Source organism: Gordionus sp. m RMFG-2023, chromosome 3, assembly GCF_954871325.1.
Source record: "Gordionus sp. m RMFG-2023 chromosome 3, tfGorSpeb1-WG-v2, whole genome shotgun sequence".
In the NCBI taxonomy this organism is placed as follows: Eukaryota; Metazoa; Nematomorpha; class Gordioida; order Chordodea; family Parachordodidae; genus Gordionus; species Gordionus sp. m RMFG-2023.
The window spans coordinates 5,075,810-5,136,757 of record NC_088777.1 but is presented as its reverse complement, the minus strand read 5'-3'; the positions used below and the strand labels follow the sequence as shown (position 1 = coordinate 5,136,757).

The window sequence follows — 60,948 nt, the reverse complement described above, 5'->3', positions numbered from 1 at the left end:
ATATAAACCCTAACCCTATCTTTGTAGCATTGCCATTAGCTAACCATAAAAGCGGTTTACGAGTTAGATATTAGGTTTTTTTTAACCTGAAGCGATTAGTTCCATAATGGATTTGGTTTCTATTGAAATCAATATTTCTCCTGATTCATTATAAACACTAACCCTTATTTCTATTGTATAGACCTAAACTAAATATTAATGTGGTCGTGATTAATATCAGTTCTAAACCTAAACCAAGTAGTTTGGTAAATATTAAAAGGCGTCTGATATAACATACAATATCTTATTTTCTCATATTACGCTTAGATTAACCTTAGCTTATATCAAGCCTTAGCAGGGATACTAACCTTTACAATCTCAAAAAATTTTATGGGGCAAAGCCCCCCCCCATACTTTTATTATTGAAAGTTGCAAACTCTGAAAAATTAATTCTTGGAAACCTACATTGACAAAAGATCATGAAAATATAACGTTGTATTACCATTTAGACAATGTTTTATATAATGGAGTAATAAGGAAAATTTTTAGGCCTAAGCAAATCAAAAACAAGAAGAGAATATAAACGATAATTTAAATCATAAAATTATATATGGTGGTTAGAGCGTCCTCTTAGATACATTATGTAAGCTAGATAAGTAATCGAGAAAATTATTGTGACATATTTCTAAAAGATTATATTCCATTTTTAATGATATATAAACGACTAGAGAGCTGACCATTATTGCTCATCTAAATTATGCAAACAAATACTCTCAGCAGCAGGATTAATAATCTTAAATTACATAGCCACGCAGATAATAGATACTGGTTAATTTGCAGTCATAGCCATGATACTCACGATGTATCATATCAGAATTTATTATAATAGATAAATTGATAAAATAAAAACACTACAAATCTTTGGAATAAATAATTATGCAAATATATTGAAGCCTTGAGTTATTTACATGGTAAAGATGGCATATCAGAAAAGAATCATTTAGTAATTAGAAAATAAGGACCAGAATGATATGATGAAAGCAATTATGATTATGTATATTATTGTCACATCACCACTAGTTATATTATGTCTTAAATTTAAAGTAGCTTTTAATAATATCAAAAATATAGTCGTATTAAAAATTTAACTCAAAACTGTTTTTCAAAGAAGAAATAAATCGCTTTCCTAAGAACACATAAAAAAAGATAAGGAAAAAAAAAATCTAATAAGGATTACATCCATTGTGGGAAGAATGAAAAGATAATTTTTAATAATATTTTATGTAAAAGTGGCATTTTACTTAATATTTTATAACCAATTCTATATAATAGTGAATTATTAACTATATGTCTAAGTCTACTCACTTTTTATAAAGTAATTTCTTATACTTGTTTGGACGTTGGAAATACTTTTTGAAAGAGACATGGTAATTAAATTTAAAAATGAATAATATAGTTGTTTAGGGATTTTGAACTAGGCTAACTATATTGAATTTGTTAATTTTCAATTAATAAAAGATTATATATATTTAATTAGGGTTATAAAATAATTTAAATAATAAATATTATTTGAGCTTTAACTGCTATATTATGTGCTAAATAAATATTTAGACATTACGAGTGATATTGATATTCTATTTTTAGCACAGAATTTGATTGCAAGCTGATATAGTGAAAATATAATCTATATGTATTAATCTAATCTAATAATTAAATTAGCGCTCATTTTATTAAAATTTAGATAGTCTTATTAATTTTTAAATAATAAAATCAAATCTATATATAATACCTAATAGAATTTTAAAAGAAATCGCTCAGGGGGTTATCAAAAAAATTATTTTTAATTCAAGGAGATATTAAGTGAGCCATTAAAAATTTGTTTTGCTTCAGGAGAAATTTTTCAGGGGGCTTGAGCCCCTGCGCGCCCTCTCCTAGGGAATCTACTGAGCCTTAGCATGAACCACTCAGCATAGAATGTAGCTTTTTTTAAAAAAACCTTCATATTAACATTAAATATAAAAATATGCTCTTATTCCAAACTATATGTCATTAGTCTAAACCTAATTTTTTATAAATCAAAATAAATTATATTTGATCTGATGTTATTTAATAGCTTGTCAATGTTGTTAACACTACTTTTAAATGTAACTAGCTATCGACTGCTATTTTTCAACAAAAGTACCACGATATTAGTTACTTTTTACGCTACTTATAATTTTTTCAATATTAAGTATCTCTATTTCCACAAAAAAATATTGCTATAAAAATTTGACAAAATATATATATATAATATTTTTAAAATATTGCATTTCAAAAGTCTAGAGCGACGATCAGAAAGTATAAGTTTTGCTTTACTAAATAATCGCTCAACACTAGCATTAATTTGATGATAGATAAATAAATATAATAAAGAATGAAGCTATTTTTATTTAATCTTAATATGTATACTTAATAAGTTATCTGGGTTTTGAACCATGGCAATTATTTTTGCTAATAATTTTTTAAATAATCATTTTCAATGGGGTAAATATTACCACATTTTTGTGAGGCAATCAGGTTGGACCCATAATTGATTTCTATTTATGATAAATGATTCTTTGAGGTAAGTGTAAATTATATACAAAATTATAAGTGAGAGGTGAAAACCATTGTGTGATAAAAAATTTGTTAAAAGAATTGATAAATTTTTTATTTCATTATTAGATAAATTTTATATAACATCAAATTTTCCATAATATATTTGGCCTTTTTTCTAAATATTTATAGAAATCTTGGGAGAATGAACAGATAATCTATTCCTCTCATTTGATTATTGATTTAAGAAAAGATTTCAATTAAATGAATTGACAAAGTGATTCCATATACTGAAATATTGTTTATTTTTGTTAACAATAAATTAAATTTTTGGATATGGCTTGGGAATAATCTTTGAAACCTATGATGTGGTTTGGGTTTGGATTTCCATTAAACATGAACTGGGCCTGAAAATTATTTTTACTTATGACCTAGGCTGGATGAAGAAATCAATGCCAGTGAAGGTCTCTAATTTCAATGATTAAAATATATCATTTCTCAGACTTTATTTGAAGATAAATGAATGGGCAAATCACAAATATGCCTGTTTTCAATTATTTGCAAAATTTATTAGGATTGTTAATTTAAAGAAACTATGATTTCAAAGCATCATACATTTCTAAAAATTGTTGGACACTAAGAAATAAAGAAATCAATTGTGAAGTGTATAATGGAGGAAATATTGATCCATGATTGTTTTGGCATAAATAACAAAAAATATTATATTTTTTGTGACCATGCATTAAGCTTACATATAATATAATAGGAATCTTTTAAGAAAACATTATCAAAAATATAAGTTAATAGCTGATAGTCCATTATGAATGACTGGTAATCAGAATTTTCTTCTTTATTCAATGATGGGTGCATAATAAATTTCCTTTATATGATGATGATTGAATCAGTAAATTTTTCATTATTTTTATAAAATATGTTAATAGAGTGTATATTTATGAATTTTAATTTAAAAACAATAAGGGTCTAGAATATATTTTTTTGATTATAAATTACAAATACAAATGAATAAGAATTTATTTTAAAAGATTTTAATATATTTTTTAGATTAAAAATATAATACAAATGAATAAAAATTTATTGTGCACATATATTAAAATATCTAAATATATATTTCTTTAATATATTTTGTAAAACCACTGGAAAATTTTAAAATTACACCCTCATTTAAACAAATATAAATTTAATTTCTGAATCACACCTCATAAGATAGGAGAATTTTAAGATTCAGCCATCCACCGTCAAATAAAGGATAAAATTATGATTCTCCATCATTCTTGATGGCCATCAGTGAGTAAAAAAATATTATCTAAATATTTATTTCATTTTTATTCTAGATGCCAAGTAACAAAACAATATATAAAGTCAAATGTGACTATATTAATTGTAAAACTTCTAAAATAAGAAGTGACAAAATAAATAACCATTATAAACATAAACATCCTCATGTCAAGTTATCTGATATCAAATTTACAAAGATAGCTATCAAAAAGGATAATAATTGGGTATCCTTAAATAAAGATATTCCATTCAATATCACAAATGGGGTTGAAACCAAGTTACAAAAAAAATCAATAACATCTTACTTCCAAAAAGTAATTTTTTATATATATTATTTTAATTCATGACAATAAATATAAGTAAAAATAACCTTAAATTTTGTGAATTAGTAGAAACCAATTCTTCATCTATAATTTGAGCATAATACTTTTAATTTTTATTAAAGATAAGATTTTTAATATATAGGTACATTTTTATTATGCCCTTTATCAATTTTGAAGGAAATAAATTATAAGAATATTTAAATATTTCAACTTTTGTTAAAAAAAAATTTATATATTATAATTAAGAATAAAATAAGTCATTTGCCTAAAATTTTCACTACTCTTTATTTAATAATTAGCACAAATCTTTTATTGAAGATTCCCAAATTATATTATCTCATACAATGCCCAGTTCCAGTGATCTGCTGATTTTGAATAATGAGGTACTTAATTTAAATAAGATTTGTTTTATAATTTTGAAGGGAATAAATGAGGATATTCAGATATTTTCATGAACAAATTTTAATTAATCTTTATTTAATAATTAGCTCAAATCTTTTACTGAAGATTCCCAAATTATATTATCTCATACAATGCCCAGTTCCAGTGATCTGGTGATTTTGAATGATGAGGTACTTAATTTAAATAAGATTTGTTTGATAATTCTGAAGTGAATAAATTATGAAATATTTTCCACTTTTCTATATCTTAATTAAGAATAAAATTTTTATTAAAATTAAGATTTTCATAAGTAAACAAATTTTAACCACTCTTTATTTAATAATTAGCATGAATCTTTTATTGAAGATTCCCAAATTATATTATCTTCTCATACAATGCCCAGTTCCAGTGATCTGCTGATTTTGAATAATGAGGTACTTAATTTAAATAAGATTTCTTTTATAATTTTGAAGGGAATAAATGAGGATATTCAGATATTTTCATGAATAAACAAATTTTAATTATTCTTTATTTAATAAGTAGCACAAATCTTTTACTGAAGATTCCCAAATTATATTATCTCATACAATGCCCAGTTCCAGTGATCTGGTGATTTTGAATGATGAGGTACTTAATTTAAATAAGATTTGTTTGATAATTCTGAAGTGAATAAATTATGAAATATTTTCCACTTTTCTATATCTTAATTAAGAATAAAATTTTTATTAAAATTAAGATTTTCATAAGTAAACAAATTTTAACCACTCTTTATTTAATAATTAGCATGAATCTTTTATTGAAGATTCCCAAATTATATTATCTTCTCATACAATGCCCAGTTCCAGTGATCTGCTGATTTTGAATAATGAGGTACTTAATTTAAATAAGATTTCTTTTATAATTTTGAAGGGAATAAATGAGGATATTCAGATATTTTCATGAATAAACAAATTTTAATTATTCTTTATTTAATAATTAGCACAAATCTTTTACTGAAGATTCCCAAATTATATTATCTTCTCATACAATGCCCAGTTCCAGTGATCTGCTGATTTTGAATGATGAGGTATTTAATTTAAATAAAACTATACACTCTTTAATAATAATTAGCAAACACACAAAGTTATTGAAAATTCCCCAATTATATCTTTTTTTCATCCAATTATCAATCCCAATGCAAGCCAAAATATTTCAAACATTAAAGGCCCAAATATTATTCAATTATATAAAAAAAAGGAGCCTAATGACCCTTTTCATTTCATATTCTTTAGAATGACAAATATCTTGATTAATTTCATAATTTCCATAGGCCCATGTCAGCCATGTTCAAATATATTTCAATATCCTGTTACTCACAAAAGGTTTTTAAAAAATTTAATTTTTATTAATTTTTACGCATCCATTATTTCTACTTTTAAATAGGAGCATGAATATATCCTATTATAAAAAGGTTAATATTGATGGTTCCCTCAAACCAAGAAATTGGTTATCCTATAGCACCACTTTAGACAAAGTCTTTTGTCTTTATTGTCTTATGTTTGGTGGCCCTAAATCCAATACTTTTTGGACTCAACTTGGAGTAAATAATTGGAAAAATTTTAAGCGTGACTTAGAGAGACATGAGTCATCTTCTATTCATAAGGATTGTGAATACACCAACATGACTTGGCTTGCAAATAAGCGTATTCAAGATCATTTTCTATCAAATAGGCTTGATATAATAATGGAAAATCGTAATATAGTTCATAATATTATTGATGCCATTATATACCTTATAAAATGTAACATAGCCTTTTGGGGCACTAATTCGAATGAAGGTAATTTTATGTGCCTCATAAAATTAATGGCAAAAACGGTTCCAACTTTACGGGCATACATTGATAACAACGAAAAATTGAGGAGAAAAAAATCAGATAAAATTTCAAGACCTTATATAAATTTATTGTCATATGGCCATGTGAAAAAAATTATTGAAGTCATTAAGATAAAAATAATAAAATGTATTATTCAAAAAATTAAAGAGAATTGTGCCTATAGCATCATATTAGATGGAACATATGATGTGTCTAAAAAAGAATGCATTGCTTTACTTGTAAGATATATAGAAGATGATCCGCATCCACATCCTGTAGAAAGGATCATCCATGTTTTTACAACATCAGAAACCACCGGGGAAAATATAAAGAAACATGTTTTTTCTAAGTTCAAAGATCTTGGTCTTCCTCTTGATTATATGGTTGGGCAAAGTATGGATGGTGCAGGGAATATGAGAGGAGTATACAAAGGAATGCAGGCTTTAATATTGAAAGAGGCTCCAAAAGCCATATATATTTGGTGCCATGCACATAGGCTCAATTTAGTAGTTGCTCATGTTTGTGGATGCAAAATAGAAATGAAAAAGGTAATGGGAATATTGGATGAGTTATATAATTTCATGAATGGGGTAAGACGTCAAGGAGTGTTTGTTAAATATCAAATGACAAAGTCTAAAAAATCTCTTAAAAGAATAAAAAATACAACAAGGTAAATATAATATTTTTAATGTAACTTATCTTTTTTTAGAAATTGGTCATCATCTTATAAAGCTGTAGAAATTTTTTTAGATGTTTATGAACATATTATAGCATCATTAAATGAATTAAAAGATTCTAATGACCCAAGCACCTCTTCTATTGCCGATGGATTATTAACAAGAATTAAGGATGAAGATTTCATATTAAGTCTATTTATTTTGAAAGAAATATTGAAATGCACACATGAGGCTTGTATTGAAATGCAGGCAGTTGGTAATGATTTGGCTATGGTAACTAAATTAATACAACACACAAAAAATAAATTACAAAGACTAAGAGGTTAAAATTAGTTACGATTTCTATAAATAATTTTAAAATGTAGCTAATGGGGATAATATTTTTTTAAAATTGCATTCCTTATCTAACAGTTATTTGAAAAAGAATAATGTTACAACGGAATTGCATAATATAAAATCAATATTCAAATTTGATCAAACAGCATTCAATAATTATGTTAAACAAAAAAAAAACAAGTTGAATAAAAAAAGATTTAAAATTATTATTTAGCATTATAGATATAAAAGGGAAATATTTTTCCCTGTGCTTGATACAATCATTAATGATTTAAATGAAAGATTTAATTATGATTGTTTAAATTTTTTATCTCAAATATCTCTTTTTACACCAGCTGGAATTATAGCCAATGATAGAATAGAAGGGTGGCAAATATCTCAAATTTGTCATACTTACCAATTAAATGCTCAAGATATTGCTCGTGAATATAATGATTTTCGATCTTTATATTTGGATTCACAAGCAATCATTTATTGCAAGGATCTTTTGAAAATAAAAAAGAATGATGGGTTATATATTGATGAAAGTAATTTATTGATATTTTATTTAAAATTATATATAATTAAAGGTATTGTAAACGATGAAACCGAGGAAGATATCAATAACGATAACATAATTAATACAAAAAAATGGATAAAATATTCATTTATACTACCATATCGTCTTTTAAATAAATTAAATTCTTATTCTAATTTATATTTATTATATAAATATTTATTGACTCTACCAACTACTTCTTGTTCAGCCGAAAGAGTGATGAGCAAAGTCAAAATAAATAAAACTAGAATGCGGAATAAAATTTCTGACCCCTTTTTAGAAAATTTACTTCTAATATCCAGCGAAATTGATGTTTTTGAAAGATTTAAAATAGACGACATTATAACGCGATTTGCATCTACGTCTAAAAGATTAACTAAATTATTAATAAAATAAGTTATATCTTTTTCACAGCTAATTATATACGCCTTTTTAATAATGTAAATTTAATTTAATAGTTTTTTATATCATTCTAGTCCGGTGCATAATATAATACTATATTCATTTTATTTAAATATTTTATAATAGTTATATTTACATAAATGTTTTTATAATTCCAGTGCAAAATATATTATATTCATTTTATTTTAATATTTTATATAAAACTTATATTTACATAGATGTTTTTATAATTCCAGTGCAACTATATTCATTTTTTTCTCATATTTTATATAAAAGTTATATTTACATAAAAAAATTTATATTTCCAGTGCAAAATATACTCTATTCATTTTATATTTTATATAATAGTTATATTTACATAAATGTTTTTATAATTCTTGTGCAAAATATACTATATTCTTTATTCTAATATTTTATATAAAAGTTATATTTACATAAAAATTTTTTTTATATAATAGTTATATCTATATGAATGTTTTTAATTAATATAAAGGCATTAGTATTTATAGAATCAAGCTATACCTCTTTAAAATTACTCATTTTGTTTTTTTTACTTAATATAAAGGTATTAGTAATTATAGAATCAAGCTATACCTCTTTAAAATTACTCATCTTATATTTTTTTACTAAATTTTTGATATTTTTTTATAGTAATGTAAATATGTTATCTCATTTAATACTATTATATTAATTTTTATGAAAATAAATTGATTATCAATCAAATTATGAAAAGATTGCACTACCTACTTAAATATAAGTTAATTGAAAACGGATAGTAACAATAGTTATCAGTTTGTAAATTTTTTTTTCCAAAGCAGGTCTGAATGTTTGTAAGGGTATAAATAGTGACTTAATATAAGATTTTCTTGATTAAGGCAAATATCGCGGCCGAAGGCCACGAAATTTTTTTAGGGGGGTAGGGGTAGATTTGGGATGGGGGTTGCCTCCATCAAATTTTCTGCCATGTAGACGCTGGGACTGAGCTTGAATATACAACTGCAAATTTGATGGGGATTCTAAATATAAAAAGAGATCAGAAAATATTTAACAATGCTTATATTATATTAATTAAAATTACATCTAGAGAATTTTAGTATTAACTTATATTATTTACAAACAATATTCATGATATAGTAGATAGACATTTAAAATAATAAAACTGTTGTTAGGGTCAGGCCTAATTATAATTGTAATAGTTCGAAATATCTAAAATATGTCAGTAAGACAGATAAGTGACATTAACATGACCATGTTTAATGACTGGCCAAGCTACCACCCTTTAACTTTTTATCTATTAAACCAATTTCTCCTCAAAATCTGGTCATCAAGGATTGAATTGATCATTTAGTATCTTTTAATAAACTTTATAAATATATAAATAGATGAGTAATTAATTATAAGCATGTTTAACATTCAGATAATAAGGATAATAATTTATGAAATATTATCATGTAAAATGGATATCTAATGGTAAAATTAGATGTTAGTATTAATTATTTATTGTAATTTACATTATATTTTTGAATTATCATGTTTGGTTGGACTAGGCCAGAAAATAACTTTCATATAAACTACTGTAGTTCGAAAACAATTATAGATACAACTTTGATTCAAATTTTATGTTAAATATTATAGGACAGGACTACATATTGATATTAAATTTATATTGATATATTATTATTAAATGTTTATTTAAGTTGAAGCTACTAGTTATGTTTAAGTAAGGCCCTAAAGCTACAGCTACTGAAAAAGTATCGCCATATAGTAGCGCTAACAACATTATAGCTTATAGACACAATTGAACAATATTAATTAAACAGAATTTAAAGGAAATAAAAAATTATTTTTATTAATTAATATTTAGAAATTATATTGCATTTATTATATAAGATAAAAAAATCAATTAAACAACCCATATTAATAATAGTAATTTACAAGAATAAATAATTATATACAAATACAAAATAATACAATTATATATTATTCTTATCTAAAATTCTATAGTAAGTTAGTTTCATTAAAAATATTAATATTCTAATTATATAATTGCTTATGAAGTTGCATAAGAATGATCTAAAGTAAGTAAATTAATAATAATCCTATATTTTGCTGCCAAAAAATATTTCATAAATGTAAGTTTTAGAATTTTTGATAATATTTAGTCAAAAATATATCTAGCATTATAAAAAAACTACTGATCAATACTTTTGGAATACATTCAGTACACCAAGATTCCCCTGCTTTCACAGTTAGTGGGATTAGCGTCGAAGTGTTCAAAAATAATGTAAAATTATTATATTTATATATGTATACTAAATTCGTATTAATTGAAAGCAGGCAAATGCAGCATTGGTAAATTGTTAAAAAAATTATCATTAGCTGCACTCATGCATTTGAAGCAGCTGTGAATCGATTTTTTTTTGAAATGGACCAAATCAAAACTTGGAGAAATATTTTAGATGAAAATGATTATTACGATATAGAAAATGTAAATTATTAATAATGAATAGACTCTATATGCCTATTATTAGCTTGAAGACGAATCTTATAATCAAAGAGATGGGATATGTTTTTTACTTGATGTTCAACCACATATGTTCCAAACAAAGGATGATGCTAAATCATCACCCATTTACAAATCTCTTAAGGTTTTTTTTAAAATATGTTACATGTTCATTATAAGATATAGGCCATAAGAGATTGGATGCTGTGTGATATCATATCTAATGAAAAAAATTTAGTTTGTCTAATATTGTTCCACTCAGTAATTATCCTTAAAATTATCATGTAATACTATTCATTTCAGGAAAAAACTAAGAACTCTAATAATTTTAAACACATATTCATTTATCAGGTTAATTTTTTTTAAAATTTACTACTCAATTCAAAAATTAAGTTTTTACTGTTGGAATGCAATGCTATATTAAATAGGATAAAATTATTTATTGTAATGATTATAATATTAAATATACATATCACTGAATATATAAGTGAAATTTTTAAAAAATATATTGATTATGACAAGAGTTATAACATAGGTTTTGTTTTTAAAATTTAAAACTTTATCATATTATATAATTCATTTATTTTTTATTCAAGGAGTTTGATCATTTAGGGGCAGAAAGTATTAAGAAGATAGAAAAATTTATGAAAGGTATAATTTTTTTATTAAGTGGAAGCAAATGATAAAAATATATATTATATTATGTATATTTTTTTTATAAAATAATTATAAATATTTTTTTTAACCTTGAAAATTTTTTTATAGGATTTATACTAACTCGAGATGAAGAGTTTATAAAATATTTATTGCTTAAAACCTTATTAATATGGCTATCTGGATTTTTTTTTATTATTATGTAGCTTTAAAAAAAACATGTATAAAAGTTTTAGTTCCTTTAATATGCACTTGAGATATCAAGGATTTCTTGTTAATTTTTTATAATTTATCTTTTTAATTTAATCAAATTGCTAGGGGAAAAAAATAGCTACAAATTTTTAAAATCACTATAAAGAATTTTGCCTCTGCCAATCAGCATCCACACCTGGGATGACCTTCTTTCTAATTCTTTTAATATATATTTAATCCCTTTTCTAGTTCATTATTTTTTTTACTCATTAATTTTATTCCCTCACTTACACATTTTTTACATTATTTTCAAAATTCATAGTCATCATCTTTATATACTTTTTTAAAAATATTTATAACTAATCCATCATATTATAATCTATGGTAAATTGTTTTTTCAATTTTAATAATTTTTTGGGAAATCTTAAAATTGTTATTATTAAATTAGCTTTACAAAATAATTATCTTATCAGATTGATGAATGTTTTTAAAAATACATTTTATAAATATCATTGAGATAAATAAGTTACAACTGAGTTTAAAATTTGAGTCTGTACCAATCCTAGAATGCTTGATTTTTATAATGAGTCTGTACCAATCCTATGAATGCTTGATTTTTATAATATATGTTATCCGGGTTAAAAACCTCATTTAATTAAATAATATATAAAATCTGGTTTATTTTTTCAATTTTTAGATATTGAAAAAGAAATTATCAATTTCCCATTTGGTCACCATAATAAAGACAACAATTATCAAGCCTCTATAGCTGAAAGCCTCTGGATATGCTCTAATCAGTTTATACATAGGTTTATTTTTAAAGAAAAATATGCTACTGGCACAATATATGATGGAAAAATACATTATGTATTCTTCTCACATGAAGATCTCCTCCCACTATTCCTAATCCCTCTGACCAACATCATCATAACATCGACCACATGCTACTTCAAACCTAAATATATTATATATTTTCCAGCAATTAGATAATTCATGTGACATTTATAAAGCAACCTCATATTCACTACTACAGAATGTAATAAAAATGGAATCACTCACCTCATTACCATCATTTTCAATTTATTGCAAAACATTTAAGAATGATATCTGTCACACCATCTTCATCCTTTGTGAGTGTCTCACTCAAGTAAAAGGCAGATGGTGTTCATTAGCCAATAAAGTTTTTTCAACATTAAAATTTCATAGAAAAAACTGTAATGAAGGCATGAGTGGAGTGGATGTCTACATCATAGATTGGTTTATTTGGTTGAATTATATCGAATTGATTTGTAGCATGGAAAAATAGCAACGTAACAATATTTCTTATACTAATTTTACCTAAATGAATGTGTGGCTTCTTTATAGATTAATATGCGTACTTAAAAAATATATTAAATTATTCATATTTAAAGCGCGTGTGGTCAAAGGTTTGATGGTAGAATAGAAATAGAATATTTAGGAAGACAAGGGATGACATTTTATGTAAATGAACGAAAAAAGTACCATTGATGCCATATAGAATAAGGACAAAAAAAAATCTACAAGGAAAAAGTCAGAATATTTATGTGTAAAATACTAAATCACCCCCCCCCCCCCCCTCCCTTACCCTCTTTTCCTCTTTTTTTGGGATAAACTGATCATTTAAATGTAATGAGAGTAGTATTTTTTGACCTAATTAAATGAAATAGAAATGTCTTCATTTAATTTTTTCTCAACCTACAACAATATATATTTTTTTTTAAATTTTTATCGAATTAGCAAATATAAAATGGGACCGAAGAAGATATACATATTCACTTGTCAAGACAATCCACATTCAGATGATCCTCATCTAAGGGTATATTATTTGTTTTTAGAACTTGATTTATTTGTCATTTAAAATTTCACTTTTAATTATTTATTTTTTCTCATAAACTATCCCAAGAATGATGTATTTATCCTTAATAGAATCTTTCTATATTCTTTTCTTTCAATTCCGATAGTAGATATTCTACACATGATAGAATCCATTTCCGGCAAAATGAGATTTTTTATTTCAAATTTAAAAAAACAACTTCTATCCTGTAAATTTGAGACAATTTGACAATGTGCTTTTTAGTCATTTTGAATTTATATTACGCCTATAAGATTTTTAAGCAATGTATAACTGGAGATAAGGAATATTTTCTGTATTTATATATAATTTTAGTAACTTATAGGTAGGGTTGGGAACAATATTAAAAATCCAAGATTAACAAAATATTGTATTGGTATTGGTTCAAAATATTGATATTGTGTTTAAAAAATATTTTCTATTTTTTGTATTGGTATTGGTTTAACAAATTAAAGAATAAAATAGTGATTTTAAAAAAACTTGTCTAAATATATATGGAATAGTCATTAAAAAACCTTAATTGTATTTTTAAATAAATACAATATATGGAAAATAACTATGAAGCAATATATAAAAAAAACCGAGCCTTGATATTTTTCCTTTTTGAATTCTGAAAAAGATATGAAATTGAAAAATTTTGATTTAATCAATAATTTTCACAAATCATTTTACTAAGCCAATCAAATAAAAAATAAATAAACAGCATGATTTTCAACTTTTATTCAACTCAAACAAATTAGTAATAGTATATAAAGAAAAATAATATATATTTTTGAAATTCTCTATGCGCATTCATTTCTTTAGGCACAGGCGTGCTAGGATAGTCAGTTAATCTAGTGGACAACGTTGATTTGTTAAAACATAACGCCCTTCTGAGAATATCCTTTCAGGGCTAGTCGAGGGAATTGCCAGATAATCTTTTAGCAATTTTTGATAATATAAGGATATATATACCAAATGGTGTCATTTTCCACCTTTCAAGGGGATTTGTATCTTTGGGAAATGGGGGCTTCATCAATATATTTATTCATTTCAAATCGATACCAATATATTTATATAATCAATATTTCATTTTTATATACTTTAATTGAGTAACATGGGTTTGGAGAAATTTTTTAAAAAAATTGATATTTTATTAAATACATTTTTAAAAAAGATGTATGAAAAAAATATAATAAATAAAAAGGAAGGGTCAGAATTTAAGGAATTAGGATTGACTAAATTTTTGGTTAAAAGACAGCTCGATATAAAGGCAGTTAAGGCAAGATCGGAAGGGGATCTGATGCCTAGTCCTCCCATCTTGGTAGGAAGGGTGGCTTGTATCCACGCTAATTCATGGAATTTTAGATTAAGGATACTTTCAATTAGGACTTTAATCCCATTTTCATAAATGCCTAAGGAAGTGGGAAATTTAAAAATAGGAGTAGAGCGGAGCGCGTAAAGAATTTTTCGGATATTGAAGAAATTTTTCAGAAAAAAAAGGCTTTATGAGAGGGGAGAAGGGAAAATAGGTCAGCCAACACATTAAGGGTTTCGAGTGTAGATTGTAGGAAGGATGATATGGCTGTGTGTCCACCAACGGCTGTGAAGCTGTTGTTCATCTAACGAGAATACACTTAGAAACCCAGCCAACCAACGAATCTTTAGTCAAAATCGACTTCAACAATGCTTATAACACTCTTTCTCGGAATTCCTTTCTGAGCGCATCGAGTATTCTCTTTCCTGGTTACACTAAATTCTTTTATTCATGCTATAACAGCCTTCCACTCTCCAATTTGATACCTATAAAATTCCTTCGATTGAGGGCATACAACAGGGAGATCCTCTAGGTTCTTTATTTTTCTGTTTTGGGATCAATGAAATTGTTAAATCTATTAACGAGGCATGTTCATTATCATTGCATGCATGGTACATCGATGATGGAATCCTTTGTGGTCCAAACGACGAAATAAATAAAGCTGTAATGATAATCAAGGATGCAGGGCTATCCATTGGTCTATCAATCAACCATGAAAAATCAGAATTCATTCCAATTAATTCATCTGAAAACAATTTTCATAATTTCAAACAGATTACTCTGGAGGAATTATCTCACTTAGGTGCTCCCGTTGGTGGACACACAGCCATATCATCCTACCTACAATCTACACTCGAAACCCTTAATGTGTTGACTGACCTATTTTCCCTTCTCCTCTCTCATAAAGCCTTTTTTCTCCTGAAAAATTTCTTCAATATCCCAAAAATTCTTTACGCGCTCCGCTCTACCCCTATTTTTAAATTTCCCACTTCCTTAGGCATTTATGAAAATGGGATTAAAGTCCTAATTGAAAGTATCCTTAATCTAAAATTCCATGAATTAGCGTGGACACAAGCCACCCTTCCTACCAAGATGGGAGGACTAGGCATCATATCCCCTTCCGATCTTGCCTTAACTGCCTTTATATCGAGCTGTCTTTTAACCAAAAATTTAGTCAATCCTAATTCCTTAAATTCTGACCCTTCCTTTGATAGTGCCATCATTGAATTGAAATCTCGATTCATTGCCGACCACCCAATTCCAGAAACGAACAAGCAGAAGGACTGGGATAAACCCATTATTGCAAGCTGCGTCGAATCTCTCCTTTCCAGTATGCAATCATTGGACCGTCCCTATTCTCCTCTCTGCTTAATGGTTCTGGACATGAGTTTCTCGAAGCCATTCCATCCGCGAACTTACAATTACAATTGACCCAAAATGAGCTAACTCATGCTATAGGCATCCGTTTAAATTGCTTAGTAACCCAACCCCACATCTGTGCCGGCTGCAGTTCTGCTGTTTTGAGTAATGGAAGGCATAGTCTACATTGTCGTTCATGTAAAGGCCGCATCGTTAGACATAACATTTGCAATTCTATAATTCTTAGAGCTCTGAGATCCGCTCAAATTCCTTCTATTCTCGAACCCTCTGGTCTTTTCAGATCTGTTGGGAAACGCCCTGACGGGATCTCTCAAATTCCCTGGAAGCGAGGTCAATTCTTGGTCTGGGATTACTCTTGTATTGATCCATTGGCTCCTTCCAATCAATCCCTTAACATTCTGGAGAACAAGGAGCTTCTAAAAATTGCAAAATATTCAGAGATATCCCAAGATCACTTATTCATTCCCATCATTTCCACTACCTTGACTACCTTTGGGAATCGTGCTCTTTCTTTCTTCAAGGAACTTGGATCGCTAATCCGCAAACTAACTGATGAACCTCGTGAAGGCTTCTTCTTAAGACAGACTCGCAATAGCAATTCACAGGGCCAATTACATCAGCTTCTTTGGCAGCCTCATCTCACATGATGATTAGAATATATTTTATATAATTTTAATCGCGTAATGTTAAATTTGATTTAAATCAATATTTTTTTTAAAATAAAGTATAGTTTATATTAATAATAAAAAACATTATAATGTTTGTATTTGGCTCTATATTATAGCCACAAAATTATTATTTTATTTATTTCTTTGTAACAGTCATTCATATGTTTGATATTAATAAATTTAATTTACCAATAAATAAAAAAGCATTTCAAAATTTTATAGCAAATTTATCTAAAAATCATAGAATAGGTATTCTACACAAATTAGAATAAATTTCCATTTTTAAAGATATTTGGGAAATGTCCACCGAAAAAAAAGATGATTAAAAGTTGAAAAAATACCACGTTTGCCGGAATGAATTCCATTGATACTATCATATATTTTTAGTTTATTCCATATTCCCTATCGATAAATTTTATCCTTAAATAAAGATCGTATCAGCTGATATTGATGATCGACATCGATATCGGTAAGATCGGATCGGCCTATGAAAATTATTTTATCCACCCCACCTCTACAAATTACGTAAATTTACGTTAACCTTAACATAGTTTTTTTCTCGATTAATGTTCATTACGAGCATAGTTGTTAAAAGATACCTTTTAAATGGATCTAGATACAGATACATCGTCTAAAATAATATCTAGATACAGATATTTTAATCAAAAATCTATCTAGATACAGATACAGATACCACATTTTTATATCTAGATACAGGATCTAGATATTTCATTTAACAACTCTGATTACGAGATATGGGTTCCATATAGGTGTTTGGAATCCTTCAATATTAATCCATTTTTATTTGAAAAGCAATTTTTTTTAAATTTGCGTAATCTTGACCGGAAATATATTTTCGTACTGTGAGGCTTATACCACGCTGGAATTATTTTTAAGTCAAATCATATTTTTTTTTTCAAACTTAAAAAATCGTCCCCAGTAAATGATTTAAAATTGAGAAATCCAAAATCCCCATCCATTATAATTTCTTTATTTTTTTTAAAAATTAGAAACAAGCGATTCAACGAGCAAGGGACGCTAACGAATCGGATATCGACATTCAGCTGATAGGCTTCTCCGATTCACCCGACGGGAAAGGAACTGCTTCCGATACTTTTGATATGTCCAAATTTTACAAAGTTTTTTAAAAATAATTATATATTATATAAATTAGCTTATTTGATCAGTATTTGTTTTGGTTTTGTTTGGAATTCAATAAAATTTAATTAGCTATATATTATTTTTCTCCTTTTTAATATAATTATCTATCCATCGCATTTTATTTGATATTTTTACATTTTCAAGACTGAGTAGTTAAGCTAACCTTTCAGCGCATCTTTTTAACTTAATACAATGCGGGGTTTTTTAAGACTTGAAAAATAAATATTGAATATTTTCAGTTATATTTTACATAATTTTAAATGACATGTTGTTTTTTTATAAACCGTACCAAAAAAAGGAGTGTTTTAGCTGCTTTCAGCAATAAAAAAATTAAGCTTATGACGAGAACTAAGACATAGTATTAAAAAATATTTTTTTAATATACACATTTATTAATAGGAACTCTTAACCCTGAACGATGAGGAAGTCGAAAATTATCCCACGTCCGAAGAATTGCTGGACGAATTAGAGTCTAGGTATTATAGAGATGCACCGATACGTCAATCAGTCAGTCGTTATCGGTCGATACTTTAAATGTTAACCGATACATTCATCCATTAAGCCATGAATTTATAAGAAAATACAAATTTTTAAAATTTTTTCTGCGGAATTTAACTTTCATTATTACGTACGCAAAAATAAATTACGACTACAAACGTAATTCGTTAAAATTTGAAATACATTTTTTTTTATGGATTGGAGGCTGTAGGAAAAATCTCACTATATTTTAGATATTTTGATTATATTTTATTTTGAGGCATTTTCCTTCCTGGAGGAGATAGGAAGAAAAATTTATCTCACGGGCAACCCTAAAGAATATTATTTATATCATACTTTAAAGTATTTACTTACATTTTTTTTTTAAAGAATCAAACTTTAAGTGCAGAATGTTATTAAACATGTTACATTCTATTAGTGATACAAAATGGCTCCATTGAGCCGATTTTTTAAAAAACGGCTAACTCAACATTTTAATCAGAAAAAAAGTATCGCCTAAACCTCGAGATTTCGCTAATAGATGTCTAAACCTTTGTGCTATCCATGAGCAAAATCTTTCAGGGCATGCGTAATCTGGACAAAATATTAAGTTTGCCCATTATCAAAAATCGGCTCAGGCCGCATTCAAAATGGACACTGATCCGTTTTTTACATCCGCTTCTTCAAAAGTCAATCTCATTAAAAATGATATACATGTTCACAGTGCGTCCGTTCCGACACCTTCCGTCTAAACGGGTCAGGTATCCGGCAAATTTTGTAGAGTTATAACAGTTACTTATAATTTTTTTTAAAAATGAACATAAATATATACCATTTTTAATGAGATTGACTTTTGACGGAACGGATGTAAAAAAATGGATCCGTCTCCACTTTGAATGCAGCCTCAGGTGGAGTTTTTTGCATTAACTTATATAATCCTGATATGCCGTGTTAAAACTAATTAATACTATATTGTAACCAATTGTTTTCTTTTATAAGGTTGCGAATAAGAGATTATCGAAAGCGAGCCGTTTCGAAATTACCGTTTAATATCGGGCCTACTACTATTGTCGCCGTTTCATTGTATTATTTATATTAATTATTGATATGCAATATACATATATATAAATCTCATAGCCCATTTATTTTATAACTACGTTTTAGGTAAGGTATTATTTTTCTTTATTAATTATTTTAACGATAAATTTCTTTATAATATTCTAATAATTCTTAACTTATCATCATGATTGACATGGAGGGATTATCATGAATTTGATGAAAGAGAAATTAATGTCATTAAAAAAAATATCTCTATTGATGAAACAGAGAATCTAAAAGGAGTATTTTTTTAAAAAAAATGTTTCTAAATAAATTTATAGGTGGGCGTCTCTCAAGAAACATTATCTGGAAAATAGATGACATTTTAATTCAACCATGCACAAAAATGATAAATTTGGGTCGGCTTAGATTTCTTTAGCTCTTCCCTCCTCCCCAATAAGAAAATTACTAACCTTTAAAAAAGAAAGTATCTTGTCTGCAATTAACTATGTAATCTTTTTAACTTTGAAAAAAAAACTAGATATGCCTTGGTATCTTCTACTAAAATTCCTGCACCCATAAAATTAGACAAAGACACTCTGGAGGAAATAAGAAAAGACTATGCAAAAGTGGAAGACAAAGAGGTCCGTAATATTTCTTACATCTAGTGTTTAAATTGCCTAGCATTGACCGACCCCAATACGGCTTAGAACCTCGAATGTTACCAAGTCGAAGATTGAGACGAATATTTTAGGATAAAAACTTTGCTAAGCCGTTTAAGAGTTAGTGAAAGAGGCGTGTTTTTTGTTTCACCCACTTGATTGCTGCTAAAGCAAAACATTACCATGGTCGACAAATAACTGCATTAAAAAATAATAATTACTTAATTAAAATAAATGGCTCTTAAATATAATATCTACACCCATTTTTAAAACGTAAACGAAATAACCCTTAACCTTTATTAGAGATGAATAGTGGAAGGCGGAAAAAAATTAGGCATTAGACGGATAAGCAAACGGGTTAAAAAAAAAATTTTTTAAATAAAAGGCGCAGACCGTTAGCCCATAATTCTGGGATTTAACATTGGATAAAAGATAATTTTTTGGAAAACGAAGAAGAGCTCATTGAAGGTCAATCAAAGCCGAACCGCTCCACAATTCAAAAAAATAATTGTGGGAAGCGGAATTCAGATAGAGTTGATTAGGTAAATAATAAAACTACATTTCTTAGCTCGATCTGAATGCAGCCAGTCACTTAAAATAAAGTTTGATAAACTGTTTAGACTATCTTTATTGGTCTTAATTATTTAGAGTTGAAACCTAATAATATGACCACCTCTTCATGTTGATTAACTCGTCTCCCCCAAAAAAATTTCTCTGTATTTTGTCTCGGCGCGTGGCCATTTTGCCAACCTACCCTTATCGCCAGTTCTCCCCTGCTCTGAATATGTCCAACAGGCCGCGAATTTTTTCGTAACTAAATATTTAATATTATAAAATTGTATAGAAATGGATAAATAATTTAACGTTGTTTTGGAAATTATTAATATTATTTTTTTTAAAAAAAAAGGGCGTCTCGGCTATTGAAACGCCTAAAGAGAGGAGATATATGGAGTTCGGCGGCGGCAAAATCATATTCGACGTGGAGGAAATTAAAAATTTGAAAGATTTTGGACCCCCGGGTAAAAAAAATAAAATAAATATTCATTTATATTTTTAGTCTTTCTATTTCGCTGTTCTCTCTTATTGATGGCAGAAGGATGTTAGAGGAACAATATTATAGAATCTTTTCAATTTAGGCACTAAGATATTTAAAAAAAAAAATTAATTTTGTTATGTAAATGATTAATGATGCAAAATCGCCTCCATTTGAGACGATTCTTATTATTTCATCCAGAAAAAATATTACGCGAGCCTGAAGATTTTGCTCATAGATGGCACGGAGGTTTGGAAATTCTATTAGCGAAATGTAGAGTGCTGGCAATATTTTATCTGGCTAAAATATTGAGTTAGGCGGTTTTTAAAAATCGGGTCAAATAGAGTGATTTTGCGTCACTATACATTATAATTTAACGAGAATATTTTTTAAGTCCATAGTGTTTTTATTAGTCAAATTTGAGGAGTTTTCTAGTTAACGGGCTCAAGGAATTTAATGACTGCATGTCATTTCGATGTCAAAATCTTCTAATACACTAAGCAAATACAGGATTCTCATTAACACTCAGTTGTTATAGATTATAAAAAATTCTATCACCCCAACTTCATATAATATATTCGCTCATTCGTAATTTATATATTTCGAACCAAATAATTGTAATATGGAATATAAAAATATAAATTAATTTTTATAAAAAATGTTTAAAAATATAAGCGCTTCATAATTTACGTTCAATTCCATGCATCATTCATAAATAATCGTCATTTGAATTTAAAAATTAGTTTACACCCACTTTCGCCTATACAACAGCTATTATTCTATCAAGCATTGAATTTATGAGATCTCCTTATAGTTTCCATGAAATAGAATTTTATCTATCTTCCATAGTTTTCTTTCGCCCTAATAGTAAGGGCAGATTTTAAAATTAAAAAATTTTTCTTTAAATAATATTCCATAAAGTTTTAATTGGATTTTAAATCAGTAATTGATACTGGCAATCCGAAATATTAATCCTTCTATCAGATAATCATTTTTTATAGTCTATTTCGCAGCATGGTGTCGCGACTTGTTGGGGCGCACTCCCGCCATTAGAATAAGGAATGGATGATTGGGTAAAGAGATAATGTTTTTAAACGGCGTTTATTGTTACATTTATTAATGTCAAACTTCCGACACCTATCAAATTGATAAATCCTCTTATCATAATTCTCTGGATTTTTAATGGTTCGTTTTAAACAATCATGAACGGCGTTATCCTTATTTCTTATTACAATATTCCAAATATTACCATTGTTTACTACGAAACAGGGTTTATTTGTAAGAATAATGTCCCATTTTGTGAATTCTCCTTTGACATGTTGTAGCAGAAATCCGTTTTCCCTAACGCAAGAATGATTTTTCTTTAAAAGATTCTATCTTCCCTAGTTTAAGTCTAACAAGGTTTTTCTTTGGAATTTGTAAATTAATAAAAAAAGAAGGGGTTCTAGAAAATTTATCAATTATATCCCGAATAATTGTTCGACTAAATTTAAGCTCATGAAAAACTTTTCATTGAGAATTAGCTTGCTTATAAGAATCAATTATTTATTAAATCATTTTCCACGCGTCATTTATAAGAATATTATACGCGAGGGATTAATTAGAATAATTTTTTTTATAAGGTAATATTTACTATCTATATTAGATTAAAATAAAAATATTTGCTTTGAATTGAGTATTATTATATTTGTCTAAATTTGTTTTTAAAAATTGGGAAGAAACGAATATACACAAAGTTGGATCTTAGATATAAAATTTTATGTTGTATATACTTGAGTTCATCCAAATAAACAGGTATAATAAATAATATATGTTATGTTTCCAGCTTTTTTGAAAGTTAACGATAGTTTCCTTATGCATGGATACACTATAATTCGGTTTAAAATTGTTATTCAGGTATAACGCTAGTCGGTTTCAAGCCAGCGTCATTTATCAAACCCTATTGGTTCGTTAGACCATGTCACTTCATTTATCCAGATGATAGTGTAAAATTTTCAACTCACATTCATTTTCAAAATTAATTTTTTTTTTTTTATTAATCTCTTTAAAATAAGAAGTTAAAAGGCTATGTCCAAAATGTAAAAAGATTAAATTCACAAACTTTGCAAACTTTAATGAAAATAATTAAATAGGCTATTTTAAATATAAAAATAAAAACATGTCCAAAACATAATTCTAGAAAATATACAAATTTTAAAAATTTTAACATAACGATTTGATTAAAATTTGCGATCAAATTTTTGAAAGTTTATGAATTTAATTTTAACGAAATATTTTTTTGCTTAATTTAATATTCGAATTCTGTTGTCAAATCTCCTCATTCTCAAGACCCTAAAATCCGAAACAGATCAGTTTAGCTTTGAGGCAAATTTTTTTTTCTCCTCATAACATTGTTGGCAAGCCGATACTTTTTTGGTCAAAATCTATTAAGCCATTTTAGAGCAGGCTTAAAGTCAGCTCAAACGGAGAGATTTTCAACACTATTGATGAATACGATACTATTTATTATAATGTAACTGATTTCCAAAACAAAAAACTAGCGAATATACGGTAGTTCTAAATTACTCCGAGTCCTAATACTGAGATGCCTGGCAAAGGAAGTGGTTGCTATATGTTCGTTGATATCAAGAAAATATTCGGTCCCTCGCATGGTAGCACTTATTCCTCAGGTTATATATATTTTTTTTTTAAAGAGAATAATTCTTAAAGAAAATAAAAATAAGAATTAAAGTTTAAAAATAAAAATAAAGTTTATTTAAAAAAAGAAAGAAGTAAAAAAAAATGCGAAGTTTTTTTTATTTTCTAACCAAATTAGACTGGGTTCAAACTACCCCGTGAAAATTTTTGTATATTTTTTCTCGCTTTTTTTTTTGCATCGTAAAATAATTTTTATATTAGTTGTCCGACCCAGCCCATTATAATTTTTTTAAGGAAGGAAAAAACACATAAAGTTGCATGTTTACGCTTTTTGATATATTTGCGATATTCAGGCCCGACCCTCTAAAAATATTTTGCACAAGTTGCCAGTCCCATAATTACCGGAAAAGTGTACAGAGAGGCAATGCAAAATAATGTTTTTAAATGCCTAATAAAATTAACTATTCTCTAGGGATATAATGTTATATAAATTACTGAGGAGTATGAGTTTCTTATAATTTAATGTTATTTTTGGTTAATGCCAGGTTTAATTGATTTATATTTTAAAAAAATTTAATTAATACTTAACCCCTCACATACCAAAAAATACAAGTAAAATTAAAAAAATCTTTTTGGGGAGATTCATATTCTCAAAAGCAATGGAATAGAAAGAAAAAAATAATATATATTTCACTTTTCAGTAGACCAAGGAGAGAAAAACTAGCCCATTGTCGGATCATTAGTTGTAAAATATGAGTATTATTATATATTTTTGCTATGAATCGATGGCTTTAACTGTATATATATTCACTGTGTTCCAATTGAACTGATGCCCTTTTTGTTTTAGCAATAAATCTATCAATTCTAAGATTGAGAGAGGGATTCGATGTTTTCTGCAAATTTCATCAAATCCTATTCACAAGGCTTAAAGTAATGTACGAGGTTTGAACAAACAAAATTCAACTCTCCAACATGTAAAAAGTAATTTTTTTATAATAATAAATCTTACATTTAAGCAGGCGATAATAAAAAATAAATAAAATTGTTTTCAGTAAAAAATGAATGACTTGAGTTTAATTAAAATAAGGCAATAAAAATACTACCGAGCCAAAATGTTTTTGAAGGAATTTCCTAACTGCAAAAATTGATGCTACCAGAAGCAGAAAAGGCGGTATGGTAGTGGTAGATCACGCACAGCTTGTAGTATAGGGAATGTTATTTAAAACACTCATATTGAGCCAAGAAGGCCGATTTGGTATACATTCGTCAACAATCCTGATAAACTGGTGTTTTACAAGCCATAATGCATCGGATTATCCACAAAGATATGCAGCTGTGATTGTGTAAAATCAATGAATATCGAAAGCGCCTTAGACCATATATTCAAGCTAATGGCAGGCATTTTAAACATCAGCTTTGAAGTACAACATTTGACTCAAATTAATTAAAAAATGATGATGTTTTCATGTTTTTGTCGAATTGTATAAATATTAAAATAAAATATAAAAAAGTTTTTTTTACATGTTGAAAAGTATTAATTTTATTTATTCAACTTTGAATGTGTTTAATCTTGCTGTTGATATAATTTGATGAGATTTGCAGAGAATAATGATAAGTCGTCTCTCTCCATAAAATTTTATTGAGTTATTTTTAGAATTGACAGATGTGTTGCTAGAACAAAAAGAGGTTTCAGTTAATTAAAATAATGTAATTTTATGATAAATGAGGCCTTCCCTCACTTTTATGAGTTAGTGATGATTTCATGAATATGGGAAATAAAATTGGAGCAGTACATCTGGTAAGGATACAATTATTATTTTGGAGCTTGCTAATCTGGACGAGATGAAACCACTAATTGATAAGGCTATGGGTGTAATTATTTTTTCTATAATGTTTTTTTATTATGGATTCATATAAGCTTTTAAAGGTTCAGGATATTTAAAAATAGCCGTTGACTGTAAAGCATAGAGGATATTCGGTATATTGAAGAAATTTTTAATTAAAAAGGAAGATTTATGTGTGGGAAGCTGTATGAGTAGCTCCTCCATAATGATAAAATTAGAAGTAGCTTGGGAAAAGGCTTCAACCGCCAAGTAACCTCCAACTGGTGAGCCAAAATGTGTTAATTCTTTGGCCTTAAGCTCTTTAAAGGCGTGACATTAGGGAGATTAGGTGAGTTGGCAGAATTCTGTTTTGTCGACGTTTAGGAGAAGGTCTTTGTCTGGCCCATCCGTTTGTAAAATTTCTAAGGCTTTGGCTATTTCTTCTAGACTACCGCTTATAATCTCGTCATATATGTACCAGAGATGAAGATCTAATCGGCAGCTGTTTTTTTTAACTAGATTGTCTATTCCTAGACAGAATAAAATTCGAGCTTAGGGGATCACCCTGTTGAATTTCTTCTCAATAAGAAAGCCTATATTAACTATATTGTAAGATGGAGGGATTCGCATAGCAATTTAAAATGTAACTGGGGATTTTAGGAAGGCAGATCGTTTCATTATGTTGTATGCATTGCTAAAATCAATTTTAAGGCCGAAGAACTAACATATCTTGGATCATCAGTTAGAGGTTACGTATCGGTTGAAACCTTTTTCCAAGCTACTTCTAATAATTTAAACAATATGAAAGAGCTACTCATACAGCTTCCCACACATAAATCTTCCTTTTTAATTAAAAACTTCTACCGAAGATTCTCATAGTGTTACGGTAAACGGCCATTTTTAACATCCTGAACCTTTAAAAGCATATGAATCCATAATAAAAACATTATGGAAAAATAACTAATCTCAAATTTAACTCCAATTCATGGCATCAAGCCACTCTTTCCTAGGATAAAGGAGGTATAGGATTACTCGATTATTTGTTTCGTCTCGTCCATATTGGCAAGCTCCAAAACAATAACTGAACACCTATCCTTGCCAGATGCGCCGCTGCGGTGATGAATGCCAACCTCCAGCCTTCCATGAAAGGATTGGGATAATTTAATGATTAAGGTCCGTTGATTACCTCTTTTCGACCCTGCTATGTGAAGATCATGCCTTATTAGCCTCTCTCAACCAAGGTTCTGGATATGAATACCTAGACGTCATTCCCTTTAAAAGTCTTGAGCTCGATCTGTCAAACCAAAAATTCAGCTTTGCAGTGCCCATTTGCTTAAATGTGATTGCCTCATTCTCATATGAGTGTGCCAAGTGCAAGAAGCCAGTAAGTCAAACTGGCCGTCATTGCCTCCATTGCATCTAGCAGTGGACGTTCAATCCGACATAACAGATGCAATGCTCTCATAAAACGGACTTTACAGTCCGCTGGTTTTCCTGCCATTTTAGAATCTCCAGGTCTCTTTACTGATCGGAGACGACCCGATGGAATTACACAAATTCCTTGGGAGAAAAGCCGATTTCCAGGATGTGATTTCTCTTGCGCTGACCCCCTCCCACCTTCCAACATCAATAAGGACATTTTAAAATACACAAGATTTTAAAACGAACAAAAATATGAATATTCCTGATGAATATAATTTCGTACCAGTTGTTATTACAACCTTAACATCCTTTTTAAGACAGGCTCTTAACCTAATTAAAAAGCTTGGCAGAGCCTTAAGAACTAAATCAGGAGACCCAAAAGAAGGTGTCTACTTAAGTCAACGCATAGAAATTCAGATTATAAAATCTAATTAATTTCATATATTTCATGGGTGTTCATTCCCTGAGCAGTCGGAATAACCTAGATCTTTTTCCTCTTCCCTTAATTATTTAGAATTTATTTTTCTGCTTTCTCATATAATCATTTGTATTAATTTTAATTGTTAAATTATATTTTTTTAAAATACCTTTATGTCCAACAAGAATTACTTATATTTTATTGTAATTATATTATTTTTTTTATTTATTAAAAGTTTTTAAGAAGAAATAAAGATTTTTGTAAAATTTAAAAAATATGTCATTTTTTTTACCATCATTATTCATATAAGTTGTTATTTAAAATAAGTACGTATTAATAATAAATAATACATTTTTTTATTTTAATAATTCCATAGAAAAAAAAATAAATTAATGTCATATAATTCCTGATAAATATTTAATTTGGCTAAATTTAAGATCTTTTAAAATATCTGATTATTTATTCTTCTTTTTAAACAAACACGTAAAAGAGTTTTATATATGTCATACGGGGATTCTGAATCTCGTGGGGATTCGGAATCTCTTTACCGAGGGCGATTTAAAAATTTTTTAAACTCGATTTAACCGGAAATGTATTCTAGTATGTGTAGAGTATTTACCCTATTTCCAATTTTGCCACGAACTTTAGAACTACTTCTAATTTATACTAATTTTTATATGGATTTTTCATTATAAATTTAAAAAAATACTAAAAATGTCTATGGCTGAAATCAGTTGAAATTTATAGGATAAATACTCTGCACATGATAGAATACATTTCCGGTTAAATCGAAATTTAAAATTTTTTAAATCGCCCCTCGGTAAAGTTTAAAATCAAGAGATTCCGAATCCCCCATACGATATATATTTAAACATTACGATTTTTTATTTACATTTATTTTTAAGAAAGACATAATAATGGGTCAATCTTAGGCCATCCATTTTTCTTCCCTTTTTAGAATTTCTTATATATAGCTATCTGAATAGAATAAGATTTTTAGACAAAAATAAGAATGTGTGCCATCTTTAAACCTATTTTTAAAGGTATCATTACCCTTATATCATATGGAAATTATTTATAGTTAAAAAAAAGACAAGTTTCCTGGCTGTTTTTCTGAATACAACTCCCTATGCGAGATTAAGAACAAAAAATTAAGACTAGCTTAGGACCAGTGTTGTTAAAAAGCCCTATTATGATTTTAGCCAAAATAATATTATGTTAAAGCCTCAAGATTTAGCAAAATAGAGGTTTCCACTGCCAGCTATGAGAATAAAATCTCCATGCTTACATAATATTCTAAAAATCTCCGAATCGGGCTTTTTAACAACATCACTAAGGACACCAGTCCTTAGGGTTTTAATTAATTCTATTATTTTCATTTTTTGGCTAATAGCTTGAAGATTTAAACTCAGAAGGTCTTCAAATGGAACCCCCTGGTTTCCACGTGAAGTATCTGCCCTACGCCGAAGATTTTAGGAAACTCTCTTACCCGGACAATTCGAAATACGAAATAAGTTTTTCTATTTTATTTTTATTTAAAAATTTTCAATTAAGTTTTTTTTAAAAAAAAAATTGAGCTCGTTGGAAATGCTTTAAAAAAAATTGAAACACTCTCTGAATCAAAGATAGACCGACAGTAGTTGGTCGCTACCCCCGCCCCAAAATGACAATTAGGGCTTCGTTTATAGTAAGCGCGAATTATCACGATATCCTCAAGAGAAGCTTGATTTATAAAATGCGATTATTTAGAAATTGCTTGAACGATAACCCTGTATTTCGCGCTTACCATAAAGGAGTGTCCTAACCCTCACAAAATTTTGATAAACTACGAATTTATATATATAAATTTGATATTTTGCCGTTTTATAAGATAAAACTTGTAATTGATTTATGGTCTTGCCTGGCCACTTTATTACGAGTTACAATAAAGTGGCCACTTTACTGCTAATTTGTCTTCCAATCATTCTGCATATATGTAAAAATAGTAAGTTTGGAGGGAATAAATAACGCAACGCATATGATACATCAAAACCTAAAAAAAATAAGAAAAAGAGCTCAGACCTAGAATACCATAAGACATACGCGTGCCACATTATTTCACGCTATAAACATTTATTGATTTTTTTAATTTGACAAGGCGAAAAAGTGGCTTCCGCGTCTTTAGAAAAAGCGAAAGAAATAGTTCGACGCCTGAAATTTACTTACAGCGTTACGAATTTCGAAAACCCAGGTTATATATTAATACGCGCATCATTTTTCTTCAGTGTAGTATACGTTACCCCTCATTCACAGTTAAGCGTATTTTGTATAATTTGCCACGAATTAGCGCTGACTATGAATGAGGGGGGTAATCAGGGTAAAGCTTCTCCATAATCCGTTACACATCTTTTGGAATTAGTAATTATTTTATTTGGTAAACTTTTTTTAAAATAATTTTACGCAATGCTATAAAATAAAATTCTCGAAGATAATGGGTCTTTTTATAATTAAATGTGCATAAATTATCACATTATAACTATCCTAAGCCCCCGGGAAGTTTTATGGGATAAGCTACACTTGAGAGATGATAGTTAATCCAAAAAAACTAGATAATGTATTTATGTTAAATGATTTTTATTTTTTTTGGAAACAGAAACGCATTTTCTAAGAGCTTATATATCACGATTATTTGAAAACAAATTTCTTTTATACTAATACTTAAATATTAAAATCAAACAAATAGTATTCATTTATTGCATGTTAAATTTATATTTAATAATATTTTTTAAAAAAAGGAAATATTTAGGCCAATTTTGCTTATATTTTTTGGCACTCTTTTTAATAAATGTTATGAAAATTTTGTATAATAATTTTTTAAAATCAATTTAGGGTTAGAGATTTAATGTGTTATAAAAATCTATAGTAGCTTCTAAGATATATGTTTCACACGGCCCTTTTATGTGTTAATTTATAAATTTTAACTTTACTTCCTTGTCTAATTAATCCTTTGCTCATTCTGTGCTAACGCTTCAATTTATAAAATTTTATTTCTCAAATCATCATTAAAGTACTACAAAGGCATTATAGAGTTTTAGAAGCTTTGGCCTTGGATAGACCATCCATAAAAGCGGTCGATAAAAAGCACGCTTTCGTAGATTCGACCCTGCCAAATTTTAAGATCATAGAGGAAAGATTGGCTAAACCCGTGGCCGAGTTCAAAAAGATTTTAAATTTGCCAACGTCGCAATCCGAAGATGAAGAAACAGAGTCGGCTGGCTCTTCAAAGGTTTTATGCCATGCAATAACCACATTTACATTACATATTTATCTTAAAAAGGCTTCATAAACCAAATATGTTATGGTTAAGGCTTGATGTGAGTTAGGTCTGAGATATTTAATTAGGTTAATACAGCTACCATTTTAATAATGAAGATCGCATGATCTTTTGTGTTTATCATTTAATCCCATCCCATATTTGCCAGGTTCAGGCCTATCACACATACCAGTATTAGTGGTTGGGGCTCATTTTTGGCGCCAAAGTAACCAACTGATGATATTTATTTATTAGAGTATACCGAACAAGTTTATTAAAATTAGGTTCTTCTATGCAGAGCATAGCATAATATAAATTTGTGGTTAATGTATGTGTCATGGTGAATTCGATATTTTTAAAACAAATAAATATCCTTCTACTATAATACTAACTTTCAATTATTTTTTAGCGCAAACAGAAAGTCGAATTGGATATTAAGAAGGATCTCAGCCATATCAGGCAATGTTACGAAAATAACGAAGTATTAATATTTTATAGTAATTAATTTAAAAAAAAAATGTAATTCTTATTCTTTCTAAATTACTATCGACAAGTTTAGGTGTTTGTTATGACATGAGACAACTAAATTTTTACTTAAATGTTTATACACTCTTTTAATTTTGGCGTCTACCTGAAATCTTAAGAATTGTGGTTTTATTACTATAAATATTATTTTTTTATTTACTAATCAGCTGATTTAAAAAAATTCCCTATTTGTTAAAGTCCGATCTGCAAAATCAGCCATAAATAAGAGTGAAAAGGAAATTTAATAGTTTCTTTAACGATTATTCTTATCGGGTCGAGCCTCAAGGTTATAGAAAAAAAAATTGATTTAGGCCTTATTGCTTTGGTAAGTTAAGCCCATCCCCTCCCGAACCAATCCATAAAATACAAAAAACTAATACATTTTTGAACCAGTTTCGCAAATTACTGATGCATCTATTCTTCTTGATCTTCTATTTCACCTATATGTATATCCCATTTTATTTCCATTTTAAAGAAAAAGGATCTTAGACTTAAAATTCAAGATATAATATTTTAATGAATTTATATGTTGAATGATTGGCTTTATCCTTTTAGTAACAACACTTATTTATATGTTTATAACGAATTAGTTTCCAAAAATGACGATACCAATTCTCAAAGAATACTGTTCTCTGCTCAAAATTCAAAAATCTTCTGGGAACAAGGCCAGTTTCGTCAAGACCCTGAATACATATTTTCAAAAATATGATAAAAAATAATTTAGTTAGTCAATATATTAATAATAATCGATTATAAAGTTAATCAAAATTTGTTATTTAGTCAATTTATCTGTAGATGATAAAAAAAAATCAAATAGTCATATATTATTTTTAGCTTATATCGATTAGGAAGAGAAAAAAAAATTAGCCCCACACTACCTACTATCAAGGGCAGTTTTTTTTAAAAAAGAATTTTTAAATGTTGAGAATAATTTCATAATTTTGTAGTTATTTCGATTTTAAAAAGACAAATATTTTGTCTGCCTGACTTTACACCACATGAGGGTTAATCAATCTCCGTGTGGATTAAATTGTCATGTTTCGTTTCCAATCATCTGAATAGGCTTAAATAATGCACGATTAATACTGCATATACACACTTGTTTAAAAATATATTTATATTATTATTTTTTTAACTAACGTTTTCCAAATATTATAATACAGTTTTATTTTACAAATATTATTATGGCATTATTTTATGTTATACAACAAAAAATATAAAGTTCTGTCTATTTACTACCTCAGTTAATTTTCGCAAATTTTTTTACAGATTATATTATCGTATAGAATAAAACATAATAAAGTTTTATACATTTTGTCTGTTTGTTTGTCCAAAAATATCTTATGTGTTAGATATTTTAAATAGTATTTGTATCTGTATTCAAATATATTTTTTGAAAAATTGTCTAACCCTGGTATAATTCTATAATATTTAAATAACTATATCTTTTTATTTTCACTTTAGAAAGATATATCACCTCAAACCAGTGGCGTAGCTAGGAATTTTCCTTAGAGGGGGTCCATACATATAAAAGCTGGGAGTAGATTATTCTCAATTACTTTATTATAATACTATCCAGAATAATTTCAATAGTAATATAATATCCTTCACAAACATCAAAACCAGAAAAATATAATTGATATAAAATCACTTTTAAGTCTTTTGAACGTATAATCTAAAAAAAAAATTTTGCTCTGGGAGGGGTCCAAACCCGAAAACCACCCCCGTAGATACGCCACTGCCTCAAACTGATTAATGTGCTTTATTTTTTATTAAAATTCGATGTTCATTCCCCCAAAAATAAGTTTATTCAGGATTGAGGTCCGCAATATTTGATTATTTTTTAAAAAAGATTTTTTTTATCTATTCAAAATATAATATTGTAATACCTAAATTAAGATTATGTATAACAATGGAGATTAAAAGAAGATATTCCATAAAATATAGAATTTTGATATAAAAAAAAGTTTTGATTATCCTTGAATCGTTTAACTGGCTAACAAAAACGATAGTTTTTCTATGAAGTACAATGTGTAAAAGTTATAAAAGAATATCAATAAACAGAATATATCATCAGGCACTTCTACGCTTCTCTCTAAATACATTAACATGCTGCCTTTATTTATTTTTCTCTCCTTTTATACTAATAACGATAGACTCTTTACAATTTCCTAACACCTTTAATTTCAATAATGATCCTGCGCCATAGCTATACCATCTTTATTATATTAATTTTTTCTTGCACATTTTTTTTAAAAATTAATATAAATTATGAAGTATAATAGGAGTTGGGAGGAGCACTATTAGGTAGGGCTTTTATCTGTAAATTTTATTGAATATTTTAAGGGCTACTAAAAACGATGCCTTAGAAGATATATTCGCAACCAGAATAATTCGAAGTTTAATTATTCCTCTTCTGAAGAAGGCTGTTGCATAAAAGAAACACTTTCAAATCAATTACATATTTTCAAATAAACATAAATCTATATTTCCTAATTTATTCACTGCAATCTCTATATGTAACCATGATTGTTCTGGGAAAAGCATCTCGAGGTTAAAGTGCATTAAAATATATTTGCGTTCTATATATATTGAGTTAGTTGAAAATTTTGCGGGAATTAAATTACGGAGAAAAAAAAAATTTATATTACATTAATTTTATGTGATAATTCATTAAATTGTCTGTTATGTGTAGTGAAAATAAAATTGATTTGCAAATGTTAATTTATTTTAATGAGTGAAGTTTGCCAGATTTTATTATTTGGTCCCTGCATATCATTTTGTCATTATCTTATTTTTTACGTCGTACACATTTTATCATAATCATTTTCCAGCATTAAAATTATTAATAACCTTAAAAAATGATAAAAATATTATATTTTTAGATTATTTTGTTAATAAATTGTAAATAACGAAGGTATCGTGATTTTATATGATATATATTTACATAATTGATTTACTTTAAATATAAAAAGAGATTTTTATAATATCAGTTAACTTTTCATAATAAAAATTTGTTTTAAATAAAATTCTTATTCCCTACTACTAATATACATTCTACAAAGCAATTTCCCTCACCCGACTTCAAATACCCTACTAATTCCTATCAATACGGACGTCCAAGACAAAATAATCCTCGCTTGTCTTCAGAATAAATTTTTAAAGAAATAACTAATATTTTATTACTTATTTCAAGTATTTGTAAGAAAAATTTTCAGCTAACTCTAATTTTAATATTCTCCACTTTAAAAAAAATATTAGTATGAATTTTATAATTTAAAGAATCTTTTACCCCTCTCCTACATGGAGTCCTAACAAGCTATAAAAATCTTTTAGTTTTATCAGCTAAGCTACAAAAAGCCTCATTAATAATTTTACTCTGATCTGCATTAACTTTTTTATGACATTGAAATGTACATTTATTAGAATGATCATTCTAAACCATCGTTGCTCTTTTCAAATCACATTTAATATTGATGAAGGCCTCACCACATTCCTTAGTTTTCTTTCATTTACTTTGCTTCTATGAAGTTGAAGGGCTATATAAATCTCCTCTATGTTTAATGAGCAAGTAAAGCTTAACCCTTCAATATTCTATAGAAATATACGAAACCCCAGGCTCTCAAGAATTGATATTACATTTAAAAGGGTTTATTTTTGTGATTTGAAATCTTCAGTAGCTTCATAAAATATATCTTAGAAATCTGTATTCCAAATTACATATTTTGGAGTAGCTTTTAATAAGCATTTTATAACTAATTAGGGTTTAGAACCCCATCAGAGTATAAATATGTAATTTTTTTATAAATTATTTTTTATCGTTTAATTATGATGTTTGCAGATTCTGGAAGTAAATATAGTAAAAATTATTTAAAATGTAATATCATTTTTCGTATGAGCTGATATGAAAAAATAACATAATTATCATATCAAAGAAGAAGAAAAAAGTATGTCATAATGTTATCAACTTTCTACCATAATAAAATGTTGATAAAAATGATACAAGTAAGCCTGATAAAATTTTGTATGACTAAAGGTAGGTTAGACATGGTGATTGAATGACAAAAAAATGATATCATTTTAAAGAGGTTTTACACACTTCTAACATAAATATCAATTAATTCACATAATATAGCAAATACAAAAATATCCACTAACTAGAAGTAATTTCATATATAAAATTATTAATGGACTTATTAAACCATATTTAGAAGTACAATAAAAATTGTCAGAGTCCTGAGAGCAAAAAATTAAAGAAGGAGGGAAATACAACACGTGATTAAGTGAGATAATATAGGATTAGGCCATGCTGCTATAACTTTGACAAAAATTAATATTTTTTTAATCTAGTTTTTATTTATATATATATATTGGGAATAAATAACTCAAAAATTTTGAAAATGACTAGTGTAGCACTCCAATTCTAGACCGACAATTTGTCCAAAGTTTATTTATAAAAGCAATTGACGTGGTGGAAAAATTATGAAACAAAATGGGATTAAATTTGATAGTGTAAATGGAAATCCGATAGATTTGTAGAAAGAACAATATACAGTTTGATAAATAATATAATTTTATAATAGTTAAGTTTTAGAAATTTTATAAAAGGTTTGATTCATATTCAAAAATTTCTGTTTATCTAAAATGATTAGATATGTCGCTATACTCTTGGTTACGACAATTTTAACCGATATTACTTGATTATTAAAACAAAGTGAAAAAGGTTGTAATGTATCAGATGTTTCTAAAAAAAATGTGAGGTTTAACGATTTGTAACCCTATCCATATCGGAAAATGATTAGTTTTACCTTGACACTAGAATCTTAACAAACTATTTTTTCCTCCATACCATTTTATATATAGGTTTAGGTTATTGTTGTATTTCTTGAACCTTGTCGGAAATATTATGAAACAAATCACTCATTCTTTTTATGATGTCGAAAAGTAAAGATAACCTTAAAAAAAAATTTGGGAGGTTAATTTTAATTTTGTAAATGGGAATTCTACAATAGTTTGTTAAAATTTGATTTGTAGAAAGAACAATTTAAAATATACAGTTTGATAGATAATATTATAATAGTTAAGTTTTATAATTTTATAAAAGGTTTGATTCAGATTCAATAACTTCTGATTATCTTATAATAATGAAATATAACGCGTTACTCATGTTTACGATTCGATTTTAACCGATATCTACGATTATCAAAACAAAATAAATACGGTTGAAATCTAACATATGTTTAAAATTAGTGAGGTTTTAACTATTTTGTAACCCAATCCTACATGTTGGAAGCTGATTAGTTTTACCTTTACAACTAGAATCATGATACATTTCATTTTTTCCCTCTAAAGGTAAAGGAAAAATTATGGACATAAAGTAAAATCATAATTGAAAGAATGAAATATGTATATATATTCATTTTTTTTAATAAAAAAAAGGAACTTAATGATAGTGATCTGCATCGGGCCTAATTTTTCAAGCCCGGCCAAGCCCGAAATTTTTAATACCTATTTAATTAATATATTAATATTTATCTTATTTTCTTTAGCTATAAATTCAATTAAAAGTTTTACAACCATAGATATAAATACTATTTTAAAATAACTTAATTATATGATTTAATTTGTACCATTAATTAGGGGTGGTATGAACAATATAGAAAAGGATTCACATTTGGATCTAACTCAAATAAATCATAAAGTTAAATTGAAAATTACTGCTGAGGGCTCTGAAGGTGCTGCCGTGGTGCAATCTATGAAAACAGTTAGTAGTGCTCGGATTTAGACTAAATATAATGGACATTCCTTTCTTGTTTTTATATAGTTCATAAAGATGGTCCCATATTGTTCAAAGGTCGATTCGCTAAGCCAATTAAAAAGGAATAAAATGCCAGTTAGACACCGATAAATATTTATTATGTATATTTTCCTTTGGGGCTTCCCAATTATATAAAAACATATCCTTCAACATGTAATTTTTTATTTAAACATTGCGATTAACAATTATACATCTGATTAATATAAAAATGGGTAAAATAAAAAAATTGTATCTATAGCTTTGCAATTTTATATATTATATTAAAATTGATAAAATGGTAACTTGGATTCCAAATAATTTTGGAAGATTTATAAAAAAAACACCAAGTCATAACATATTAACTGTTCAACATTTTATATATGGGTTCAAGTGATTTATTATATTTGTATTATTTATTTGGACGTGGCGGAAAAATTATAAAATAAATGAATTATTCTTTATATGAAGTTGAAAAATAAAGAAAACTTAAAAAAAAATTTATATTTAATTTTTATTTTGAAATGGGAATTCTACAATAAATGCAATAATTGATTCGTAAAAAGGACAAATTAAAATATACAGTTTGTTAGATAATATGATTTTATAATAGTTATGTTTTAAAATTTTAAGATTCAAAAACTTCTGTTTATTTATAAAATCAGATATGTAACAATACTCATGGTTACGATACAATTTTAACCGATACGACTGATTATTAAATGAAAAATGAATAGGGTTGTAACGTAACAGATGAATCTAAAAAATAGTGATTTAACGATTTATAACGCTATCCTACATGTCGAAACCATTCGTTTTTTTTACATTAACACTAGAATCTAAATACACTTTTATTTCCTCCCAAAGGTAATTTTGAAAATAAATTAAAATAATAATTAAAAGATGAAACATGTATTAATATTCATTTTTTTTTTAAAAAAAAGGAACTTAATGATACGGAAATAATTTTTAGGTAATTCTCATCTTGTTAGATTAATTTTTTTTTCTAAACAAAAAAATAACCAAATATTGACAAAAAAATTTGACCTTGATGTATTAATGACTATTATAAAGTAAATTAGAGTTTTGCAGAGGCGAGCTGGTCTGTTTAATAAAATGTGAGAATAACTCTTGACCACGTGAAAAAATTGATGTCATATTTCGTTCATACTCTTTCTTCTATTTATTTTTGCCCGATTGTATTTCACAATTTAAAATATGTATTTTAAAAAATAATTAAGGATAGTTTTAAAAGAAGATCACGAAGTGGCAAATATATATATTTTTTTAATAAATAGAATATATAACCAATCATTAGATATAAAATATGATTTATGACACAGCTGGCTAAGATTGATTTCGCCGGCGGAATTATACAAATAAAAAAATCGAAATTTCTTTTTAATTGTTAAAACATTTATTTGGGAGGTATTTTCCTATATCATATTTTTATTTTAAAATAAAAATTTAAAAAAAAAAAAACAAATTATGTGCATAAAAAATTAAAGTAAATATAGTATAAATTTTAACTTTAAATAATAAGACGTAAGCGTTTCTTTATTTTCTTCAGTATAAAACATTTTCATATAAATATTTTAATTTATATTACTTCCTAAAAAATTTTAATTACTTTTTCTAAAATAAAATATTTAAAAATTATTTAGCCTTTTAGCAAATTAAATTTCTTTGACAATTAAAAAATAAAAGAGATATATGAAGATGGGTTTTTCATTTATCATGCATGAGTTTGCAAATCATGCTATATCAATTCAAGTTGTCTAGTTATTTATCCATCTTTCCTCACATTAACAAATTACCTAAATATGTTTTTTCTCCTTTCAATTTGGAAATGGCTGCTTTTATATAATTATATATATAAGGAGTAAACACGCCCAGGGGCGGACTGGCGACGTTACGGCCTCGTGGGCATTTTTTTTATAGCGGCCTCATTTTTATTGGGGCTTCGCCCCCATACCCCCTATTTTGTGGGCCTACGGCCCTCTTTTGCCGGCCTTCGGCCGGGTTCCCTTAAATGGCTTCTTTAAATTTTATATTTTTATTACTTGTTATTTTTTATAGGTTTAAACAATTTAATTTACATTTTAAAAAAAGAAAAGAATAATGACACGATAATTATATATATTAATTGCACATCCAAAATCATATTCATTGAACACATAAAAAAATATTCATTGTATATATAAAAAAATATTCATTGCACATATAAAAAAATATTCATTGCACATATTAAAAAATATTCATTGCACATATAAAAAAATATTCATTGCACATATATATTTTATATTAGATTTACAAGGATATTGCATTATAAAATCAAATCATACATCAAACATACTCAATATATAAAATCAATTAATTACACATATAAAATTATAACAATTATACAATATTGCACAAAATTGTTGCACTTATAAAATTAGAGATCATATTGTAATAGATATAAATAAGATTTAAATAAATGAATTAATATATAATTTTTATGTTAATAAATCTCTCATTAACTTTGAACCTTTGCGTAAATAAACAAGAATATCTTCTATTTCAATCTGCGATAATAGTTCTCGTTCAACTGGCATCATTAAAAGCGCTTCTAATTTTTCTTGGCCTATATTAGCTCTCAGCCTATTTTTTATAATTTTCAATTTGCTAAATGTTCTTTCGCAATTAACCTGCGTAAATGATAAAGTTAAAATGTATTCATACGCCAAAAATAAATTAGTGTATGCACTTGTATGCATATTGTACCTCTTAAGAATTTCATACACGCATATTAAACAATTGTTACATTTATCACACTTCGAGTTATTATCATATTGTAGTATTCCATCTTCTTCATTCGACTCCTCACTTGTACATAAGATATCATCGTCCGTTTCATTTAATTCTGCTATTAAATCTTTGAATACACTAGAAAATGAACACAATTCGTTATGTAATTTATCACTCGATATATTTGCCAATTGCGCCAGTTTTTCCAAGGCCATTTCAGAAATACCTTTACTATTTATGTCATCAAAATGCCTTGGATGCAAATATCGCACATTCAAAATAAGCTCTCTATTCGCAGAAAAGCGTTCCGACAAACTGTTTATAATTTGATCAATTATAGGACGAAATACTTCAACCCTATAAAGGTCAATCGATTCTTGAGGACGTTCATCCTGGCCTTCATCACTATATATTCTCTTTGCTCATCCTATTCGAATTTTTGGCAGAGCAGTCTGTACACAGATACTCTCCGGAAGCTTTAAATATGAAAGTGTTTCATTTAAATCAGAAGCCATTTTTATTGCTTTATTTTGAATTGATGTAATAGTTATCGATGACACAGAAGACTTAGCATCTTCTATCATCTTCCATGCCGACAAAATATCTAAATTTTTGGTTTAAAGATACAATGACAATGGCCCCATTATTTCAAAAATTTATAAATATATTACAGCTGTATTAAGATTCTTAAATTTACATAAATTATCTATCAACGACTGCGCTTCTGATGAGGTTTTTGCCTCAAATGATTTATTATCTATTATAAATCGAAGTGCACTTATCGTTATTGGAAGTAAGCTCTCTTTGCCATATATCCATTTAAGGGCTTTTTCACGTGCCCACCACCTTGTCTCACCTATTTTTGCAGCCTTCTCAGTTTATTTTGGCCAGTTGAGTTATTCTGTTTCACCCAAGCGTCCATCCTTTTATATGATTCACCAAAGAAAGTTGCTAGTCTGTTCAATAATCCAAATAAAATTTTGCCTTCAATATTATCGCATGAATCACATATACAGAGATTTAATATGCGACTATAACACCAAATATACAAGCTACCTGGAGCCTCTTGTCTAATAAGAGCTTGCAACCCAACAAATTCCCCCCGCATATTTGCAGCACCATCAAATGATTCTCCAATTATATTTCTCATTTGAATTCCATGTTTTAAAAAGCATTCACTCAAGATATCAAAAATCCTTTTCCAGAAGAGTTCGTAACTTTTGTAAGTGCAAAAAGCCTTTCTGTTATTTTACCATTATATATGTATCGTAGGCAAATGGTTGCTTGATCATAAACGCAAATGTCTTGAGTACTATCCATTTACAAACTAAACCGTTTGTTACCAATCTCCTTTTTTACTAAATTCCTGATTTGATCAAGAACAGCATCAATAACTTTGTTGACAGTTGTTTTTGACAACAAGGTTATGAGAGAACCTCTTCCCTTCGATTTTGATTTGTTAGACAGTTTAAGCGTATCTTTTCTACGTTTGCTTTTTAAAATAGCCTTCTCTAAATGATCTTTAAGTATTTGATCATTCTTTGATATAATATGGATCATTTCTAGGAAATTTCCATGATTTAAATTTTCATTATCAAAGAGGCTAAGTGTTTCGGTAGCATTTGATCCTCTGTATGGTAAGTTTTGTTTACCTAAAAACTTTATTATCTCAAATATTTGTTTTATTATGTGGATATTGTTATGAATTTGTCGATTTTTTTCATTTAATATTTTAACGCTAATTGTATTATTAAATGACTAGTTTTTTGAAGCTCTGAGGTAGGCCTCGACAGCACTAATATGCACTTTTGAATTTCCATGTATTTAAATAACTGAGTGCATATGACGAAAATTTGTAGAACATGTTGTGAAAGTGTTTTCACATACTGCAAATGCCAGGCAGATTGAGCAGTACACAGCTTGGGCTTTATTGCGTATAATTTTTATGGTAATCCATTTTCTAGGTATTTTTTCACTCATTACCATTAGATAATATAATTTATCATATTTAATGTTTATTGGTTGTATAAGATGTTGCATTAAAAATCCAAGTTTTTGAGGTATAGTGGCTGTTAATTGCAACTTAAAATTTTCATGTGTATGCATATCCAATTCTGATAATCCACTTTGAGAAATATCTGAAGGCATTATTGATGTAGTTGCTTCTGACAATTGTGAGGATAGTGGCAATGATTGAACTGATGCCATAATACATGAAGATGTTGCAGATAAGGTAGTTGTTTCAGGTAGTGGTGAATGGGAGGCAGTTGTTGATATCTCTAAAAAAATAGTTTATTTACATGAAGTAATAGTATTTGAAATACTTGGTATTGATTTATCAAAAAAAGATAATTTAAATTGTTTTGGATCAGCACCAGCTGCTTTGAGACCAGTAGCATTTTTTTTTCTTAATTTTTCAGTTCCACCTTTAAATTTCCTTTTGGCATTTCTATGCATATATGAAAATATATCAATTCAACTAAAATAAAATTTATTATAATTTTTTTTAAAGAATTGTATTTTAATATAAAGCATAAAGTAATCTGTTATGTTACCGGCCAGTAATAATAAAATAAAAACATTACTATCTTTGGGTTATGAAAAATAAATAAGTTTTTTCAAAATATATCAATTCAATTAAAATAAAATTTATTATAATTTTTTTTAAAGAATTGTATTATAATATAAAGCATAAAGTAATCTGTTATGTTACCAGCCAGTAATAATAATAAAAAAACATTACTATCTTTGTGTTATGAAATATAAATAAGTTTTTTACTTTTGACTATTTACATATATCTCAATTTACATGTAAAAATAGTATATAAAGTTGATTCGTTTCTTATATTATGTTTGTTTGCTAATGATCAGTAAATTGTTGTAATACAAATATTAGGCGCAAAAAAGTTTGCTCTACAATAAATTAATGTATAAAAATATAATATAATAAATTAATGAAAACTTAGCTTTCACTCACTCAAGCCCAAGCTCAAAAGGATCAATGAATTAAGAACAAGATAGTTTCCTATATTACAATAAATTAATGTATAAAAATATAATATAAATTAATGAAAACTTAGCTTTGACTCTACTCAAGCCCAAGCTCAAAAGGATCAATGAATTAAGAACAAGAAATACAATCAATCACAATAGTTTCCTATATACAATAAATTAATGTATAAAAATTAATATAATAAATTAATGAAAACTTAGCTTTCACTCTACTCAAGCCCAAGCTCAAAAGGATCAATGAATTAAGAACAAAAAATATAATCAATCACAATAGTTTCCTATATACAATAAATTAATGTATAAAAATATAATATAAATTAAAGAAAACCTAGCTTTCACTCTACTCAAGCCCAAGCTCAAATGGATCAATGAATTAAGAAGAAGAAATACAATCAATCACAATAGTTTCCTATATACAATAAATTAATGTATAAAAATATAATATAAATTAAAGAAAACCTAGCTTTCACTCTACTCAAGCCCAAGCTCAAAAGGATCAATGAATTAAGAACAAAAAATATAATCAATCACAATAGTTTCCTATATACAATAAATTAATGTATAAAAATATAATATAAATTAATGAAAACTTAGCTTTGACTCTACTCAAGCCCAAGCTCAAAAGGATCAATGAATTAAGAACAAGAAATACAATCAATCACAATAGTTTCCTATATACAATAAATTAATGTATAAAAATTAATATAATAAATTAATGAAAACTTAGCTTTCACTCTACTCAAGCCCAAGCTCAAAAGGATCAATGAATTAAGAACAAAAAATATAATCAATCACAATAGTTTCCTATATACAATAAATTAATGTATAAAAATATAATATAAATTAATGAAAACCTAGCTTTCACTCTACTCAAGCCCAAGCTCAAAAGGATCAATGAATTAAGAAGAAGAAATACAATCAATCACTATAGTTTCCTATATACAATAAATTAATGTATAAAAATTAATATAATAAATTAATCAAAACTTAGCTTTCACTCTACTCAAACATAAACGTTTACACTTCCTTTGAAATAAAAAACTAAAAGCACGTGGTAAATGATATATAGCGTCAAGCGACGTAATTGATATTTTATGCATTCAAATATAGTAAACGACATGATAATTCTTCTCAGGGAATGTTATATTCAAATAATAGATATCATTAAAAATAAATAAATGATAAGAGAAAATAATGTGAACAAAATAATATTTTTTTTTCCTACCGGCCTCTTTTTTGATATTTTCCTCTCATCGGCCTCAAATCGACATTTTCTCGCGGCCTCGTGGGCAAAATGCCCACTGGGTCTTATGGCCAGTCCGCCCCTGAACACGCCTAATTTTTAATATGTATTACGTCCACTTGAATATTTTATTAGTGTAAGAATAAACTATTTTCACGAAATGTCCGAATTATGAATAGTACTTTATCATTTTGTAAATAAAAATAAAAGAAATTTAGTTGGATAACAATTACCAAGCATACATATCAACAACCCCCTTTACAGTTAAGAAGAATAATGTGGCATATTTTCGTATGCAATCGCACATCGCCGCTATAAATTTAATATATAGGAAGGAAAAAAAAATGTAAACGTATTAACGAAATTAGGGGATCTTAGAAATTAAATTTTCAGTAATGTAGATGAATATATAATTTTATCGACCAAACATTTCGAATTTCTCATTAAGACAAAATATTTTAGAATTCAATCTTAAATTTTTTAAGGATTGATTGAATGATATAAACGATTAAGTTTAGGAATATTGTTATATACTATTATATAGAAGGTAGGTGAAAAATAAATTATTTTATGCAGAATTACCCATCTCAAGAGTCTAATCCAGCCCTTATAGATCCTGAATATTTAAAATTTGGCCATGGCCTAAGTTTATATAATAATTTTATTTTAATTTTTTAAGGCCCTACCTATATTTTTAAAAATTAGCTAGCAAAAATAATTTTAGCGCAAATGGCTTCATAGGTAAATCGAAAACCCTTATAAAATTTTAGATCGCGGTTCAAGATTTTAAAAATTATTTCATGCTATGGACGCGTAGCCAGCAGCTATCAAAATATATAAACCTAAAGTTATTATTATGATTTATAATTTATTTAAATATAATAATGGTAACGTGTTATGGCAACACAAGATAATTCCTATATAAGTAAAACTTTGGTCAAAAACATTGATTATTTTTTGTAATTATAATGAAATTTTTACTTATATTTAAAAAATATTCATTAGAATATAAAATACTTAATCACCTTGTTCAATATATGCCTTTATAATAAATCTAAGGTTATTATTTAATGCCAAATCAAATAAATCTATCAAATATTAAATTTAAAAGATATATAAATTTGCTTTTCACATCTAAATGTCCAGCCAAAAGTCATAAAATAAATAAAAATTACAAATTCTTCCTTGAAAATAAAATAGTGAGAAAACCAATAATAACTATCATTTTCTATTTGTATATTTTATTGATAGTATGCCCTTTCAAAAACGAATTGAATATTTAAAATTATCTTCAATAATTCAAATCAATGGTAACAAATACTAAATGTAAATTATTCGTTTTGTTCGAATAAAAATAAAGAATATTCGATTCGAAATAATAATTTGATCTAATATTCGAATTTTTTTCAGAATAATTATTAATATTGTTTTTAGATATAATTTAATCATTTATAATGTTGACCTATCAATTTGACAGGTGATATCTCCATTTAACTTTTTCGAACGAAACAATAAGAAGGGCTCTTTGCCTTAAAAATTTATTGGCATCTACAATATCATCACATGATTATAATAATTTTTTCGTCACTAGAGGGGGGGGGGTTGTGCAGGGGTTCGAGGTTCCTAAAAAATTTGAAAAACTCCTCTCAAAATTTTGAATTTTTTTTTATCCCACTAAAAATATCTTATCTATTTTGAATCCACAGAATTGTCACATAAAATATGAATATAGAATTATTATAAAAATTAAATTTCATTTGTCATTAGAATATTGTAAGAATTAATGTTCATGTCAAATTTGATTTCAATTTTCCTAAAAAAAGTATAGTATAAAATATTTGACTTAGTGTCAAAAGTGGTTTCCATTGTATAATATTATCATTTTAATCACACATTTTATAACCTCTACTCACCAATTTTAGGAAATAAAACAAATTCATCTTTGTTCATATCTCGTTTCTCAGAAAAATCGTCATTTATAAATACAGTACTATCACTTATTCTTCCAAAAATTTGCACCGGATGAACAGCCATTTTTCATCAGAAAAAAATTGTTTTTTAAAAATGGTAATTTTTAATAATGCTAGCTTAAAAAAATAAGATAATTTTGAAAATAATTGACAATATATTTTATAAGATTTTTTAAAAGCGAATTATAATTTAAATTTTATTATTCATATGAATATGAATGGTAAATTTCTTTCGAATAGATTACAATAATATATATTTGACCATAGTGCTTATATATATAATGCACGGATCTAAAAAGGATGGCTAAAATGGCGAAATATATCCGGTGTAATGTGCGACAAGAAGATGCCAATATAGTTGAAAAGCAAAGTTTACAAATCCATCGTAAGACCGGTGTTACTCTATGGAAGTGAAACATGGACATTAAACGCTACGAAAGAAAAGTTATTACAAGCCACGGAGATGAGAATGATACGGTGAAGCTTGGGGTATACTAAACTCAACCTGACGAATGACTGTCTCAGTGCAAGAATGGGTATTCAACCTCTGGCGGACTTGATAAAAGAAAATCGGTTAAGGTGGTATGGTCATATACTAAGATGGGAGACGAATAATGTAAATCGAAAAGTATTGGACATGGAGGTGCCGGAAAAGAGAGGAAGAGGACGACCTCGTGTTACGTGGATAGGTCAAGTAGACAAAGTTATGATGACTAAGAAGATAAATCCGGACATGGCCCTTACTCGATCAAGATGGAAGAAACTTATCAAAACAAACCCCACGACTGTGGGACCATATGCATGATAAAGAAGAAGTGCTTATATATATAAATTATTTTACACACTTGCATATAATCATAATTGCAACTGAAATTCATTCTTTAAAATACTATATCATCATAGTATTCTGAAGTGGGACAAGTTTATCTCCGCCCCGATTTCTACTGCTCTAGTAGTAAATCTTAGACCTCGAAAGGATCTCAGATTCATAACAGTATCCTCTAATAATTTGCCAAAAATTCTAGTTCTTTTCCCCAAAAATTTTCGGGTTCCAGTGTAGAAGGAATATTTGCGGATTTCAAGATTCTATTGATGATCGAATTGATGACATAGTGCCTGGATAATTTGCCTTTTGAAAAACGACAGTATGGGGGGGGGAAGGTGTCTGAGGCTATCGATATGAGTTTCACAGTCAGCGTTACGATTTCACAAAATAGCTATTCTAAGTTCTTAGTTGGTTGATAAACAAGCATAGATTAGAACTAGGCATAGTTTTTAACCATTCGTAGCAAAGGTGGAGTATGTCAGGCTGGAATCATTTGATCCAGCAAAAGAGTCGTATTGTTTTCATTCTGTATACTCAGGGTTGGGTTTTAGGGGAGAAAAAGCGATGGAGATTTTCTACAGCTTTGAAGTGTAAGTATTCAACGCAATGCTGTATCAATGGTAAATTCCAGTCTCTTTGTCTTAAATTTTGATATGAGCGGCGTAGAGAATCTTTGCTCCAGCCAGAGGTTTAATGCTGCCATATGATTTGGATTCGATAGTATCCAAGTCTCCAAGTGTGTATGGAAATGCAGCTGAGGATAAAAAGGCTGAAATGCTTAAAGGAGGAATGGATACCTTATACACCTAACTAGGGCAGCTTGCATATTGAAGAGCGAAGAGAATTTGATATTTAAAATAGATTCGAGAGTATTTTTATAATGAACCTCAAGGTCTAACAATATTTCAAGGGACATGAAAATTGTCGATGAACGTAAGGCATGAAAATTTAAGGAATGAATACAAATAAAAAGCCTGATGAGCAGGTAAATGTTTTAAAATATTTTTCATTCTATTGAATTTGATAAGAAATTCATTTCTGAAATCAAATATAGCCCTTTCACCTCCAATGGGTGAGGTGGGTAAAGCTGATTTTTTTCATTAAATATAATTTTCAGGTGGGCAGTCCGATTCATAGGGTGTGATAAATTAATTTTTTTATTAATTTAAAATTTTGTTTAAATGTTTGATTGTGTTCACAAAGGATATGCAACAATAATATAATTTCTCGTCCAAATATATTTTCTTTTCATAAATTGTTACATTGCTGAGTTTCATAATTTTGTAACCAAATTTAATTAATAAACCTATTTTTTGATATTATATTTCTTTATCTATTTAGCACAATATATTCCATATTTTTTGCCCTCAAGTTGCTTATAATATTTATGGAATTACATATAAATGTATTTTTTAAAATAATTTTTTACTAAATTAGATCATAGAACTTAGTGTAAGGAATGACAAAGATTTAGATTATTTTAGATTTAAATAATTTTTGAAAAAACTATAGTAATCATTATTTACTAATAAGATTAATTTTCAGGCCCAGCCCGGATTTTTAAAAATTATATTATATTTATTTTTGATTTTTATAGTTAATAATGGCGATTTCAAATATTTTGTTTTAAAAAATACGGCCTAGCCAGGATATTTTTTTTAAAAATAATTTCATGCCCGTCCTGAGTCTATTTAAAAAAAAATTAAAATACGTCCCTGCTTGTGTACCAAGCCGGACTTAGGGCCGGGCATGCATGTCTCAATAAATATATTCTATTTTCCGATATTTCTTTTTGGTTTAAATTATTTTTTTATATAAATAAATTGCATAATTTTTCAAATAATTGATTATAATTATTATATCCTAATTTTTTTATATTAAATAAATGCGTACAGTATATAAATATTGCGTTTATGAATATTCTATAAAGTAACTTAGTATGTACCTAGTTACTTTTGTAACTGCAACTAATAACTAGTTTCATTAACTGTAATCAGTTATATTTTTACTAATGTAACTAGTAACTGTAACTAATTATATTTCAAAGTAACTTTCAACAACACTAAAGTAGTGGTTATATCATCTCTTTAATAAGATTATATGAAATTAATATGTATAGAGAGATTTTATTATTTTATACAAATAAATAATATCACACCACTTACATTAATATATTAATCAATGTTGATGGTGTATATCTTCAGATAAGCTTGATGCATGAAATTTCAAAATCAAATTTTTTATTATTGGAAAACCATTAATGTAGTTCATAAAGGTTTGGTGATTAATTATAGGAATTAATATAAATCTCATTTTAAAAATACCAAATATAATTTTGTTTTTTATTTATACAATTTAAGATACAAATATTTACAATGTATGAATACTTTAGAGTCGTCAGCCTAGTTAATATTAATGTCAAAAATTGAGACATAGTTTAAAGAGGGATATTTTTCTGAATTTATACATATTATTTACAAATATTTGCATTAAATGATTATCTTACATCTAACTCTCTCTCTCTTAAAATAATAAAGTATATAGTGTTAAGTATTCCTATCTAGGGTATGACTGTTTAGTAAATTTATTGGCCGGAAGAGTCTTATTCTGCTAAAATTCTACTGATCTTTGTATAAAAATTTTCTATTTTTCATCAATTTTTCAACCCAGTTAAATGAATTATAACTTATTATTCTTCGATTATTTTTTCTCTATTAAATATCCTCTTATCATTTCTTACATTTTTTTTCTATTATAAATATATGACCTTTTTATCAATTTTATTATCTAACATTTAATTTTTAGCCAAATAAATAACCTTGTTATTACATTTTAAATATTTACTTAATTTGATTTCGATATAAAACTTACCACTATTTCAAATAACTAATTTTTCTGCAACTATTTCTAAAAACTACTTTCAAAAATATGAAAAAAAATTTTAATCATAAATGCACGTGAAAAAATTTAAAAAAATTACATTTTTGCCTTAATATTTATTTATTTAATTAGATATAAAAGCTATTAAAAAATTAATTCACTATAAAAGATTTTTTTTGACCTTGCATTTAAGGTCTTTACCAACTATCACCAATTTAATATAATATATTAATAGGCAATCTTACTGAAAATAAATAATAAATAAAAAGACAAATAACTTAAAACTTTTTTTAACTTTAGGCAAACTTACTTTAAAGAAAAATTTTTTTGATGATTTTATTTAAAAAAAATTTCTAAAAATATGAATAATATATTTTCATTTCTAATAGCTCTTGTGTTAACTTTAGAGTGTATAAAAAGTAATAGCCAATACATATTAACCCCTTTTTTTTGAAAATTCTTTTATTTTATAAGTTGTGGAATCTCATACAAGTATATAATATTTATAATATATAATTTCAGTTACTAAAATTTTTAAGCTAATATTTAGTTTAGCAAAACTACTTTTATTAAAAAGCTAAACTATTAATTATTTAACTATCACTAATTTACTGATTCTATAACTACTTTATAAAATTTTAAAAATAATGAGACATTATTTATTTATTTTTTTTATTTAATATAAAAGTATTTTATGCTATATGTCATAAAATCCTATATTGGTATTTGCCACGGATAAATATTTTATTTTTTCAATCCTTTTTATTGTTTAACTTTTCGTCTATTGAAAATATAATTTATAATTTAATGTTGTAAATGTATTATAACAGTAATATATGGCGCTAACGCTTTCAGATTGCATTTTTAGTTAGATTATAATAGAAAATCAGGTTAAATTTTTTTTTATAAATTTGCACTTTATAATTCAATTTTTTTTTAAAATTTAATTTACCTAAAAAATATTTACACAAATATATATTTAATAGGCTTAATATTTCTAAAGTTTATCTTACAAATTTAAAATATATGGTTTATTATCATTTTAATTTTCTGTGACTATTATATGATTATTTATCCAAGTCAAGATAAAACTGCATATTTTGATTTGCTAATACAAAGTTATATTTACTACCTCTTTTGAATTTTTTTTTGTTAAGAAATAATTGATAGTCACTTCGATAAACCTAAAAATTTAGGAAGTCGACGTACCAATTTTTATTTTGCCAAATAAGGTATTTGTTCGCCTTCATACCATGAGCAGATAATATGATTAAGAAGTCCAAAATTTGAAATAAATTAAGGAGACTCTAATTTGTATTTTAGGCAAATTTAATAAGGTAAACTTTTCTTGCTTTAAATTATATTTCGATAAAAAGTTTCATCCCACACTCACGCCCCCCACCCCCTTTTCATTAATTCTTCCTTAAAATGTCTTTAATATAACACTAAATAAAATGAAACTTATATAGCTTTTTAAAAAGACCAAAATTTTCAGTTTTTTTAATTTAAAAGAATACAATTTTTTTTTTACATTTCTAATTAAGGTTTTATATTTTTTTTATAATAATTTATTTATTTAATTTTTATTGACGATTCCTTTGTGATTTATATCTTTTTATATTCGCTCATTTTTAAATTTTCATATTCTTTGTTAATTTTGATTTGATTTACAATCCTCTAAATGTTTTTTTTTTATTAATTTTAAATAATTTCTTTTCATCTTATACAATTCTCTCAAAAATTAGGGCATAAATTTTTTTTAATGCTATCTATATTTATCATTATATATTAAGCTTATTATTGTATAATGGCATGCACTATATTTTTATAATTTGCGTTCCTAATATTTTTGTATAAAAATTGATAAAGAAAGTATTATATTACTGAAAAGAAACATTTAAACAAAAAAGAAAAAAGGTAGAAATCCAAAATATTTTTTTTTGGGAGATTTAAAATAGGCCTTTAGCCCTCCTATTTAAGCTTTACTATAGTTTAAATTTATATCTTATGAGTAATCTAAATTATGTTCAAAATTTTGAATTGATTTATATGAATAATTTGTGAGCTATCAATAAGTTATTCGTCCTAATGTCTTGATGTGCTAATAAAATATAAATTAGCTAAATAATTTTCCCAAGCAGCCTTTACTACTCCCATACTCATGCTGCTTCGTGAATTTTTATTGGTCTGATTTTACTATTTCGAATTCCAGATCATTTACAATCGTAAAAAAACTCAATTAAAATCTTATTTGACTGGTTTTAAATAACATACATTTTATCCTAACGACATTTTTTAAATTATTTTTATTTTATAACTATAAAATCAGATTAACTTAGGAAATATGCATATTGGCTGATTGCGAGAATGGACTAATAAGTGTATAGTTTACGAATTTTAATTATGTTATAGAATTTAAGAAATATCAAATATAAAAAACCGTGTAAAAAAAATGAAAAGGGATTTAAAAATAATTTGCTTAATTAAAAATATGGTGTATATTGCCCATCCCTAAAATCACGTTTTTTGAAATCGTTTTAAATATCACTGGGTTGCAGGATTATTCTACATTATCCTAGGAAATACATGAATCAAACTTGGTGCGTTCCAATTTTTATCCTAAATTTTTTAATTTTTTTTTGGTGTTAATAAATGAGCGTTTAATAACAAATAGTGTTAAAATTACCCTTAAATATTTTATATTATAATTTTTCGGAATAAGTCTTAACATAATAGAAATCAACCCATCTAACCCTTTTTGAGGGTCTCGATTTATTATTTTTAATTTTCGAAAATAATTACGCGATTTAAATTACATATAACTTGGAGGAATTAAGTTTCATATATTCCTTAATTAAATAAGAAATTTCATTGCAAAAAAAAATAAATAACCCGTTTTCAGAGTTATAAAGATTTCAAAGAGTGACATTTTTTAAGCTACCCGATATACATTGTACACTTATACTAATCACTCCCAATGTTAAAATTGTGAGTTCGAGAAAAATAAAAGGAACATGTGGTACTGGTAACCCAAATAAACCATTTATATTTAATTATCTTAAAATATAATTTTAAATCTTGTTTAGTGCATACAGTCCTCTGTCGGCCCTATGCCACATTAAGTAAACCTACGATAGATTTAAATAACTTGAACTAATAAAAAAATTTAATATAATATTTTAGATGTCTTATGTGAAAAAAGTATTTATTAAGAATAAAAACAAGACAGTAACTTTTAACATTTATAATTTGATATTGATTTATAGAAAATGACTTTGTCTTAACTACGATAGGTTTGACTAATTATTTGGTTACCCAGTATGCGAATCTTATGTATCATTATAAATTTATTATAAAAATATCTCATTATTTTATTATTTAATTATTTATAAATTAATATTATAATATTATAACAGAAAATGTTAAAAGTGTTATAAATGGTATTAAATCTTACTATATTATTCTATGTAATAATTGGAACTCATAAAACAATGTTATATTTTATATAGAAAACTTAATATATGATATGGATTATTACATCGAAAGTAATTTCCCAAAATATTTAATAAATTATATATATATATATATTTTAAAGATCAAAATTTGTGGTTTGGAATAAGTAAAACATTAAGAAAATAAATATATTTTTATTTATATTTAATAATCACAAATAAATATAACACTAGTGTCGGGAGATAATAATCTTACTTTAAACATAGGTATGAAAGTTTATCAAAAATTAATTGTTTAGTACATTTTAATACAGAACAAGAAGGGACACCCAATGGTAATACACAGTATATTTGTTCATAACTGAAAAAGTAAATATTATCCTCTATAGCCACTTTGACTAGGATGAATTCTTTAGCCTAAATATTTTTAAAATGATTGGGTAATAAAAGGATTCTCCCTATCGCGCCCGGAATATTTCCCATGAACAAAAAATACTTGTACTTTGATATAATAAAATAATGATTTTGACATTTTCATATAATAAAATAATGATTTTGACAGGTTAATGATAAAATACGAAATAATAAATATTGTTTTATAAATTAATATCTCTAAGTACCAACCATTAGTTTCATTTTAATATAAATAAATGATTAAAAATTTTGATGACAAATGATCTCGCTGGGCGTGAAAGGGTTAATGAACTCTGAGGCCTTCTTTTTATTCGACAAAAATTACACGAAATTTATAAATACACAGTTAATTCCTTTACTGAAAGACATTTATCTTACCTACTCTCAATCTAATACATTATGTAAACCTAACATTTAATATATTAATAATTTACAAAATTGTTATTTCTTTTCATTAATAATTATGTTATATTATATTTTGATGGTAATATTTTTCACTCAATTTCCTCTGGATTTATAAAACATATAATCTCATTATAAAAATTACCATAACAATATTAGAGCCAATTGTTTCGAACTTGGTCAAAAAAAAATTTTTTTATAACTCTCTATATCTACCATTAGTAAGTGATTCAAAAGTGATTAAACAAGTTCCGGGTTTCTAGCTTAACTAAAAAAATAGCTATTTAAGTAAACCTCACAACCCAGAGGGATATATGAGTAGGAGTATAATGTCAAATATTTCGTTAGTATTTAATAATCAACAATCTAATAATATAATTTTAGTCGATTTTCTGCCTATTGAACATACGATATCCTATTATTTTATAGATTCTGATCCAATTCTTAATAATAGTTCTAGAGTTGAAACTAATTTGAATTGTTAGTTATATTAAAACTTTGCGATGACAAGAATCCTATGTTATTATAGATTTAATCTAAGAGCGTATTTCTGCTGTAATACTTAATATCTTAATAGACAAAAGGGGAAAAATTATCTGAAATACTGCATATCTATGAAAATTTCATTAAAATAAATAGCTAAGATATAAATTTCAAAAAAGACTGGAATTGTGAATAGTATTATTCTTGTTTTAAAATTAAAGATTGGATATAAATTCACTTATTATCCTTGTTTAAATTTGTAGTCCCATATGGCTTTTTTTTTATTTGTTACATTTTATTCTTCTCCTTATTTAAATGATTTTTATAATTTAAAAAAAGCATCCTAAGATAAATTTTTTTTTTTGATTCAGATTGAAACTTTTTTATAGCCTTGGGAAACTACATTTATTTTGAAGATTTATATATTAGTTTACGTAAACACTGTCAACTAAATTTGGCAATAAGAACCAAAAAAAATCATTAGTCAAATATATCTAAGTATAACTTAATAGATAAATTAATTAACACAAACTGTATAAACCATTGCTCTAATCACTTAATATTGTAGATTAGTTAATTTATATTTTTATTAAAGTTTTTTATATAATTTACCCTTATTTATATACTTATATAAAGCTACTATAAGACGCATAACTAGGAATAGAAACCCCTTTGGTATAAGTAGAATAATAAAATTACATCATATTCATCATCGATTTAAAAAAAAAAATATTAAAATAAAGTTACGAGAAAGATAACTATAGGTATATATATATATATATTTCTTATAAAAATGGCAAATAATTAATAATACATTTTATTTTTAAAGAGTTCTTTATCTCAAATTTTATTAATTTTGTTCCATGAATAGAATTTAAAATAAATATGAGTATATAAAACTATCGTAGCTAAAATTCGTTAATTAATACTCTAGATGGTGTAAATGGAACTCTAATAATATCCATAGGTAATCATCAATCATCACATGTTTTATGATCAATTTTTACAATTATTTTTGATATTATATTAAAATACTTTATATAGGCATCACTCCTTCCTATACCCACATTTGACAAACTTTTTTTGCATTTTAAATAATATTTAGTTCAAATTTATATATTTAAGGTTCTGGTTCGTAATAGGCCAATTATTTATTTTCTTCTGGTATTATCTCCGAACCAAATTCGCATCTTCAATCTCCCTTTTAGAAGAAAAAATATAATTCAACACTAAAAAAAAAGTTGGGAAACTTAGATTTGAATCATTGCAAAAATTTTAAAAATTTAAGGGTTATATTCCTAGACCCGCGGTTTTAGCAGATTTCAATTAATTCTTGTTACGCGTTTTTTTTCTACAGATCTGAGTTTGTCGGAGTATTCCAATATGTCTACCTTGTGATATTGCAAAGTTGCTTATAAAAATATTGGTATCACAGAGTTTAATTTTATAATATGGTTGGCTGGAAAAAATCACAAACAAGTTTTTACTTTAAACTAAAATTTAAAAAAAAAAAAAATGGCTCACATTTTTAAAAATAATCAACTTTTTATTGATTAATAATTTTATATGTAGCTAGTATTTATTAGATAAATTTTTAAAATATAACTAGCTACAGGCTAAAGTTCCTTTCCAACAGCGTCTACATGACAGGATTTTCACTGAATGCAAACACCCTTCAAAAGCCTATGCCTACCCCCCTAAAAAAAAATTGCCACATTCGGCGGCCATGTTTTTCTATTTTAAATTTCATCTTTTTAATTATAATGATACTCTTTCAGAAAATTTAAAAGAATAACTTAAATTATATCGACATTTCGTGGAATATAAAGGAGTTATTTTTTAGATAATATATTCAATCAATTCATTATTATAGCAATATGAGTTTGCTGAAAATGTCGAAACCTTTTAAATTACATTTGAAAGGAAGCAGAAAGTTTTATTTGGAAAATAAGGTCAATGATTGTTTGCAATATATGGATTTGGTTGATGAATTATATTAAAATAGGTACATAAATTTTGTCCTATTTGATCTCAAGATTTAATAGATAACAACCCCGAAAAATTTATCGTACCCCTATTAAAGTTACCTACCCCTCTCAAAAAAATAGGATGCGAACTGTTCCTACCCCCCCCCCCCCACCCCACCTTACCTTTTCCGTTCATAGACGCTGCTTTCCAAAATGCATCAAGTTATAGTTAAAGTTCTTCATAAAAGATATAAATGATACATATAATTATAAAATAGATTATTATATATCAACTAATAATGAGTTAAATATAACTATGATTAATAATAAATTAAATATATTTTATTAAATTATTATATAATATAGTTGTAATTACATTTGAAATAAAAGTTATACCTATAATATAAAAATGTTACTTGAAATATATTATTCTACAATTTAAGTACTCGTCAGTGTTTTTTCATGGAATTCTGCAAGATAAGCAGAAGAAAAATGATCAGATGGATACAAGGTAAATCTAAGAAGGAACTCATGAGGAATGAAATGATTAATTTACCGTTGATTATGTTCCAATTTAATCTAATATGCAGTAAAGTAGTTACTTTACGTTAGCATATTGAAAGAAGCAAAGTGGGAGTTAAAAGTGAAATTAGTTACTTAAATATGAAGATTGAAAGTGTGATTGTTGAAAACTTATGAAGCTGAATATCGTAAGATATTTTGAATGGCAAAAAGAGAGAGCTGGAAGAGTGCCGAAAAAAAATATAACTAATTATTATATATTAAAAATGAGTCTTATTGCATTTAAAAAAAAATTTATTCTATGTTTAGCAAATTGCTATATGTTAATTTGGCAGCGTATAACATAGGCCATTATTCTAATCTTTGGTATATAATATAAAAAAATTACTTATGTTGGAATTGTATTATTTCCACGTTTTTTCATAGATAATTATTACACATTTTTCATTGATTATCATTTTATTTTAAATCATAATTTAAATTTTATATGATAAATTACATTTTTATTTTTCCAAGATCAATTACATTTTTTTTCTCTTTACATATCTTTTTTCTTAAACAATAATAAAAAAAATAACTAATACAAATTGATGTATAAAAAAAATTATAAAATTTTGACCGATTAAATTTAAATACATATTGATATATAAATAAATCAATTGCCAAAATAAATAATAAAATAACATCGATCAACATATTCAACATTCCACCCTCCAAAGAAATTCGGCTTATGATTTCCTTGGGTAAGTTGAGTGGTGACGTTATTACATTCATGATCATCTGGCAATACGCCACCCATGTTCATGGTGCAGTCTTCTTTTCAAACCGAACGATGGCTTGGTAAAATAAAGACAACCCTTAGCTAATTTCCAAACCGGGTCGCTTGTGGCATCGAACATCTAGATTCCTTTCGAGCAAGGTTTATTTTATCGTGCTTCAGCTAGCAATTCAATTTTTGAGTCGTTGCATTGATTTTGGCGCACGGAATTCTCCTTGAAGGTATGATCAGGCTCGTGTTCTGACCATTTTGGGTTGTAGGAGTAAGTTGATTCGAGGTCTTTTTTTGTTGTCGAGATTATCTTCTCGAGATCATTCTCTACATTACCCACTAAGAACGTTTTTAAAATGTTGTTGAAGGTGTGGGGCCACATACGTCCTAGCAGAGGGGTCTTATCACAATCCACTACAATGGCCTACAGTGTATGTGAGTTTCCTTCATACTTAACGTTCACATTGGCAAGACCTAATATCTTGATAGCGCTGCCGTAATGAGTCTCATGTCCGTCTTACGTATCGCGGGCCTACAGTCTTAGCTGTCAGCTTCGAAAATAGTGTACCTCGTACCGGTGTCAACTTGCATCAACGTGGGTATGTCGTTGATGCTCACCGTTACGTTGTATGCATCATATGTGGTATTCTTGACCCCCATATTGTACACTTCAAGATTCTGAAAATTATATTCTTTGAGATCTGTGTTTAAGTCGTCGCCATCATCGATTATTTCGATGTTCATAGCATGGTTCGTATTCAATTGGCAATCACGATATTTGTGATCAGAAGATCTATTGTAAGTTTTATTGTCATTTTTGCACTGGTTGCGCCTATACGAATATCTCGGAAAACCATTAATATTTTGAGGGTTGTGTCTGTGCTGACCCCGACGGGGATAGTTGGTTCGGTTATCACCTCTATAGCAGTCATCCCGTCGATCAGGACTTTGATGATGGTCACAATGATAGCCATGGACGTTGTACCCGCTATTGTTGTATCGATCGTCGTAGTAGTTATCGTTGCGATTATCGAAACGGTTACGGTTATAGTGACAATTATCGTAGCTTTGATCAAAACGATTGTCGTGTTATTCGTTGTGCCATCCGTTGAATCGTTTGTCGCGGTCGTTGTCGTAGCGTATATCGTAACGTTCTTCAAAATGTTGTCAGGGGCGATTGTCATTGATGAACTGGGGTTGCATGATGAGAGATTCACCATATGCATGAGAGTCCTGAAAGGGTTTTGCGGTCACGTAGCTATTTTTGACTTTGCCCATGTGATTACCCTTTTGTACACCAGGTGATTCATTCAAATGAAACAATTTCATCTCGCCCTTGATGCCCCTTGGCCCCGCGGTGTCTTCCTCTAGATCTAGATTGTAAATGTCTTCTATGGTCATAGAGCTCCAGATCGCTTTCCTGACATCTTTGGAATTCGAAGATACTCTCACTTTCTCAATATTTCACTGAATGCCATTGAATTTACATTCTTTATTGAGTCGTGCTACGGGTGTGACCCAAGCCGAGAACGTCTCCTCCTTGCCTTGAGTGGCAGCATAAAATAATGACAGTTTGGCATTCTCAGTTTTCGATGGATGTTGTAGCTTGAATTGGCCAAGCTGGGTCCTGGAAGTCTGCCTCAGTGCAAATTGCCCCAATGTTATTGAATTCGTCATCTGGAAGACTTCGGAGAAACAAATCGGCCTTTTCTCCGTTGGAGATCTTGCTGATGTCGAAGAATTTCTGCAATTTCCCTATGTAGGCGCTGTCATCGCTACTAAATTTGGGGACATCCAGCTTGACAAATTTAGTCATATATGTGGAATTGTTCAAAGCATCCATCATAAGAGAATTATAATCGATAAAGGCATAAAATAGAATAAATGTACATTGCAAAATCAAGATCAAATTTTGAGATAATACTTACGCGTTCAGACGTATATTGGCCTCCATGTTGGAATTATATTAAAATCCACATTTATTATTTGATAGATAATTATATCACATTTTTTATTGATTATCATTTTATTTTATATCATAATTTAAATTTTATCATATGATAAATTAGATTTTTATTTTTCCAAGATCAATTACATTTTTTTTATCTCTTTATATATCTTTTTTTTTAAACAATAATAAAAAAAATAACTAATACAAATTCATATATAAAAAAATAAATCAATTACCAAAATTAATAATAAAATAACATCGATCAACATATTCAACAATTTATTACTTATTTATAAAATTGTTAATATAGTGATGAATAATTATAAAATTAAATTGTAATTTCAGTACGTGAAATCAACATATCTAAATAAAAATCGTCCTTTTCTGGGTGAAATGGGAGGGTTGGCTATTCTTAACTACTTCCAGATTTAACATATGAATAATAAAAAAATAAAAAATATAGTAGTAAATAAGGATTAAGATAAAAAAAAATGTAATATCTTTAAGGGATTTTAGTATTAACATTAGCTAATAAATAATACTATTTATTGTGATATTAACATGTTATATGATTATTTTTATTTTCTCTTGCATATATTTTTTTTAACCTAATTTATAAGAATTTCATCTTGTTAATTTTTAGGAAACAGAACATTCCTTGAAATAGGTATAAATTAGTACGACTACCATATTTAAATAACTTATACATGTTCATATTCCGCTATATAAAATAAGAAGCATACCCAATAGTAAAACCCTGAGTATCTCCTAGGCCTTGTCCTCTTCGGCAATATTATGGTGTATTACTTTGTATACTAACCAAAATTTTCTTTATCAATCCAGAATTAGTCTTTCTATCTAAAATTAACAGCACCAATAATTTTTGTTTATTTACATTTCAAATACGTTTTACAAACGAAGATTCCTCATATACCATGAACATGATATCTTGTATGAAACTATTTTCGCAGGCAAGTCAGACACATTTTTATTCAGAATGCTTCTATCCCCATAATACATAAACAGCCTAGATTTTCCTTTCTATTCAGCTTTAAGTTT

General features: G+C 27.1%; 3 protein-coding genes across 5 annotated transcripts; all 3 read left to right on the top strand.

Annotated features, from left to right (window-relative positions):
- The first annotated feature begins 2,415 nt into the window (after positions 1–2,415).
- Positions 2,416–9,014, top strand: LOC135925718 (zinc finger MYM-type protein 1-like). 2 transcript variants are annotated; one of them, XM_065461178.1, is made up of 14 exons: positions 2,416–3,858; positions 3,906–4,163; positions 4,472–4,555; positions 4,661–4,744; positions 4,901–4,987; positions 5,097–5,180; positions 5,337–5,423; positions 5,533–5,619; positions 5,664–5,914; positions 5,976–7,076; positions 7,116–7,405; positions 7,449–7,599; positions 7,642–7,946; positions 7,989–9,014. In XM_065461178.1, the coding sequence occupies exons 2-14, from the start codon at positions 3,906–3,908 to the stop codon at positions 8,351–8,353; spliced, it is 3,234 nt and encodes a 1,077-aa protein (XP_065317250.1). In that variant the 5' UTR covers positions 2,416–3,858; the 3' UTR covers positions 8,354–9,014. The 2 variants fall into 2 exon arrangements, with proteins under 2 accessions (XP_065317250.1, XP_065317251.1); XM_065461179.1 differs by having other exon boundaries at positions 2,416–3,862.
- A 1,774-nt stretch (positions 9,015–10,788) lies between these two features.
- On the top strand, positions 10,789–32,642 carry LOC135925635 (X-ray repair cross-complementing protein 5-like). 2 transcript variants are annotated; one of them, XM_065461012.1, is made up of 19 exons: positions 10,789–10,847; positions 10,891–11,007; positions 11,049–11,123; positions 11,166–11,213; positions 11,459–11,513; positions 12,406–12,517; positions 13,467–13,545; positions 17,937–18,065; positions 18,487–18,563; positions 19,564–19,647; positions 20,144–20,246; positions 21,172–21,283; positions 23,194–23,282; positions 23,838–23,966; positions 28,991–29,111; positions 29,735–29,827; positions 30,645–30,862; positions 31,299–31,370; positions 32,005–32,642. In XM_065461012.1, the coding sequence occupies exons 2-19, from the start codon at positions 10,954–10,956 to the stop codon at positions 32,131–32,133; spliced, it is 1,779 nt and encodes a 592-aa protein (XP_065317084.1). In that variant the 5' UTR covers positions 10,789–10,847; positions 10,891–10,953; the 3' UTR covers positions 32,134–32,642. The 2 variants fall into 2 exon arrangements, with proteins under 2 accessions (XP_065317084.1, XP_065317085.1); XM_065461013.1 differs by lacking the exons at positions 10,789–10,847; positions 10,891–11,007; positions 11,049–11,123; ... (1 more) ...; positions 11,459–11,513; positions 12,406–12,517 and adding exons at positions 12,853–13,018; positions 13,121–13,190 and having other exon boundaries at positions 32,005–32,639.
- A 17,596-nt stretch (positions 32,643–50,238) lies between these two features.
- LOC135926650 (uncharacterized) lies at positions 50,239–55,676 on the top strand. The gene is made up of 13 exons (XM_065462579.1): positions 50,239–50,348; positions 50,404–50,421; positions 53,016–53,051; positions 53,113–53,130; positions 53,196–53,222; positions 53,346–53,369; positions 53,439–53,474; positions 53,525–53,548; positions 53,616–53,648; positions 53,696–53,716; positions 55,317–55,355; positions 55,424–55,444; positions 55,615–55,676. The coding sequence occupies exons 1-13, from the start codon at positions 50,291–50,293 to the stop codon at positions 55,674–55,676; spliced, it is 417 nt and encodes a 138-aa protein (XP_065318651.1). The 5' UTR covers positions 50,239–50,290.
- The last annotated feature ends 5,272 nt before the right edge of the window (positions 55,677–60,948 follow it).

Bases quoted from the DNA above. Each gene is read 5' to 3' on its own strand.
- LOC135925718 (XM_065461178.1), top strand. From the start codon at position 3,906: ATGCCAAGTAACAAAACAATATATAAAGTCAAATGTGACTATATTAAT. The intron at 5,424-5,532 runs GTACTTAATTTA...TTTAATAATTAG, and splicing joins TGCTGATTTTGAATAATGAG to CACAAATCTTTTACTGAAGA. The intron at 5,620-5,663 runs GTATTTAATTTA...AATAATAATTAG, and splicing joins TGCTGATTTTGAATGATGAG to CAAACACACAAAGTTATTGA.
- LOC135925635 (XM_065461012.1), top strand. From the start codon at position 10,954: ATGTTCCAAACAAAGGATGATGCTAAATCATCACCCATTTACAAATCT. The intron at 11,214-11,458 runs GTTAATTTTTTT...TTTTTATTCAAG, and splicing joins AACACATATTCATTTATCAG to GAGTTTGATCATTTAGGGGC. The intron at 20,247-21,171 runs GTCCGTAATATT...TTAAAAAAAAAG, and splicing joins CAAAAGTGGAAGACAAAGAG to GGCGTCTCGGCTATTGAAAC.
- LOC135926650 (XM_065462579.1), top strand. From the start codon at position 50,291: ATGAATAATATATTTTCATTTCTAATAGCTCTTGTGTTAACTTTAGAG. The intron at 53,370-53,438 runs GTATTAAATCTT...TATTTTATATAG, and splicing joins TGTTAAAAGTGTTATAAATG to AAAACTTAATATATGATATG. The intron at 53,717-55,316 runs GTAATACACAGT...ACTTATATAAAG, and splicing joins ACAAGAAGGGACACCCAATG to CTACTATAAGACGCATAACT.